This window comes from Cornus florida, unplaced genomic scaffold (genome assembly GCF_030987335.1).
Source record: "Cornus florida cultivar Cherokee Brave unplaced genomic scaffold, ASM3098733v1 CherokeeBrave_3.0.0_Hap2_Chr03, whole genome shotgun sequence".
Taxonomy (NCBI): Eukaryota; Viridiplantae; Streptophyta; class Magnoliopsida; order Cornales; family Cornaceae; genus Cornus; species Cornus florida.
The window spans coordinates 18,921,487-18,993,575 of NW_026775573.1; the positions used below are offsets into that span (position 1 = coordinate 18,921,487).

The 72,089-nt window shown below is 40.0% G+C and overlaps 2 protein-coding genes across 3 annotated transcripts; both read right to left on the bottom strand.

The window, feature by feature from the left end:
- Positions 1-35,216: 35,216 nt before the first annotated feature.
- Positions 35,217-38,549, bottom strand: LOC132301221 (putative disease resistance protein At3g14460). Its single transcript, XM_059798495.1, has one exon. It carries the CDS (start codon positions 38,547-38,549, stop codon positions 35,217-35,219), a length of 3,333 nt encoding a protein of 1,110 aa, XP_059654478.1.
- A 3,738-nt stretch (positions 38,550-42,287) lies between these two features.
- On the bottom strand, positions 42,288-52,045 carry LOC132299788 (putative disease resistance protein At3g14460). 2 transcript variants are annotated; one of them, XM_059796605.1, is made up of 5 exons: positions 51,716-52,045; positions 46,707-50,705; positions 46,441-46,492; positions 44,283-45,053; positions 42,288-42,820 (listed from the first exon to the last, which is right to left on the bottom strand). In XM_059796605.1, the coding sequence occupies exons 2-3, from the start codon at positions 50,695-50,697 to the stop codon at positions 46,470-46,472; spliced, it is 4,014 nt and encodes a 1,337-aa protein (XP_059652588.1). In that variant the 5' UTR covers positions 50,698-50,705; positions 51,716-52,045; the 3' UTR covers positions 42,288-42,820; positions 44,283-45,053; positions 46,441-46,469. The 2 variants fall into 2 exon arrangements, with proteins under 2 accessions (XP_059652588.1, XP_059652587.1); XM_059796604.1 differs by having other exon boundaries at positions 44,283-46,492.
- Positions 52,046-72,089: the final 20,044 nt, after the last annotated feature.

Consider the following 72,089-nt stretch of genomic DNA (forward strand, 5'->3'; position numbering starts at 1 on the left):
TGTAATCAGAACATTCCAGGTAACAACATTTCTTTCCGGCATGCTACTGAACATCATGGACTCGGAAAAAAACTACCTGAAGTTCAGAGTGAAAGTTAAGCAAGATACGAAATTCAAAATTGGAGAACGTAAGAATGTTTCTCTGTGGTATGACTTATCGATGCCAAATGGACCTACATATGAAACCATGGAAGAACAAATTATTGAAGAATCAGGAATAGGGAAAGTAGCCAAAGTAGCTGATGTTCTAGAGAAGGTAAATTGGAAGTAGCCAACATCATTATGTGAAAATTTTCAGGAACTTACAAAAACCTCCTCAAATTCATTTTGCAGTAAAAGATGATTTAGTGTGGTTACCTTCTAATGGCCCTCCAAGGATTAGCTCAGTGGGATAAATTCAGATCTCGTCAGTGCTTTCGTAACAATGTGCCTAAACAAGTTTACTTTTTTTGGTTGGTCATTCAAGATATTACCAAAATGCAACACCAAAAGATAGTTATCAAAACTTATACCATACATCCCATTGAATCAAATGAACTTCCATTTTTTCCACACAGTAGTACCTATTGGCATGCAAGTCTTATTAGCCCAAAATGCCTAAAACCTTATACCATACATCCCACATACACATACACATACAGTAAACAGAATTAGATAAAAAAAGGAGTACAAGAGAGAGTCTGATATTATAACAAGAGCACTGCAAAAGAAACCAAACTTTTAAAGTGTTTTCTCAAGAGATGAGATGGGTACCATGATATTTATATATTCTACTCTTTTTGGACTGGTAAGGAAAATTATAGCATATACCCAACGAGGTATTAAGATTCATCCGAAACCTAATCTTTACTCAAAATGTAATTCCAAAAATGCATAAATCTGTTATCATGGTTCCTTCTTGCCGCCGTGCACTAAGATTCTAAATATGATTTAAATAAAGGATTCATCTTTAGATTCATTCATAAATGATGTGGAAATTCATTGTACAACAGAAAAACATCTAAATGACAAAACTCGAAAATTGAAATGCATTAGCTGTAATGTATAAACATCCATCCAGCAGCAAAGAGAGATCAACCAAGCAGTTTTTCCTTATGTGCAGTAGGAAAATAAAGCAATGATCATGAGAAAGTACAAAAACAAAGACCGAAGCACCAAAATTAAAGAACTTGTACATTAAACAGCTTGTTGGCTTCATCTTAATTACCAGAAAAGTCACTGAACCTCTCAAAATGTACAGATGACTTATTAATGAACATCTCTGTCCGCAAAACAACATTGGCTCCTGATTCTCGTGCTTCTTGCAAGAGTCTGGTCCATTTTGGTTTGTAGAGGGCACCAAAAACTAAGGGGTAATGATTCTTTCTGCCAAAAAGTAAGATGAAAGTTGTCAACTTAATCAATTAATAATAATTAGCAGTCAATATTATGGGTGGTCAGTAAATTTTGGTGGCAAATTTGATGAGTTAAGCATCGTGTAATAAAAGGTTAATCTCTCGGACACTATGGTTGAACAGAACAAATTGGCAATCCACAATCCTGTCAAAAATTTCAGGAAAAAAAAAATTCTATAATTGAACAATAATTCATATGTGAATTAAGTGTATTTGCATTGCCACTACAACAATCCATTTATACATCACTTGTTGAGAAACATAACAGTTTTCAAATCCATTTTACGTTATAACATGAACAATCAGTCATAGACATCCACTAATCTTCTTGCAAAAGGGAGTTGACTAATTTAATTTTTCTTTTTCTTCTTTTTTTGGCAGAGAGTTGAAGGTGGGGCAGAAGGAGAAAAATAGGTAAATGACATCCTCATTTGCAATACTGGATTTATTGATATTTGAGGTAGTTTATTCCTACACGTTTAAAAAAATTCAACTGATGTGTATTATAAAAGTATGTGTCAAGATTGAATTTGAGATTTTTTAATAATATGAAATGATATTTTATGCTTTTGGGGAAAAGTTTTTAATGGTAAGAGGAGAAAATTCTAGTATCAATTGAAATGAGGGTTGAGAATGTTATTTCTAGGATTTCACAATAGGTAATTATATCCAACAATTTGATTTTTCATGGCTCAACGAAAAGAATAATGAAAGGACTGAAAATGAAGTAATTTTTTTCTGCCTCAAAATTTGATGGTGTTTTCATGTTTGCAGATTGCACAGTGATTCCCCATCATAACCTCATCTATGACATAGGATACTGTGCTTCAAAATACTAAGGAGTGTTTTCTGTGAAGATGAAGGTCCAATGTCTTCTGTATGGTACTTAAAGAAAAAAAAAATCATCATCAATAAAAAAAAATTTGGAAGCCATTTCCACCGTTGATGCTATGGATAATTTTTTTTAGTATTAAACAGATTTTTTTTTTTCTTTTTTCTGGTAAATATCATTTTCAAGAACAAATTCCATGTCCTATAATGGTCCACACCAAAAGGAACTTAAAAATTATTATGTATAACTTTCCATGAGATGTTCAAGCATGTCATAACAAATTGAAAACTACCACAATCTGCAAATCCTAGCAGCATTTGAATGATAGCAGAGTATCTAAATCGGAAAAAGAGAGGGAGCCAAACCTTAGATATGGATGTCACATAAATTGTTTGTTTCATTCCTATAGATATCATATTCACAAGAATCATCCCGTCTTCTGGATGGAAATCACCAAATTCAGCAAGAGTAATGGCTTCTCCAACAAATTTGTTGGCAAGTTCTTTAGTTTTCTCTGGCAGTCAAAATAACACACATACAATCATCTGAGAATCTGAGTTTAGCAAGCAGAAAAGATTCAAACTATTTCTGAACATGACTTGGAAAAAAAGGAAATGCAGACACCACATGCACAGCTTTCAATGACTCAAAGATAGCGAGATAATGGAATACATTGTAGATCGAATAAAGAGCCTTGTGCTTACACTCTCTTTATGACGTGTTCTCATTTTCCTCCTAATATTTTTACTTCAAAAGGATGACAATTGCATGAGCAAAAGATCCCACATGCCAATTCAAACTAAATGCCGAATTATAAGATTTGGAGGCTTACTTGATTTCATCAAGAATGTTGACGTCCATAACAGCAGGGATGATGCCAGCACCAATTCCTTGCATCTTATGTGGGCCTATTAAATGAACTTATGCAAAGTATTCAATGATGAAAGAGTAACGAGTGAAGTTGTTTCTCTTCTCAAAAGATATAAATAGAAGAAAATAACAAGGAAATACAAAACAAAAAAACAAAAACAATCATACTTGAAGAAGGGAAAAATGGAGAAAAAGATGAACACTAAGAAAAAGAAAATTAGATGAACAAAAGAAAACAGGTAGCAACTTCTAAAGATACTCATTATAGAACATGACATAACAAAATGAAGAAGCATTGCCATGAAAGTTCTACTTAATTTGAAACGACCTTAAATTTCATCATAGATACAAAATCCTAACAAAACATAACTGAGGAGGCCCCGGATGACATGGGCCAGGTCCGACTCGCAAAACACAACCTTCAGTCCGAACAGCTGGGTCAGCCCATAGAAAGACACTGCCATATGGGCCGAGCGGGAGTAAGCCCATCAAGGGTGACTAGGGCTTACAGAGAAATAGGCCCAGGTCCAGCAATCAGAAAATATCTTGCAAATATCTTGTAAATATCTTGTAAGGATCTATAAATAGGAGTTGGAATGAAGAGGAGAGGGATCTTTTCGGGTTGAGGTGTAAGAATTCTAGAGAGAGAAAGAATAGTAGGAGTTTCTTGCATCTTCAATTGGCGCCGTCTGTGGGAATCGCATGAAAGTTTGGTTGATCAATGAGGAGTATCGAATGGATTCAAACCAATTCGGTTGATCGAGACTCGATCTTGGGGATTTGAATCCAGATCTGAGCGATTGTGACCTACTCTGGAGGAATTACAATTCTTGAAGCTTTGGCAGGAGTGACTTCGGATCTACGCAACCACGAGTTGTTCGATTGTGGCGGGATCTGACGGATTTAGAGTTCGGACAATTCAGATCTCGTAAACAGTGAGCATAATTCGGAGAATTAGAAGCCAGATCTAAAAATTCCTACTCACGAAGCTCAGATCTACTCGCGAACTTGAGATTAATGCCTTTACTCCGTTCGGGAATAATGATAGGTGAAAGCTCCAATCCGATGGAGGCTGTCCAGCAAACAAAGCTTGAAGAGTTGATGAACTTGATTGAAGCTCTCAGAAAAGAAAATGCAGAATTGAAAGCTGGACTGCAGCATCGGCAGATACCTGCGGTTTCACATCCACTTCCGGTCGGAGAAGGAGGTGTTCCATCTAATATCGCGCATCAAGGCGATCAGGACGAGAACAATCAGTCAGCTCACCACCGTGATGAAAGGATGATGGACAATTTGCCGCCAAATGTTCGTCGAGTTGAAGATCACGAAGGATCGACTCACGTTGATCCGCAGCGGGAAAGGTTTGACCGAGAGGAAGTGATGGAGGTTGATCGCCGTCGAGTAGCGTCGCCTTGGCAAAGAGAGTTCATAGAGGAATGGTCGTTCGATCCGTCTTACCGGCCCTCCATGGTTACTGTCACTCATCACGGTTCGGAGGGCAGAACCGTAACTCACAGAGCTACCGCTGGACTCCAGAGAGAGAATGAAGCTCTCCGATCCGCAGCTCGGACGGTGGATTCACCATTCACCGACGCGATCTTGAATGCGCCGCATCCAAGGAAGTTTGCTATGCCAGTCTTTATTCTGTTTGACGGAACGACCGATCCGATCGATTATGTGTATCATATCCAGTTGAAAATGGCCCTGAATACGGAAAACGACTCTTTAATGTGCAAATGTTTCCCTACAAGCCTGGCCGGACCGGCGCTCAGCTGGTTCAAAAACTTGCCTAGGAGCTCCATTGGCAGTTTCAGAGACCTGTGCGATCGGTTCATAAGCCAGTATTATGGGAACAAACGCCCGCCGAAGGACATCTCGAGCCTATTCACGATGCGGCAGCACAAGGATGAACGTCTCCAGGCCTTTCTTACCAGGTTTAATCTCACTAAGAGTATGGTGATCGAATGCCACCCTTCTACGGCAGTTCAAGCCTTCAAGTTAGCCATGACACGCGGAACTCCCTTTCACACCAGTCTGGTAGTGAACACGCCGGCCACCATGGATGAACTCAATGAGAGAGCCGATGGCTTTGTGCGCCTAGAAGAAGAGGAGGCAGCTAATGCTCGGACAACGTCGCTTGTGTCAACCGAGGAAAAGTCCAAGGCAAAGATCAGGCAGAAGCAGGCTCAGCCGCAGCGTCAGACCACCTGGAAGGCCGAAAAAAGGTCCAGGGAGGAAGAGTTGATTACTCCGCTGAAGGTCACTCTGGCGAGGCTGTATCAGGAGAACAAAGACAAGTTTCATCCACCACTGCCAATTAGACAACCCCTCGAACAGAGGGATCAAACTAAACATTGTGCTTTTCATTCTGATTTCGGACATCAAACTAACGAATACAGGAACTTGAGGAGGCAAGTGGAGATGTTGATAGCTAGAGGGGAGTTTGCGAGTTATGTTCAAGGCTCGGCGATGGAGCAGAATCGACCAGTGGAACAAATAAAAAGGAGTCATAAACAAAGCTCCCACAATTCGCAGCCAGTTCGTATAATCAATGCTATCCATGGTCGACCCGAGCCTAGTGAAGAGTCAGATGAGCTGCTACGGGTGCGCCTGCGGCAGGCGCAGATGAAGAAAAGGGTCGGCAATGTGACCACTCTACACCAGCAGAGCCCATCAATGCAGATAAAGTTCGACTGGACAGACCTGCAGCGTGTTCAACTGCCTCATGACGACCCGTTGGTAGTCAGTTTGACAGTGGCAGATTGCTTGGTGCGCAGAGTTCTGATTGATCCTGGGAGCAGTGCGAATGTTATGCCGAGGGACACATTTGACAGGCTCGACATTAAACCAGAGAGGCTCAAGCCCACCGGAAATCCCTTATTAGGGTTCGATGGGAAGAGGGTGGAACCCGTCGGGATGGTGGAAGTAGAGGTTCAAGCTGCAGAACGAGCTCTTATGGAAACTTTTGTGGTTGTGGAAATTCACCCTTCGTATAATCTCCTGATGGGAAGAGGGTGGATTCACAGAGTCCGAGGTGTACCCTCAACTCTGCATCAGGTCATGAGGTGCCTCGGGACCGATGGAGATAAAGTAATAGACATTCGGGGGGATCAGGTCGCAGCCAAAGAGTGTTATTCCGTCACACTAAAGCATGCTGGGAAAGGAAAGGCGCCCGTCCGGTCGACAAGCCCCAGATAGCAATTACAGGAACCTCCACTCGAGCAGAATAGGGTGGAGGAGTCAGCCGACTTGACCGAGGAACCCCTTCTGGATGTGCAGATCGATCAGTCCAGGCCAGAACGAACTACCAGAGTGGGTATAAGACTGACCAGAGAAGAGCAGCAAGAGCTAGTGGATTTCTTGTCCCACAATGTCGACGTATTTGCATGGAGTCACCTCGACATGCCCGGAATTAGTCCTTCCGTATCCTGTCATTCCCTGAATGTCAATCCTAATTTCAAACCAGTGAAACAGAAGCAGCGAAGATTTGCTCCAGAACGTAATCAGATCATAGCGGAAGAAGTCGATAGGCTGCTTGATGCGGGATTTATCAGAGAGGTGCACTACCCTGAGTGGTTGTCCAACGTCGTTGTGGTGCAGAAGAAAAATGGGAAATGGCGAGTATGCATTGATTTCACCAATTTGAACAAAGCCTGTCCGAAGGACAGCTTCCCGTTGCCTAAGATTGATCAAATGGTGGATGCCACCACTGGGTATGAGCGTTTAACCTTTCTGGACGCATATTCAGGTTATAATCAGATTCCTATGGACCCCGCAGATGAAGAAAAAACTTCTTTTGTCACCGAGCGAGGAACATACTGCTACAAAGTTATGCCTTTTGGATTAAAGAATGCGGGAGCAACTTATCAACGACTTGTTAGCAAAGTTTTTAAGAATCAAATGGGTAAGACTGTCGAAGCCTATATTGATGATATGGTGGTAAAGAGTAGGAAAAAGGATGATCATCTGAAGCATCTGCAAGAGGTATTTGATGTACTAAAGCGATATGGGATGAGGCTCAATCCGACCAAGTGCTCGTTCGGTGTGAGTTCCGGGCAGTTTCTGGGACACGTGGTCAACCGCAGGGGCATCGAAGTTAGCCCCGCTCAAGCAGAGGCTTTGATTAAGAATGCCGAGCCAAAGACGATCAGAGAGGTGCAAGCCCTAACAGGACGAATAGCTGCATTAAGTCGATTTATTTCAAAGTTGTCAGACCACTGCAAACCATTCTTTGACACGATTAGGAGCCATGGAAGGCAGGTCTGGGGGGATGAGCAACGACAGGCATTGACTCATTTGAAGCAATATATGCAGAATCCACCAGTCCTGTCAGCCCCAGAACCGGAAGAAAAGTTATTTCTATATCTTGGAGTATCTGGTGTCGCGACGAGTGCCGTTCTGATTCGTTGCAAGGAAGGGGTGCAATACCCGGTATTTTATGTAAGCAAAACACTGATGGAGGCAGAAAAAAGATACTCAAAGGCCGAACGGGTGGTACTTGCACTTGTAAATGCAAAAAGAAAGTTAAGGCATTATTTTGAATCCCACCCCATAGCTGTTCTAACAACTTTCCCAATCAGAACGCTCATGCACAAGCCAGAGCTCTTGGGCAGAATGACAAAGTGGGCCATAGAGTTGAGTTCATTTGACATAACGTACGAGCCGAGAACAGCTATTAAAGGGCAAGCGGTGGCCGATTTCCTACTAGAATGTGATGCCGAAGATACGGAAGAGGACCTTAGAAGCGGCTCTTGGAAACTTTTTGTGGATGGCTCCTCTAACCAGATGGGGGCTGGGATTGGGATCAAACTGCAAACCCCAGAGGGTACTTCCTTGAGCCAAGCACTCAGACTTGAGTTCCGAGCCACCAATAATGAAGCGGAATACGAGGCGTTGCTAAATGGATTAAAGTTGGCCAGAGAGCTACAGATCAAAAGTTTGACAGTGTATAGTGACTCGCAGCTGATTGTTCGGCAGGTAAATGGTGAGTACGCAACCAAGGATGACATGATGGGGGCATATCGTTCTGCCGTTCTGCGTAGAGCCAAGGACTTTGCAAAGATTGAATTCATACAGTTGCCGAGGGAACAGAATGCAGATGCAGACCGTTTAGCATGCAGTGCTTCGAGTTGCGGTGAAACATTGGCGAGGGTGATTCCAGTGGGAATAGTGACCCAGCCGTCCATTTTCGAAGAACCGATGGACTCGGACCCTTGGCAAGTCAACGTCATACCGTATGAACCGAGTTGGATTGACCCAATCATTACCTATATTCGAGATGGCGTTTTGCCTATGCAAAGGGATGAAGCTAGGAAACTCAAAAAGAATGCTGCCAAGTACGCCATCGTGCGGAACCAGCTGTACAGAAGGTCCTATTCTGGCCCGTACTTGAAATGTGTCACCCCCGCGGAGTCGCAGCAGGTATTGCGAGCTATTCATGAGGGTGTGTGTGGCAATCATTCTGGGGGAAGATCGTTAGCGCATAAAGCAATGACACAAGGGTATTTCTGGCCAAACATGTCAAGAGATGCGGAGGAGTTCTCTCGAAGGTGCGATAAGTGCCAACGATATGGACCAATGATCCACCAACCACCTGAGGAATTGCACGTAATGGCCTCGCCGTGGCCTTTCGCGCAATGGGGGATGGATGTGGTCGGTCCTCTGCCAACTACAAGAGCTCAGAACAAGTATGTATTACTGGCCACGGATTATTTCACTAAATGGGTGGAGGCAGAACCGTATCCTAGCGTGACTCAGACTCAGGTGAGACGATTTATCTGGAACAACATTATCTGCCGCTTCGGTGTTCCCAGAACAATAGTCATGGACAATGGCACAAACCTCGACAGCAGGCAAGTAAGAAAGCTGCTGGAGGAGTATGGAATCAACCAGAAGTTGGCTGCAGTAAGTCATCCTCAGGCTAACGGACAAGCAGAAATCACAAACAGAACCATTTTCGCCTGCATTAAGAAGAAGCTGGAAGATCATAAGGGGAAGTGGTTGGATGAACTCCCGAACGTTCTATGGGCTTACAGAACCACCCCAAAGCGGCCGACTGGGGAAAGCCCGTTCGCAATGGCGTATGGTACCGAAGCAGTTATACCGGTTGAGCATTTAGTCCCCACTATCAGAAGCTTAGCATGGAGTCGAGATCAGAACGACAAGATGTTAAGATTGAACCTCGACATGATAGACGAAAGGAGGGACGCAGCGGCTATAAGGCTAGCATCGTATCAGCAAGTGCTGGCGAATAGTCACAATAAGAGAGTAAAACACAGGGATTTTGCCCCGGGCGATCTGGTTCTGAAAAGAAAGGTGGGGATGGTCAAAAAAATGATGCCACCCTGGGAAGGCCCATACAGAATTGCAGAAGTCATTGGCAAAGGGGCATATACGTTGGAAACCATGGCGGGAAAGTTGGTCAGCAAGCCCTGGAACGCCACGTCTCTGAAGAGGTACTACCAATAGAAGCTAAGTTCTGGCTTTAATTGGATGTTATTTGTTGTCAATCAAATACGTATGAATGAGCAAGTTACTGGAATTTACAAAAAAAGAATTTTCTTTTCCAATGGTCTACTATAAAAATTTAAAGCCAAGTGGCAAGTGGCATTCTAGCCGAGCGCCAGGCACTTAAGCAAGATAAGTGGCAGCTGGCACTATAAGCCGAACGCCAGACACTTGCTAAAAATTTAAAGCCAAGTGGCAAGTGGCATTCTAGCCGAGCGCCAGGCACTTAAGCAAGATAAGTGGCAGCTGGCACTATAAGCCGAACGCCAGACACTTGCTAAAAATTTAAAGCCAAGTGGCAAGTGGCATTCTAGCCGAGCGCCAGGCACTTAAGCAACATAAGTGGCAGCTGGCACTATAAGCCGAATGCCAGACACTTGCTAAAAATTTAAAGCCAAGTGGCAAGTGGCATTCTAGCCGAGCGCCAGGCACTTAAGCAAGATAAGTGGCAGCTGGCACTATAAGCCGAACGCCAGACACTTGCTAAAAATTTAAAGCCAAGTGGCAAGTGGCATTCTAGCCGAGCGCCAGGCACTTAAGCAAGATAAGTGGCAGCTGGCACTATAAGCCGAACGCCAGACACTTGCTAAAAATTTAAAGCCAAGTGGCAAGTGGCATTCTAGCCGAGCGCCAGGCACTTAAGCAAGATAAGTGGCAGCTGGCACTATAAGCCGAACGCCAGACACTTGCTAAAAATTTAAAGCCAAGTGGCAAGTGGCATTCTAGCCGAGCGCCAGGCACTTAAGCAAGATAAGTGGCAGCTGGCACTATAAGCCGAACGCCAGATACTTGCTAAAAATTTAAAGCCAAGTGGCAAGTGGCATTCTAGCCGAGCGCCAGGCACTTAAGCAAGATAAGTGGCAGCTGGCACTATAAGCCGAACGCCAGACACTTGCTAAAAATTTAAAGCCAAGTGGCAAGTGGCATTCTAGCCGAGCGCCAGGCACTTAAGCAAGATAAGTGGCAGCTGGCACTATAAGCCGAACGCCAGACACTTGCTAAAAATTTAAAGCCAAGTGGCAAGTGGCATTCTAGCCGAGCGCCAGGCACTTAAGCAAGATAAGTGGCAGCTGGCACTATAAGCCGAACGCCAGACACTTGCTAAAAATTTAAAGCCAAGTGGCAAGTGGCATTCTAGCCGAGCGCCAGGCACTTAAGCAAGATAAGTGGCAGCTGGCACTATAAGCCGAACGCCAGACACTTGCTAAAAATTTAAAGCCAAGTGGCAAGTGGCATTCTAGCCGAGCGCCAGGCACTTGCCGTACAAACACACGGCGAAGCTAATATAAAAAGAAAAAGAGAGAAAAGATATGTATGTACTGAAGATAAGTTGAATAAAGCACAACACATAGGGAAAAAGAGTTCTGTCATTTCATTAATATTGAACATTGAGTTTACAAAAGAGAGATGTCCATCATTACAAGAAGATATGAACTAGAAGAATTCGAAGGAGCCCTAGCTAGACGCCTCAGTACCAACAGCATCCTGGTCTTGCCGACTCGCCTCCTCGGCCCCATCAGCCGCCTCACCCTCGTGAGGTGGGGAATCCAGGTGAATGACTGAATCGTTCGGCTGGGGTTCCGCGTCAGCAGTGGCTATAGAAGGAGCCACGGTTGACGATTGGGGAGCAGTCAGTGGCAGAGCAGTAGGAGGAGCGGTGATGATCCTTGAGGATGCGATGTCCTGGCACTCATCAAATATACGTTCAGCTTCGGTGGGTTCTGGGTCGACATAGACCCCCAGAGGCTCGATCCCCAGATCCTTGTCTACCTCATCCGGAGTGGAGCTGGTCTGTCCCTCATCCGGAACCCGGTCGGCGAAACCTTCCCGGAATCCTTGAGCATACCGAAGAGCACCGACCCTGGAGAACCGAGCGTGAAGGGCCAGCATCCCACCACCCACTCTGCTGATCGCGTCGATCAGAGCGGTACGCTCGTCGAGAGCTCTTTTTTCAAAAGCCATCCGAGCAGACTGTTCATCAGCTAGAAGGCGCTGGAGTTCTGCCTTCTCTTCTCTGATTGATTCCCGCTCAGTCTGCCAGACGCTCTTCTCAAGCTGGAGGGCGTCCTTCTCATCCTGAAGGGAATCATTCTCCTTCTTCAGGACATCTCTCTCTTGCTCGGCTTTGTCAAGCCGAACCAGCGCCTCGGTATTCTTCATGGCAAGGAGGTCGTTTTCTTTATTAGCCACCTCCAGGCTGTCAGAATACTTTTGGGCCCTGGCGTTCCCCATCTCCACCTGCTTCTGCATGGCCATCATCCCGAACAATGTCTGCATAGGTGCACATTAAAAACGGTTAAACCAATAGTCAGAACGGGCGAAGGCAGGACCAAGTAATATGAGAGAATTCATGAGTTAGAAAATAAAAGTCACCTCCATAGCAGATTGGGGAAAGCGACTGAACACGTCCTTCTGGGAAAGACCCTTTGCCGCCTCAAGGTCCTTCGGAGTCCACATGCTCCTGTAGTAGGCCATAGCGGTCTGGCCATCCTTTAGCATGGTCTCGTTCGGTTTCACGAACGTCCCATCCGTTCGGGTGTACCGAGGGGCCCATGGCGGTAAGCTGGGGATAGAAGGGGGGCCCGAAGCAGAAGCAGAGCCACCAGCTGCGGGAGGCCCAGAGGGAGAAGGAGCTCTGATCGCTCGGTGCAGGAGAGTACCCGGCCCAGAGACCCGGGTCCTTCTAATGAGAGGCTCCTCCTCCGGATCGATTTCACTGTCAGGATGAGGCCTTTTGACTCGCTCTTTGTCCCGACCACCCCCCGCAGCAGCAGGAGCTATGGTAGCTGGGGAGGGCGCGTTCTGGTTGGCAGCAGGGGCGCTGGCAACAGGGTTAGTAGCCACTGCGCTCGGGACAGTGTCAGATATGGTGGCTGAAGAAGAAGCCGACACTGGAGAGGAGGTCGCCCCAGCAGCAGGAGTGGCTGGGGGAGTATTTTTCCTCCTGCCAAAAGAGGGAATCTGCAGTCTACTCATGTTGTAGCCGAGTGATGAGAGCGCAAAGAGGTTGTCTGAAGTGAGGAGATCTGAGCAGGAAGGAATATCGTTCAGAACGTATCTCTTCAAGTAGTTACTCCTATCCCTGCAAACACTATAGCTCAAGTCATCACAAGGTATTCCCAAGGAGCGGCATAAGTAAGTGCAAAAACGAGGAACGCATGTTTCACAGGGGCAATCATGTTTATGGGATTTGAATTTTTTATAGGAGGAGACAGAGCAGACACCAAAGGCGCTCGGGATTGGGTAATCCTCTGCAGCCGGCGAAGACCAAGCCCCACTAATGCCCACTATGCTATCCCTTCAACCCTTTTCAGATTTTATTGTGTCAGTGCATATGGACATCTTCTCGAACGGGTAGAGGTGGTAGAAGGGCTCGTTAGTACGGATCTTACTGACCTTATAGCACAGAAGGAGGTCTATGAGGTCGAGATCCAGATTTCTGTCACGCATCAATAAGAGCATAACAGATATGATCCTAAAGAAGTTGGGGTTGACCTGCAGAGGGGATATCCCCAATCTATTGAAGACATAACTAAAGAAAGGGTGCAGAGGGAACCTAACAACATTCAATTGAAGGTTCGTGAATAAGACTTCGCCGGGCAGGAGGCCGGCGCCGGTTGTAATATTAACGTCTTGGGGGCAAACCCTAACTTCGATGTTGTCAGGAAGTCTAAGTCTCATACGAAGAACATCCAGATCTACAACCATGGTAGAAATGCTAGAAGAATCTAAAGAGGGAAAATGGAAGCCTGCCGAAAGTAAAAAGAACGAAACTAACCTCGGAGGACTGCAAGATCGCTGGAAGAATGACTCTCGAAGGATTTCACCGGAAAAGGCTTAGCACTGTTCTAGAAAGAGAGAGACTTGGCTGATGATGGAGACGGTAAAGAGAAGTGAAGTGGAATTCTAGAGCATTATAAAGGCGAGGGGGCCCGAGGGCCGAAGCGTCGGGAAGGCAAGAAATCCCTCGAGCCCCGGAACATTGATTCTGGATCTGACCGTCCGCTCCCCCACGTGGTTATCTCGAGCCGTCAGCGTCATGATGAGACGCCATCAATAATTACCCCTTATTAAATAAGGGGCAATTATGGGGGCAGTTGAGGAGGCCCCGGATGACATGGGCCAGGTCCGACTCGCAAAACACAACCTTCAGTCCGAACAGCTGGGTCAGCCCATAGAAAGACACTGCCATATGGGCCGAGCGGGAGTAAGCCCATCAAGGGTGACTAGGGCTTACAGAGAAATAGGCCCAGGTCCAGCAATCAAAAAATATCTTGCAAATATCTTGTAAATATCTTGTAAGGATCTATAAATAGGAGTTGGAATGAAGAGGAGAGGGATCTTTTCGGGTTGAGGTGTAAGAATTCTAGAGAGAGAAAGAATAGTAGGAGTTTCTTGCATCTTCAATAACCATCATTTATATTTTAAGCACGACAAAGTGTTATTTACATTTGCAAGCCTGTGCCATAGTGAAAGTAGTTTGAAGCCTATTCAGTTATCCGTTTCCTTTTTCCACGAGTGAAAAACATTATACGAAACATTTACCAACTTCAAAAGGAAAGCCAAAATGCATTTTCTTGGCAAAAGTTATATGTTCTGAGGCAGCTAAGTTAAATATAGTTAGAATCAGTTGACAATTGACAGAGCTACCTAGTTACATCAACATTCTAACAGTAAAGAACAAATGAAACAAATAATAACAGCAAAACATATAAAAGAAAAGAATAGATGAATTGCTACTAAAAGTTTCTTCGATGGTTCTCTGACACAACTTTTTAATGATTCTTTAATGCATTAATGTTTAAATATCCACAATCGAAGCACAGACCAAATTACAAACCACATCTCGATGAAACCTATTCCAAATACACAGTCAATATATAGGACCTATTAAGATTTTAAATAAAGGGTGAAAAGGTGATGCAGCAGCGGGCCCGGTTCTTCATCAAAAGGTCACAAGCCCGAAGAGCTCGAGTACCTTTCATGAAATTATTTGCTGCTTATCTGCCCTCATAATTGTATTCCTTAATGACAATGAATGAGCATACTTTTGAAATTTCTCAAGCTTGATTGGTTTTAGCCCATCTAGCCACCAACAATATAATAAATTTAACCCTTAAACATACTGGTAACCATTCTGTTATGAATTAATCCCTTTAGCATAGACACTGATACCACTCGTTAGGAATTAATCCGCCCAATATCACACACGCACAAATATGCAATTACAGCAAGAGAAAATAAGATGAAAATAATACACTCAACTAATAACAAGGTTAATTACCAAAAAAAAAAAAAACTAAAAGCAAGGTTTACACACGGTGAAGAACCACACACTATTATTACACAAAAGAGAAGATTACAACACTCAATAGATTACCAAGAGGTATTCTACACCCACTAAAAGAAGACACACTCTCTTCTTAAGAATGCTCTTGGCCCTCAATATTTTCTCTCTTTTTCTCTCACTCTATCTCTTCACTCTTTCATGTTCTTCACACCCCAAAACTCAGCTCTAACACTCCCATATATCTCTTCACTCTTTCCTGTAAGTTCTTCTTTACACATGCTTAGTTGGCACCAGCTATTCCTTAACTGTTACTTTCCTTAAGCCTTACTTTTGCTTCATTCAGTGCATTGTCATTAATGCACACAAACTTTGACTACATGTTTGGACCATTGACCAGTGACCACAGCTAACAATACACCTCTTGACACAACTTAATTCATTTCTTCTTTGCCACGTCTTCTGCATGCATGTGGACCAAACACTAACTCACCAATGACCCAAAAACACATCACACAATCATTGACTAACCAATCAACAAAACACACATCACTTGACCAATCAATTTTAGCCACGTACTTCACCAACCAACATCATTAGACAAATTAAATTTGAGCCAATTCTAACACATTCAAGGAGACAAATATGGAAGTAGAATACTAAAACTTTCATGCATGCGTATATCCAGTGACATCAAAATCAAGAAAAAAGGATCATCATTTATACAGGAAAGTCTAAAGAACTTACTAAACATGAGAACTCATAATTAAATCTCTCTGCTTTTGTTATTATAAATTGAATTTTGAAGGCCGCTATGACACACATCAGATACGACGAATCAAGGCATGTTATGTTTGTGTTTTATAGACCAATACCCCATTGGCTACCCAATGACAAAAGAAATCGTGAATAATTAATATTGATTGAAAAGAGAAAAGAGAAAATGCATTATGATACCTAATTTCAACATTATAACCCATCAACTTCCCATCACTTGGTCTCCCGGTCATGCAACTAATAGCTCCAATTGCCTGTAAGGATTTGATCAACAAATTATTTTGTTGTACATGACACAGACAATGAATGATAGGTGATGGTAAGGGAAGACACTAGATTATCAATGAGCCTGCAAAGATATAATGGAATACCTTGGCAATTGGAACAAGCTCATCACAGAATTTAAGTCCATCTTCCTTGTGTGGAATTGTATAACTGTATCAAAAATAGTACGTGTTATTTCATTTATAAAGAGGAAAATGTATTGTGGAGCGGTTAAAAAGATCTTTTGCTGCCTAGACTAAAATCAAAATGTGTATTCTTCAATGGATAACATTGCATGCAGTACACAAGCACCTGATTGGTTTTACATATTCAGATAAATTAAATTCGAAGTGCATTCATAGAACAATGAAGGTTACAATGCATTGAAATATTTACAATGCATTGAGAAAGTTTGCACTGACTGAAGGAGAAAAGTAGGTAAATGACATCCTCATTTGCAGTACTGGAATATTTATTGGTATTTTAGGTAGTTTATTCCTAATTGTTTTAAAGAGTTCAACTGATTTGTACGATACAGGTAAGTACCAAGATTGAATTGAGATTTCGAAGTGAAATTTTCTTCTCTCAGAGAAGAATTTTTTATGGCAAGCGGAAAATTTTTTAGTATCAATGTACATGGAGGACCCCACAACGGGTAATAAAAACTACCAATTTGATACATCATGGCTCAATGAAAAAAAAAAGATGGAAGGACTGAAAATGAAGTAATATTCCTATGCCTTCAAATTTGATGTCATGTTCATGTTTGCATATTGCATAGTGATTCCTCATTGTAACCTGATCTATACAGTATACCGTACTCCAGAATACTAAGGGCATGTTTTCTCTGATTATGTGAATTGGAAGTTCCAATGTCTTCTACATAGTATATGAAAAACCAAAATCATCATCAATAAAACCATAAAAAAATTTGAAAGTTATTTTCATTGCTGATGATATGTAATTTATTTTAGGATTAAGTGGAAGAACCTTTTTTCCTGCTAAATACCATTCGCAATAATCAATTCCATTTCCTATAATGCTCCACTACCCCAAGAGTTACTTGAAAAGTATAATGCATGTAACACAAATGGTGTAACACAAATGGAGCAATTCATTTTTCATGAGATGTTCAAGTAACAAATTGAGGACTAACAAATTCTACAAATCCTAGCAGCATTTGAATGATAACATAGTATCTTAAATGGGAAAAAGAGAGGGAATCAAACCTTAGATACGGGTGTCGCATCAATTTTAGTTTCATTCCTACAGATGTAGCATTCGCAAGATCATCCCCTTTTCTGGATTGAAATCATCAAATTCAGCAAGAATAATGGCCACTCTCCCAAATTTATTGGCAAGTTCTTTAGCTTCGTTTGGCAGGCAGAGGAATACACATATCATCATCTGAGTTTAGCAAGCAAAAAAGATTCAAACTGTAACGACCATAACTGATGCCAAGAATTTTTTTTTTTTTTAAAAAATTCGGCATAACCTCCCCTAAAAATGGACCTACCGCAACCTGTTTAAATTCATTTTTAAACTTATCATGGCTCAAGTTCCGAATTCACGGCAATAGTAGATGATAATACACAATCAAATGACCTCAATAATACTTCAAACTAGTATTACTCTCCCCATTCATCAATAAGGTTTACATGCTATCAAATTCACATCCAAAATATCATCAAATACCTTAATTACATTACATGACAAAGTTTTGCAAAATATACATATACACCTTCACACTTTTAGTGCTTTGCAAAAATAATAGGAGATATACAAAAGACACAAAAGTGAGCTTCTAGTATCGCTCAGGCTTGAGGTGGGTTGTCGTCCACCGGTTCTTTTCCAAGACCTGAAAAAAATGTATAAATAGTAGGGTGAGCTATATGCTCAGTAGGTGACACTTAAGACACAAATCTTGTGTCCTTGTGAATTCAAGCAAAGCATAGGCCAATGGGAGATAGGGATCATACAACGTAGGGGATCAAATACAACATACAATTCAATTCCAATTATAACCAATGCAATGCAATGAAATGCAATGCATGTCAATGACACTCCCCATTTTCATTCTCAAAACCATCACTTTCAAACGTTAATATAGCCCGCCCTTTGGTAACCCCGCCGCGACACGAGAGGAGGATGGGCTAGTGTCCCTGACCCTTGGTAACCCCGCGGCGTCATTATGGGGCCCAGCTAGCTCAACCACACTAGGGCGACTCCCTAGTCCCCTCTAGGCTATATTAACCTCTGGCCCGTTGGTAACCCCGCAGCGACCGGGTTTATCAAAACCATTTCACAAAAACTATCATCTCCCAAAAATTCCTCATTTTCATTTCAAGACAAATTCTCCCATTTCATGCATCCCAATGACATGTCCAAGAATGTACATATAATCTCAATATCATGACAATGTGAAATTTTGGCACAATACAATTAAGCATGGTCTCATACATCCCTTTCAGCAAGTTTACACATAATAGACATAAACTCAACACATAAGCATGTTTTTCACATAATACATCACATGTGCATAAACATACATTTCTCTAGACAACATTAAAATAATCATTAACACAATTAATCCCCAAGTAAAGCATGTTAGCACATAAAAGAGGTGTAATTCACAAAAAACACCACAAAGTCATCATCTATACATGCTTTTCACATAGATAAGTCATAACCCTAAGACATGAATTTTCTCTAAACATCACTTACACCTCATTGAAGCAATTAATTCTCAAATTTAGCATGTCTAGCACAACAAAAAAAAAAGCATAACTCACAATGGAACAAGAAGAGAGTGGATTAAGATGCTCCTACCTCAAAAATGAGCAAACCCTAGAAAATGGGTCCTAAATTTCGAAGTTCAAAGGGTGCACCAAATCTGGAGTTGTTGGTATGGATGCGTAGAGCTCGACACAAGCTTCGTTTTGCCTCAAACAGCACCCAAATCTGCCAAGAGATGATGAATTAATCAAAGATTCAAGTTGCAAAGGAAAAAGAAAAAGAAAAAGGCAGAGAGATAGAGCACTGGCCGAGAGAGAGGATTCAGCGGGGAGAGAGAATGAGCATAAAAAAAAAGTCTCTAAACCATATGTTTGAGTGGGTGGTGGGTCCCGCCGATTTTCTTTTCTTTTCCCTTTTCTTTTTGTTTCAAAATACTCCACATATAAACAAAATACACCACATACCTATATAAGACACAAACATTACATTCTCCCCAACTTTAAAAGATTTCGTTCCCGAAATCAAGACATACCTGAGGAAGAAAACAACGCTGGATACTTGGACCGAACCTCCTGTTCAAGCTCCCAAGTAGCCTCCTCGACTCCGTGGTGTCTCCAAAGGACTTTCACCTTTGGTATCGTCTTGTTCCTCAACACCTTCTGTTGTGTGTCAAGAATCTGAACTGGTCCTTCCTCGTAGGAAGCATCCTCATCAATGTCCACATCTACCCAACTCAAAATGTGAGATGGATCCGGTTCGTACTTCCATAACATCGATACATGGAAAACATTGTGGACCCTCTCTAACTGTGGTGGCAAAGCAAGCCTGTAGGCAACCTCTCCTACTCGGTCCAAAATCTCAAGCGGTCCAATAAATCGTGGCGACAACTTGCCACTTTTTCCGAATCTCATCAATCCCTTCAGTGGAGAAACCCGTAGAAAAACGTGGTCTCCCACCTCAAAGGATAACGGTCGTCTCTGCTTATTTGCATAGCTCTTCTGTCGGCTCTGAGCTGTAAGTAACCTCTGTCTTATCAACTTAATCTTCTCAGTAGTCTCGAGTACAATGTCAGGTCCTAAGGCGGCTGTCTCACCTACCTCAGTCCAACAAACAGGAGACCTACAAGGTTTACCATACAACGCCTCAAATGGAGGCATCTAGATACTCGCTTGATAACTGTTGTTGTAGGCAAACTCAATAAGTGGAAGGTGATCCTCCCAACTACCACCCAAGTTAAGCACACATGCCCGAAGCATATCCTCCAAAATCTAGATAGTACACTCCGACTGACCGTCCGTCTGTGGATGGAATGTCGTACTAAGATGCAACGCTGAACCAAACGCTACTTGAAGTCCTTCCCTGAACTTCGAAGTGAACTTAGCATCCCTATCTGACACAATGGTTACAGGAACTCCATGCAACCTTACAATCTCCTTCACATAAAGAACACTAAGTTTCTCTGCATCATCTGTTGCCTTAATAGGCAAAAAGTGAGCCGTCTTGGTCAATCTGTCAATGATGACCCATACGGCCTCATTGCCCCTTCTTGACCTTGGAAAACCTATCACAAAATCCATAACAATATGCTCACATTTCCATTGCGCTACAGGTAATGGTTGCAACAAACTTGCTGGCCTCTGATGCTTGGCCTTCACCTGCTGACAGGTAAGGCATCTAGCCACAAACTGTGCAACATCATTCTTCATCCCGCTCCACCAATACTGACGTCTCAAATTGTGATACATTTTAGTACTACCGGGATGAACTGCAAAGCGGGAAGTGTGAAACTCCCGCAGGGCTTCCTCACGACAACATGTGGGAACCACCAACAAACCCCTGAACTGTAGACCCCCATTGCATGCAAGGCCCAATCTTTCACTGTCTCACCACTAGAGATCAAAGCGTGGATGGCATCTAAGTCCGGGTCCTGTCTCTGTGACTCAATCACTCGTACAACAAGAGTAGTGTAATACCCCTAATTTTAAAAAGGATATTCCTGGTATTTAATGGTATTTTATTTATTATTTAAGTGCATTTTATTTGATTATGTGTTATTATTTTTTTTTTGTTAGGAGCTTAATTGTTTTCTTTTGTGGTGATTTAATTTATTTCTTTTGTGGTGATTTAATTTATTTAAATGATATTTATTTTTAGTTATTTGATTGGAATTACTTGTTAGTGTTTTAATTATTTAATTGGCATTAATGGTTTAAGTGTAATTGGTTTAGTTATTTGATTGGAATTACTTGTCAGTGTTTTAATTATTTAATTGGCATTAATGGTTTAAGTGTAATTGGTTTAATTATTCTATGTGTGTCTTATTTTATGTGTGTCTTATTTGGTTTAATTGGGTTTACTAATTATTATTTTATTCAATTAGATTATTTGTTAAGTATTTAATGGTGAATAGGGTAATTAGGTAAATACATCTAACTAGGGTTTTAATTACAGTATAAATTAGGGTTTTATATTATAGCCGTCGTAGGTTTCTACGTTAATTGGATGGGCCGGTTAGGATTGTGAGTTGGACTTAAATGAACCTAGGGTTTAGGAAAACTCTATAAGTATAAGGTAGACGTTTGAGTAGGGTTTTTTTAAACAAAGCACACGTTTTGTGGAAGTGGAGAAGGAAAAACGCAATTTATCACATTCTGCCAAGGTTTGATCAAAGCTCCGATCCCTCTTCGTCCATGGTCCGATCGAGCTGAATTTTGGAGGAGAGGTTCACGACTCAGTGATGCACAATCTGAACGGTGGAGATCAGAGTTTGACCTCAGGAACAGTGATTCGTACTCGTGAACAGTAACTGGGTCACACAGGTTTTTTCCATTCTGCCCAGATTTCATCAAACATCCGATCCTGCTTCGTCCGTGGTCCGATCGAGATGAAATTTGGAGGATAGGTTCATAAATCAGTGTCGCACAATCTGAACGGTGAAGATCAGATTTTGAGTTCGGGAATAGTGTTTCGTACCCGTGAACAGTAACCGGGTTTTGGAACTCGCCGGGATTTTTTAAGAAGACGACGTTGAAACTTTGAACAAAAGTTTCTGAGGCAAGATTCTATCCTTACTCTTTCCCTTAGGCTTCATACTCTTTGCACTCTTAAATGATTTCAGGATTAATGAAGATTAAACCAAACTAAAATGATATCTGTTTTGCTAGAGTAGTGTTGTATGCTTGTTCAACCTAGACTAAGCATGTTTGTGGATGCATTGTGATTCTTTGGTTCACGTTTTTCCTTACTACTGCTAGTATAAATTATTGGAAGGATGGGTCTAGATGATAACTATCTTAACTTCTGTAATAGCAACTGTTGGAACTTAAATACTAGGAGGATTTGAGTTTAACACTAGATCGGTTTTGTGGAACACTATAATTTGAGCATGTCTACGTACATATTGTGAATATTGTTTTGATGCTTACATTATCACAGTTAGTATCAACTGTGGAGGTTAGGATTTTGTGATACATACCCTACATATCTGTATGTCATTTGTAAGGTGTTAAATGGAAGTTTTAATTAATTCTGTCTTTATATCAGACTAAAGGGAATAACTTAAATTGGGCATGTGTATGTTGTTGTTGTGACCCTGTTTATCAATGCTTATTTTATCACTGCTAACATTGAATATTGGATGTTGGAATTTAGTTGATATATACTTGATTTATTGGTATTATTGACTACTGGAGGATTGGAAAGTAGGCACCGGTATGAGACGGTGGCATACTAAGGATGGGTTTGGTTTTTAAAACAATACCATTACCCACCTACTTGGAATAAGGATGGGATTAATTAAAAGTTAAGTCCCGTGGATTTGTATTGTCATGGCAACTACTTGTTGAGCGGCAATACCAGGGATTTTGGATGGATTTTATATATATACTGTTATGGTGCTTCGGTATGAGCTTGAGCCTCAGGACCGATGGCTAGGGAGCGTATATGCATCGGGATGTGTAGCTGGCTACGATGGTTGGAAGTGTACCCTGTTTAGGTATAGGTACATATGCCCACTCGTGTGCGTTTTAGCATGTTACCTCTATTCAGGTTGAGACCGGCCTGTAGTCCAGTGAGAGTCCTTTAGTGTGACTATATATATATATTTACGGACTATTAGCTATTGTTGAATTGTTTAGAATGTACATGCGTATCGGGCCTCTGTTTGGATTGTAGTAGTATAGAACTTACGCGTGGGCCCGACCCACTTCTATTTTTCAGGTACACGACAGTTCCAGGCTTAGACGTGTTCGTGCTGAGCAGAGGTCTCTATTCACTCTTCCGAAGATGTAGGGCTCTCTCTATAGTTTTATTTTTGGACGTTTATTACAGTTGTTCTATCTTCCGTTTGGATGTTTAATAGGGTTCCACTAGAGATGGATTCCCAAGTTGTAAACTGATGGAGTTTTGGAGTTTGGGTTTGAAGGATTTTAATAATTATAATATTTTACGGATTCTATTTTTAGTTCCTTCCAGCTTTAATTTCATTTCTTAATTTATTTTGTATTGCGTGTTCATTATAAAATATTAATTGTTTGATATTCCCTCGGGTTTGGGCCTGGGCCTAATCAACCCGTGTCTCGGATCCGAGGGGTATCTCAGTTAGTATCAGAGTACTCCAGGTTCAAGTGTCTCTAGGATGTTTTCGTATTAAGTCTTCCGCGTAGCGTTTTCTCTTGAATAGAGCTTAAGTTAGGATTCATTGTATTCCTTGTGGTTCGTATAGAAAGGGTACTGACGTCTGCCTTTTCGTGTTAACAGATGGTTAACGCTAGAAATAGACAGAACATGCAAGGAACTAGGAAGGAAAGGAGAACGGCACGTAGGCAACAATATCTCCTACGGCGTCAGCAAATGGAGGAAGAACAGCAAAGGCTTGGGTTTCAAGATGACATGGATCAGTTTTAGGAGGAACAGGAGAATGTTCAACAGACTCTAGACCAGGTCAGAGATCCAGAGATTCCTCCTCACCTCAATGACCTCGTTGCTCGGGCTATAGAGGCTGGGGTAACAGCTGCACTTCGGAATCAGCCTCAGGTACAGCCGGCAGCTGTACCAGCACCAGTGGTTCAGACGGATTCTTGGGGAAAGGCTAGGAGCTCTTTCACAAAGGGGAGTCCACTTGTGTTCTCAGGCTCAACCGATGCGAGAGCAGCTCACCAGTGGAAACAGGACATTGAGCGTCATCTTCGTTTGGTTCAGTGCACGGAGGTTCAGAAGCAGATGCTTACTACTTTCAAGCTAGTTGGGGATGCACTACAGTGGTGGGAGTCAGTTACCACCTCAGAGGAGAGGATGACATTGTCTTATGATGAGTTCAGTGCTCGCTTTGATGAGAAATATTTTCCCTATGCAGTCAGGGCAGCTATGAAGACCGAGTTTCTAAGTCTGCAGCAGGGAAACATGACAGTGGCAGAGTATGAGCAGCAGTTCACACGCTTGTCTCTCTTTGCACCGGAGGAGGTGGATACAGAGGAGAAGAAGCGTAACAGTTTTGTCAAGGGACTGATGTGGTCTATCAAGAGAGCTATTACAGGTAGTCCAGCCTATACTACCTATGCTCAGGTGGTAGACACCGCTCTACAACAGTATCAGTTGACTGTGGACATCAAACAGGCTCGTGGTGAGAAGCGGGGTGATAAAGACTCTACTAATCAGTCAGCTGAAAAGGGGAATGGCAATGGTCACCGGCAGAATGACAAAGGCAAGTTCCAGGGACAACAGCCTTGGAATAAGCACAAGGGGGGTTCAGATGCTCATCGGAATGGGGCACCTATTCAGAGGCAACAGAATGGGGGACCACAGGCAGGACAGGGTCAGCCACAGGTTAACCGACAGAGGAGGCCATTTGGTACTTTCCAGGGTAGTTGTTACACTTGTGGAGAGTATGGTCATACCACCAGGCAGTGTCCTAAAGCAGGACAAGGACAGGGACAGAGACAGTATGTGCAGCAGGGACAGAGGGCACCAGTGCCTCTACCAGCTCCACAGGTTCCACGGATTCAGGGACAGACACATCTGGCTTTACCGGCACCGCCGCAGACTCAGGGACAGACACCACAGCAGTTGCACTATGGCAGGGTGTATAACCCCATGCCACAGGATGTTCAGGCACCTCAGACTATTGAGGGTAAGTTTCTTATTCATGGTTTGCATGGACGTGTTTTATTTGATACGGGTGCTACACACTCATTTGTAGCTAGGACTTTTGTTGCTTTGTCTGGGATGAGGACGAGGGTATGCACTAGACCTCAGGGTATTTCTACACCATTGGGTGATACAGCTATTATACATGAGAGTGATGGGCCTGTGACTGGCAGACTCAGATTTCTAGCCAATCTATTGGTCCTGGACATGCACACTTATGATGTGATACTTGGGATGGATTGGTTGTCTCACTACTATGCCCAAGTTGTTTGTTTTGATAGATCTATTATTTTTACCATACCTGGTCAGGATATGTATGTAGTAGCTATGCCACGTTCTAAAGGGGGCGGTAGCACCTATTTGTTCCATGTGGAGGAGGAAAATGAGGAGGGGATTACTGTGTCATTGGATACATACCGATTGTACAGGATTTCCCGGATGTATTTCAGGAGATTCCAGGGTTGCCACCTAGTCGCGAGATCGATTTTATGATAGACTTAGCTCCAGGCACTGCGCCTATTGCTAGGGCACCCTATAGGATGGCACCGGTAGAGATGAGAGAGCTGAGGGATCAGATTCAGCAGTTACTCAGCCAGGGTTTTATTCGTAGGAGTACATCACCTTGGGGAGCACCGGTTCTGTTTGTAAAGAAAAAGGATGGTTCGCTTCGTCTGTGTATAGATTACAGGGAGTTGAACAAGGTTACGATTTGTAACAAGTATCCTTTGCCCAGGATTGATGACTTATTTGATCAGTTATGGGGAGCCACATATTTCTCCAAGATTGATCTGCGTTCTGGGTATCATCAGCTGAGGGTCAGGGAGCAGGATGTTCCTAAGACAGCATTTCTCACGCGATATGGTTCTTATGAGTTTCGAGTTATGCCGTTTGGGATGACTAATGCATCTGCAGTATTCATGGACTTAATGAATAGAGTCTTCCGGGCTTATTTGGATCAGTTTGTTATTGTCTTTATTGATGACATCTTGATCTATTCTCGGTCGGAGGACGATCATGCTAGACATCTTCGCATAATCTTGCAGACGCTTCGTGAGCACTAGTTATATGCCAAGTTCGAGAAGTGTGAATTTTGGCAGCGGCAGGTGGTTGAGTGGGGACAGCCTACATCACCTACTGAGATTTGGAGTTTTCTCGGTCTGGCAGGATATTACAGGAGATTCATCTAGGGGTTCTCCAAGATAGCAGGACCACTCACTCATCTAACCAAAAAGGGTGTACAGTTCGTGTGGGATGAACACTGTCAGCGAGCTTTTGATGAGCTGAAAAGGAAGCTGACTTCTGTACCGGTTCTGGCTACTTCGCAGAGCGGGATAGAGTATCTTGTTTACACGGATGCTTCGTTGCAGGGTCTTGGATGTGTATTGATGCAGGAGGAGTGACCGATTTCTTATGGATCTCAGAAACTTAAGCCTCATGAGCTTAATTATCCAACACATGATTTGGAGTTGGCAGCAGTGGTCTTTGCTTTGCGTATTTGGAGGCATTATCTGTTGGGTGAGTCTTTCAGATTATTCAGTAATCACAAGAGTCTGCAGCACTTGTTCACTCAGCGGGAGCTAAATATGAGACAGCGCAGGTGGTTGGAGTTTGTAAAAGACTATCATTTTTCTATACAGTACCATCCAGGGAAAGCAAATGTAGTGGCGGATGCACTCAGCCGCCGACCTGTTGGTAGTCTTTCTGCTCTATTCACTACCGAGTGGAATGCTTTAAAGAGTGTGGATGAGTTATCGGATGCTTTTATGGCTTGCATGGTGGTTACACCTTCCATCATTCGCAAGGTTTTACAAGCACAACTCACCGATTAGCAGTGTGTCGACAAGGTCGCAGAGATAGCTTCTGGAGATGTTCCATTCTACTATGTTGGGGCTGATGGAGGTTTAAGGTACAAGGGATGGTTAGTGGTACCTTCTGCTGATAATTTGAGGAAGGATGTGATGACTGAGACTCATCACTCTGAGTTCTCTGTTTATCCAGGAGGCGATAAGATGTATCAAGATATGAAGCGGCAGTTTTGGTGGGCAGGTATGAAGAGGGACATTGCTCTTTTTGTTTCTCAATGTAGTACTTGTCAGATGGTTAAGATTGATCATCAGAGGCCGCCAGGAGCTCTACAGCCACTACAAATTTAGGAGTGGAAATGGGAGAGCATATCTATGGATTTTGTGGAAGGGTTGCCAAATTCTTTCAAGGGGCATAATTCCATATGGGTCATTGTGGATAGGTTGACCAAGTCAGTTCATTTCTTGCCTATTTGCACTAACTACACTTCAGAGCAGTTGGCGAGGCTTTATATTTCAGAGATTGTGAAGCTACATAGCATTCCATTGTCTATTATATCGGACAGGGATTCGAGTTTTGTATCTGGATTTTGGAAGAGTTTTCAGCAGGCTTTAGGTACGGAGTTACACCTTAGTGCTGATTATCATCCTCAGACTGACGGACAGACTGAGAGGGTGAATCAGATTATGGAAGATATGCTTCGGTCGTGTGTTCTGGATTTCAAGGGCCACTGGGAGGAATATTTGCCACTTGTGGAGTTTGCTTATAACAATGGTTTCCAGAAGACTATTGGTATGGCACCATTTGAGGCATTGTACGGTCGACCGTGTCGGTCGCCTGTTTGTTGGATGGAGGTTGGAGAGAATCGATTCTTAGGTCCTGAGTTCATCAAGGATACCTCTGAAAAGATTGCTCTTATTCGAGATCGCATGCGTACTGCCCAAAGTAGGCAGAAGAGCTATGCTGATTGTCGTACTCGGGCTTTGGAGTTTCAGGTTGGGGATCAGGTTTTACTCAAAGTGTCTCCTATGAAGGGTTATGCGCTTTGGGAAGAAAGGGAAGTTGTCACCGCGATTTGTTGGTCCATTCATGATTACGGATCGCATTGGAGCTGTTGCTTATCGGTTGGCACTTCCGGATACTTTGGATCGCGTCCACAACGTGTTTCATGTTTCCATGTTGCGGAAATTTCTTCGAGATGAGGATCGGTATCAGCATATCGATGTTGAGGAGATTGCGTTGCAGCCGGATGCAACTTATTTAGAGCCACCGTGTCGTATTGTCGACCGACGAGATCAGATTCTTCGTAATAAGGTTATTCCTTTGGTTCGTGTTCAGTGGAGTCATCACAATGAGTCTGAGTCCACTTAGGAACGAGAGGATGTCATTCGCTCACGGTTTCCTGAAATATTGGAAGAAGGTACGAGTGAATTCCGAGGACGGAATTCCTTTTGTTAGAGGGGAAGAATGTAATGTCCCTAATTTTAAAAAGGATATTCCTGGTATTTAATGGTATTTAATTTATTATTTAAGTGCATTTTATTTGATTATGTGTCATTATTTTTTTTTGTTAGGTGCTTAATTGTTTTCTTTTGTGGTGATTTAATTTATTTCTTTTGTGGTGATTTAATTTATTTAAATGATATTTATTTTTAGTTATTTGATTGGAATTTTTTGTTAGTGTTTTAATTATTTAATTGGCATTAATGGTTTAAGTGTAATTGGTTTAGTTATTTGATTGGAATTACTTGTCAGTGTTTTAATTATTTAATTGGCATTAATGGTTTAAGTGTAATTGGTTTAATTATTCTATGTGTGTCTTATTTTATGTATGTCTTATTTGGTTTAATTGGGTTTACTAATTATTATTTTGTTCAATTAGATTATTTGTTAAGTATTTAATGGTGAATAGGGTAATTAGGTAAATACATCTAATTAGGATTTTAATTACAGTATAAATTAGGGTTTTATATTATAGCCGTCGTAGGTTTCTACGTTAATTGGATGGGCCGGTTAGGATTATGAGTTGGACTTAAATGAACCTAGGGTTTAAGAAAACTCTATAAGTATAAGGTAGACGTCTGTGTAGGGTTTTTTTAAACAAAGCACACGTTTTATCCCGAGGATGACATCAAAGCTAGTCATCTCCGGGAGGATAAGGTCAAACACGAAAGTCCGCCCGACTATCACAATGGGACACTCCCGCACAATTCGGCTCAAAGACACTGAAACCCCAACTGGCGTATTAACACATAACGCCAGATCCATGAAACCAACCTCTAACCCCGATACAAGTGCAAATGATGATGAAATGAAAGAATGAGATGCACCAGAGTCAAACAAAACACGGGCCCAACAACCAAACACTGGAAATATACCTCGAAGAACTGACGGTCCAGAAGATGCATCGGTCTGTGCCAGTGCAAAAACACGTCCCTGTGGTACCTGTGCCTGAGGACTGCCAACCTGAACACCTGACTGCTGCATTGACATAGTAGGAGTATCCCTCCTAACTGATCGTGAACCCTGTGAAGACATAGTAGGCTGTGGTGGTGGTGGTCTGAAATCTGACTGAACTGTAGCCGATTGTGACGGCCTCTGCTGTGATCCTCTGCCACTAATGGTGCCTGCTCTCTGACTCGGACAATCACGAATCAAGTGACCCTGCTGGCCACACCCATAACAAGCCTTCGGAGCTGACGCAACTGAAGACGATCTCATCGGGCAACTGGACTTGTAATGTCCGGGCTGCTGACACTGATAACAAACAACTGCACTCCTGTCAGGTCTAGCTGGCATAGGAGTGGTAGGAGCAGATCTTGTAGACTGTTGCCCCTGAAACTAAGATGGACTGCCCCTGTTCCTTTTCCAAGAAGATCCCTCTGAGGATGGCCCTACACCCCTCTTTTGCTTCAATTACTCTCTTCTTGCATCCTTCTCTCTATTGTCAGCCTCCAGCATCAAAGCCCTTTCCACTGCTTCAGAGTAAACCTTAATAAACTGTGCCGTGATCAACGGCCTCATTCGATTATTAAGACCCGAGACAAACTTTCGAGTCTTGTTAGCTTCATCTCTCACCACTTCTGGAGCAAAACGGGAGAGTGAGGTGAACTTGTTCTCATACTTCGCCACTGACATGTTCCCTTGAATAAGATTATGAAACTGGTCTTGTAACTCCCATCTTTTGAAAAGCAGAAAGTACTTCTCATAAAACAGTTCCTTGAACCTGTCCCAACTCATCTCTTCAATCTTGTACTGGTTAGTGATCGACTTCCACCAAACCTTGGCATCCATAGCAAACTTGTAAGTTGCTAGGATGATCTTCAAGTGATCCTCTGTCACATCCATTGAGGTCAACTGAGTTTCGACTTGATTCATGTAGTTGTCGGCTACCATTGGGTCCGCACCGCCCTCAAACATAACCGGCATCAGCTGAGAAAACCCCTTAATGATCTTGAGACGCTTCTGAGCTGGAGTCTCCTCAACTCGAACTGTAGGTTGTGGTACCAACTGCGGCTGAGCAACAATAGTTGCTCTCACGGCATTTTGCAACAATCGATTCAACTCTAGTGCCACGGAACCTTCACCCACTTCTACGGGTACGGGTGTTTCAACATTCTCTCTTCTTGGGGGAACAGCTCTTGGGGGAATCAAGTCCCTAAGAAGCATGTTCTCATCAACTGGCTCCGCTGGATTGGAGCTAGAGCTCTCACCAACATCGCCCCTTGTTGGCCTAGGGCCAACTTCTCTAGGTTCCTCACGCCTTGACATCGTGCTATAAAATGAGAAAACGATTCAAAAACATGACACTAAAGTCCACTGTGGACGACTCAACAAGAATTAATACTGTACAACACTTAGCATGCAAGACTATGCAAGAAACATTTTAACATAAACAAGTAAGCAAGTAAACACATAGGCAGTTAAGCATGCTCATTTAAATAAGATTCCATGTAGCAAGTAGTCAAGTAAACAATACAAACAACATCCCATGCGACTCTATGTAGGCCTCTACCCGTCGTCCTAAAGGTTTTCGAACCTTTGCTCTGATACCAAATTTGTAACGACCCTAACTGATGCCAATAATTTTTTTTTATTTTAAAAATTCGGCATAACCTCCCCTAAAAATGGACCTACCGCAACCTGTTTAAATTCATTTTTAAACTTATCATGGCTCAAATTCCGAATTCACGGCAATAATAGATGATAATACATAATCAAATGACCTCAATAATACTTCAAACTAGTATTACTCTCCCCATTCATCAATAAGGTTTACATGCTATCAAATTCACATTCAAAATATCATCAAATACCTTAATTACATTACATGACAAAGTTTTGCAAAATATACATATACACCTTCACACTTTTAGTGCTTTGCAAAAATAATGGGAGATATACAAAAGACACAAAAGTGAGCTTCTAGTATCGCTCAGGCTTGAGGTGGGTTATCATCCACCAGTTCTTTTCCAAGACCTGAAAAAAATGTATAAATAGTAGGGTGAGCTATATGCTCAGTAGGTGACACTTAAGACACAAATCTTGTGTCCTTGTGAATTCAAGCAAAGCATAGGCCAATGGGAGATAGGGATCATACAACGTAGGGGATCAAATATAACATACAATTCAATTCCAATTATAACCAATGCAATGCAATGCAATGCAATGAAATGCAATGCATGTCAATGACACTCCCCATTTTCATTCTCAAAACCATCACTTTCAAACGTTAATACAGTTCGCCCTTTGACAACCCCGCTGCGACACGAGAGGAGGATTGGCTAGTGTCCCTGACCCTTGGTAACCCCGCGGCGTCATTATGGGGCCCAGCTAGCTCAACCACACTAGGGCGACTCCCTAGTCCCCTCTAGGCTATATTAACCTCCGGCCCGTTGGTAACCCCGCAGCGACCGGGTTTATCAAAACCATTTCACAAAAACTATCATCTCCCAAAAATTCCTCATTTTCATTTCAAGACAAATTCTCCCATTTCATGCATCCCAATGACATGTCCAAGAATGTACATATAATCTCAATATCATGACAATGTGAAATTTTGGCACAATACAATTAAGCATGGTCTCATACATCCCTTTCAGCAAGTTTACACATAGTAGACATAAACTCAACACATAGGCATGCTTTTCACATAATACATCACATGTGCATAAACATACATTTCTCTAGACAACATTAAAATAATCATTAACACAATTAATCCCCAAGTAAAGCATGTTAGCACATAAAAGAGGTGTAATTCACAAAAAACACCACAAAGCCATCATCTATACATGCTTTTCACATAGACAAGTCATAACCCTAAGACATGAATTTTCTCTAAACATCACTTATACCTCATTGAAGCAATTAATTCTCAAATTTAGCATGTCTAGCACAACAAAAAAAAAAGTATAACTCACAATGGAACAAGAAGAGAGTGGATTAAGATGCCCCTACCTCAAAAATGAGCAAATCCTAGAAAATGGGTCCTAAATTTCGAAGTTTAAAGGGTGCACCAAATCTGGAATTGTTGGTATGGATGCGTAGAGCTCGACACAAGCTTCGTTTTGCCTCAAACGGCACTCAAATCTACCAAGAGATGATGAATTAATCAAAGATTCAAGTTGCAAAGGAAAAAGAAAAAGAAAAAGGCAAAGAGATAGAGCACTGGCCGAGAGAGAGGATTCAGCGGGGAAAGAGAATGAGCATAAAAAAAAAAGTCTCTAAACCATATGTTTGAGTGGGTGGTGGGTCCCGCCGATTTTCTTTTCTTTTCCCTTTTCTTTTTGTTTCAAAATACTCAACATATAAACAAAATGCACCACATACCTATATAAGACACAAACATTACACAAACTATTTCTGAACATGACTTGGAAAAAAAAAGGATATGCTAAGTGTCAAAGAGCATAGATTTTTCATTAACAAAATAGATTGTGTTGCTATTTATTGAGTGGTACTCTGAACAGATTAAAAATGCACATCAATAAATGATTTATTTTTTATTTTTGAATAAGTAAAACAAAAAAACATCTGGAGATGTGAAGATTGAAGAATACATGAAATTTCAGGTCCTTGAAAAGTTCACTCTTTAAGAAGATTTCTCAGTTACTGCAACTGTTCTATTTTCTAACTTATTGAAGGCATGGTTTTACTTCTATATCAAAATATATATTATAAGGGAAGAGCAAAGCATACAGTATGCCATCCTCCTTTCCCTTTTCATATTTTTACCCCTTCTCTCAAAAGAAGAATCACCCTAGGACCAAAACAACTCTAAGAGATTGTTTATATCTGCACATGTTGTGAACACACATTTCAAATTTATGAATGCCTAGCAGCCAAGAAAAGCAAATGGAAACACAACCACCATATGCACAACTTTCAACGACTTAAAGATGGGGAGATAATAAAATACATCATAAATCATATGAAGAGTATGTACTTTCTTTATTGATGTGTTCTCAAATTTTTTTTTTTTTTTTTTTTTTTTTTTTTTTTTTTTTTTTTTACTCCAAAAGGATAACAATTGCATGAGCAAAAGACTGCACCTGTCAATTCAAACTAAATGGCCAACAATAAGATTTTCAAGCTTACTTGACTTCATCAAGAATGCTGACGTCAAAAACAGCAGGGATGATACCAGCACCTATTCCTTATATCTTATGTGAGAGGGCCTATTACATGAATTTATGTATTCAGTTAGGAAAGAGTAAACAAGTGAAGTTGTTTCTCTTCTCAAAATATCTTGATAGAAGAAAATGAAAAATAAAATACATAAGAAAAGAAAATTATCGTACTCGGAGAAGAAAAACATGGAAAATTAGAACAAGAAAAAAAAAGATGAACAAAACAAAACAGGTAACAACAGCCAAAGATACTCATTATAGAACATGATATAACGAAAGGAAGAAGCATTGCCAAGAAATTTCTACTTAATCTGAAACTGCCTGAAATTTCATCATAGATTCAGAATCCTAACCAAACAGAACCATCATTAATATCTTAAGCAGGGAAAACAATTCGTCTTTGCAAGCCAAAATGATATTTAGGTTTACTAACTTCAAAAGGATAGAGAAAATGCATTTCCTTAGCAGGAGTAAAATGATTTCAATGGCAGCTAAGGTCACTATAGTTGGAACACTTTTCAGGGCTACCAAGTGACATCAACATTGTAACAATAAATAACGAACAAAACAAATGGTAACAACAAAATATACAAAAGAAAAGAGTAGACGAATTTCTATTAAAAGTTTCTTTCACAGTGATCGAACATAACTTATCAATACTACTTGAGACACAGATCTATGAATATCTTCCCTTCTGCATTCATACTTAGATATCCATAATCTAGGCACGGGACCAAATTACAAACCACATCTCCACCAAACCTATTTCATTTACACAGTCTGATGGGTAGGCCGGATTAAGATTTCAAACAAAGGGTGAACACATCACAAACCCGAAGAGCTCAAGTATCTTTCATGAAATTTACTGCTTATCTGCCCTCAGAATTTTTATTGCTTCGTGACATTGAACGAATGTACTTTTCAAATTTCTCAAGATTGATGGGTTTGAGCCCATCTAGCCACCACAATATAATACATTTAACCCTTAAACATACAGATAACCAATCCAAGGAAACAAATCTACAAGTAGAATACTAGAACTGTTACCGCATCATGTTGTGTATCAAGTGACATCCAAAAAAGGAAAAAATGTATCATCATTAATACAATCTAGAGCCGAACTTACTAAACATGAGAACTCATATTTAAATCCCTTTCATTCAGTCAGCGCAACAACCTTGTACGATAGTCAATCTCCAATATATCTCTCTGCTTTTGTTATTATAAATTCATGTTTACAGGACACTATGCCAGACACCATGTATGAAGAATGAAGGCATCTATGCTTGTCTTATACAGACTAGGGGCAACCTAATGAAAGAAATGAATTTGTGACAATAATGAATCTCGATTGATAAGAGAAAACAGGAAATGCATCATGATACATATAGAATAATAATGGAGGACTGTCTACAAGCATAGAAAGTAAATGCGTAATTGGAAACATCCATTGCTAATTAACTTGTAAGGGTGGGTGTATCTCCTACTATCAGAAAAAAAAGTACTCCAACAAACTTAGTACTCCTTGCAAAAAGCTAATGACATTTCCATCAAATGTAACCAAATAATTTTACCACTCAACACTCCCAACCAAGATATCACGATCATATCCATTTATTGATAAAAAGATTACAGTGTAAAATTTAAAAGCACCCGCCAAGAACCAAGATACATCTATGTTATTTAACTCAATGATAATGAAACTACACAATTTATACAACAGCAGTTTGGTTAAATATGATATAAAACGAAAAAATGAATAAGGCATGTAAGACAATGTGACTCACTGGGCTTTCCTCACTTAGAACAGCAGTTTCAGTCGGTTCAACAGAATACACCTAAACGTAAGCAAAAGAAAGGCTCAACAACAGAAACCAACCTTTTATCTTCCCTGTATCAGTAATTGTTCCTCTTCAGAGCCCCCCAAAAATCTGGACCAGTATTTACATAATGAACCTACACAATGAGTGTCAGTCAAAGTTTACAATGTCTTCACTATCGATAATTATGTGGGGGATTCGGAAAATGTTGGGCCAATCTTCCCCTTTCTCCCTTTGACAACGTGGTTTCAGCAATGGACATTGGAATATACACAGGTAAGTGAGGGTGTTGGGCAGCCCCTCTTCTGGCAAGGAATGGAGCTTAGGGCAATTAACAATGATCAGACTTGTAAGAGAGGTGAGGTGTTGAAGGCCCTTGTGGTTCAGTGATTTCAGATTTGGAAAATTTGCAATCCTTAGATAACTAAGAGTGGTGGGCAATAGCCACTCCTCCGGGAATGACTCCAACTCTTCTTCTTCTTCTAATAGCCACTCCTCCCAAAGTGACTCCAACACTTCTTCTTCTTCTTCTTCTTCTTCTAGCCACTCCAGAAATGACTCCAACACTACTACTTCTTCTTCTTCGTTGTTGTCGTCGTCTTCGTCTTTTTCTTCGCTGATGCAGAGGCTTTCAAGAGATGGGAGTGCTTGCAAACCCCACCCCATCCGGCCCTCCATGAGTTTATTGCAATTACATATGGTAAGTTCACGTAGGTTGGATGGCAAACCTCCGTTTGGAAATGATTCAACTTCTGGACAATGAGATATAACCATATTTTGAAGAGATGGGAGGAGACTGTGCATTTGTTGCGGCAACAACTGCAGATAACTGCAGTTACGAACTTCAAAATATGTTAGATTGGGAGCGGACAATCGTCCAACTGCATTGCAATCATGTAATACAAGATCTATCAGATTTTGGAGCTCGTTAGGAAACAAAATGTCTTCGCCACCCCAGATCTCTAGAGAACGTAGCTTTGGGAAGAAACCTAACGACAGCAATTTGAGTAGACCACAATTGTAGAATATGCACAAAGTTTCTATAGAACATGTCAAGTGGTAATTACGCTCCGTCTCCTCCTCCGACAGAATTGGAAACTCTAAACTATAACAGTCCCGGATGTCAAGTGTTTTCAATGTAGCAGGTAGACCACCAGTCGGTGGCAACCCCACACCTGGAATAGACACAAACTTGTCGCATTCCTCTATCTTCAACAATTCAAGTTTTAGTAATTTGCACAATTGAAAAGGAAATTCTTTCAATTTTGGTATCCATATAATCTCTAACTCCTGAAGAGAATTCAGGTCTTGCAGCTGCGTCGGCAATACCGTCAAGTATGACATATAAGAAATTTTCAATTCCTCGAGAGAAGGTGTGTGTTGCAGCATCTGCCCAATTTGATTTGACACAAGCCGATTACATCCAGAAATTTCAATTTTCCTTAGAGACGGGATGTGGTTGGGTAACTCACCGGTCAGCTTGGGACAGCTCAACAAAGAAAGCTCTAAAAGACAAGAGAACTCTCCGACCCCTAATGAATGCCAATTTTCCCACTCTGGCATTCTTTCAAAACTTAGTGACTCCAGAGATCGAAATGGTTTGGTCGAAGAAGAAGCATTCCCATAGAACTCCCGACCCACCTCCACTATTGCTTTCATCTCTTCAATGCTTAAAAATTTTAGAGAGGGTAACTGGCCGATCGACGGCAAGGAATTGCAATAAGCACACTTACTAAGTTTCAAGGACACCATCTTACAAAAAGGAGTGCTCTCTAACCAATTTGGAAATCTTGTGCCCCCATAGTTAATGATCTCAAGATCCTTCACCATTTCATGAGGCTGTAGCTTGTCAAATATTTCCCTTTCCTTTCGTGAATCATCAGTATCACCACACCATTCCAGTTTTAACCCTTCAAGGTGCACCTTTCCTTTCAGATTGGCTTCTGATGCATCTAGACTACCGGTTACATTTTGAAGCCCTGAAATGCAGAGTTCTCCCCGTAGATGACAAAGTTCTTTCAACCCATTGATCCTTGACCCACTATTCTTGCCAACTACAAAATATGTTAAATGTTGGAGACCTTTCAATCTGTTCATTTGAGTCGGCATTTCTGTTATTGCAGTTCCTCTAACATCAAGATGGTGCAAGTTGATTAGTTTTCCAATATTCACAGGTAACTCAATGAGACGATAACAATTTGACAAATCTAATGTTTGCAAATTGCACAAGGTTGTTATTGAATCAGTTAATCGTCTGATTTTTGTCCCAGAGAGATCCAAATAGCGTAGAAGTATCAAACTTTCGATCGATTTAGGCAATTCAGAAATCTCATATCGAGATAAAGATAACACCCTTAAGCATCTCAGGCTCGACAACATATCATGGAGTACCTTGTTGCCCAAGTAGTGCCTCCATCCAACTCTTGAAAATGATATGAAAGTCCGTAAACACTTAACCTCATTAACAACCTTAAATTTCTCAAATGTGTCATATATGCCTTGCACAAATGAAAAATAGCGAAATTTTTCACAAATATGATCAAGTGGCTCATCATCGTTTAACCTAACAGAAAACTTTCCAGATATATGTTGAGCTAAATCAAGGATTAGGTCATGCATTACAAAATATGAATTACTATCACTCGTTCTCTGAAAGAAAGACCTTGATAATAGTTCGCGAAAGTAGTTGTTACCTTCATCTTCCACTAATGTATTGCTTTTGGATTTTTGCACAAGATCTTCGGCTATCCATAACTGTACTAACTTTTCCTTTTCAAATTCATAACCTTTAGGAAATTTTGAACAAGACACGAAACATCGCTTTAAATGTGAAGGGAGATAATGATAGCTCAATCTTAGAGCCGGAGAAATGTCGCTCTTCAAATCCCATATCTCGCTTTTTAATATATATTTCCAGTAGTCAATATCAATATCCAGGTTAGACCGCAAGAGACCTCCAAGTGATTTAATAGCTAAAGGCAAGCCTCCACATTTCTTCACAATATCTATGCCAATTTTCTCTAGCTCTGGATTAGCCATATAATCTCCATTCACAAATGCGTGCTTTACAAATAATGACCAACAATCTTGAAACGGCAATTGCTGCAAGTGATGACTAGGAATGGTGCCCATTACTGACGCAACCTCCTCACTGCGTGTTGTAACGATAATCCTACTATCCTGTACTCCAGCACTGAAAGGTTTTCTTAAGCGGTCCCAGTCATTATAATTGTGATTCCAAACGTCGTCTAAAACAATTAGAAATTTCTTTCCCGCAAGGCTGTCTTTCAACTTGATTTGAAGCTGATCAAGGCTGTCGATATTATTGTTTGATGCGGTGACATCGTCAAATATTTTCTTTGTTATCGTGTAACTATCAAATGCATCAGAGACGCAGACCCATGCTTTCATATGAAATTTCTCATTTACTTCAGCATCATTGTAAACGAGTTGAGCAAGGGTTGTCTTGCCCATCCCACCCATTGCTACAATGGGGATCACCTGAATCTGATTCCCAGCTACATTGTCAGACAACAACAATTTCATTATCTTCTCTTTGTCGTCGTTCCTCCCATAGACCTCAGATTCATCTACCAGCGAAGTTTCTTGTCGTTGCCATTGTTTCCTTCCAACATTCTCTGTCAGATTAAGAGAATCTTTTTGGTTGCCAAACAACTCCAACTTACTGACGACCTCTTTCATTCTGGACTCGATTGCTTCATCAGAAAGATAAGCAGAAATCGAGACGGAATGAGTTTTACGTAATCTTTTCCATGGACGCAAAATTCCTCCTGCACTTGTGCTGCCTTGGGTTTGGAACTGATCACGGTCAGCCTCCACCTTGCTCCTCAAAGCTTTGGTAGCGATCTCCTCCAGTAAGTCCTCAGCTTGGTAGACAACATGCTGGAGCTCGTCGAGCCAATCTTTCACGCCCTTGTTGGTAATTTGCTTGGCCTCCGCATCATCCAACACTGCTTGAATGGCTATCAGGTTTATCCTCAGCTTGTCCACGAGTCCATCATCAAATTTTCGTTTGGAAAAGAAGCTCATGAAATCCGCAGAAACCAACCGCTCAAACAGCGCGTCAAAGGCTGCCGAGAGAAGACCTCCACCCACGAATTCTACAGCCATTATCTTCTGTATCTAGAGAGAGAGAGAGTGACAATAGTTGTGAAGAAGAGAGAGTATTGGGGCAGTAGAGCAAAGATAATAGAATATCAAATTATTAATTCAATCTTGGATTATGCATTCAAATTGGGTATGTCCACTCCTCATTCCAATCAAAATTGTCAATTAAAATAAGAAAAATATCAACAACTAGTTGGTAATAATTTATGGAACAGAAATGACAATGATGGAGGTTTTGGAGTCTTGCACATACTTTTCGATTCTTAAGAGGGAGGAAATGCCATGAATCCAGCCTTGGAGGATGAATTCACATAGGCATGTCCGCTCTTTCCTTCCAATTAAAATCGACCGTCCTCCAGTTTTGGACTTTTACACATAACTATGCCATTGTTTGTTTGGGAGCGTCGAATCGAATGGCTGGATTTAAAATTAAAGAAAATTTAGTACAAAGTTCAAACTAAATTTTCTCTTATGCCAAATCCAAAACACTAACTCGGTACTCTCAAACGCAACATTAATACATAGGCATCGTCAATGCTTAGGGAACAATCAAAACTGAAACTGCTCTGCTTCGTGTGCACATCTGATAATTGCAGCCTCACTTGGCCAAAAACATGAAAAGAAAACATAAACAGCAAATACATTAAGCATCTATTGCAGTGTGCTTCAACATTAAATACAACTATTTGGTTTTATTGAGCCTAAAAAAAAAAAAAAACGCTACAAGAATAATTAAAAAAAAAAAAATCACAAATTAAAATTGAGATAACAGAATAACAAACCTGACTTTGCTCTGCTTTTATGAATTTGAAAGAGGTTTGCTTCTAGAGCCCTAATTTTTAATTCTCTTAAACAAACCCACAAACACTTACTACCAAATAACATCTAATTCCCCTTAATTTGGCTTCAATTTACATATATATATATATATATATATATATATATATATATATATTTTGAAAGCAAAAGGCTTGACTGAATAATGCAAATAAAATAAAAGACTTTGAAGAGGTTACATGACATGAACCCTATAGAAGAAATGACAATAATAACCTATCAAGAACCTATAAGATAAAAATGAAGGAAATTCAGTACCTTAGTTCATGAACAAGAATCGATCACTCGATCTCCACAAGGAATATCACACCGATTGGACTACCAAACCTTTTACGAGTTAAAAGTCCTTTCCAGTAACCAGTAGTGGAATGGTCAGAATTTTTTTTAAACAAGTCTCACTGTTTTGGCTTCCATTTTTACAAGTTCTTTATGATTACAATCGCAAATTTTCTTAACTTTGTAATTATAAATCTAAAAAATATGGTAAATAATAAATAGATGACCCTCAAATAGTTGAATTTATATTTTGTTTTATATGTTCTTACAACTAATTGGAAGTAAATTACACCCAGAAATAAAACACCCATATCTCTAAGTAAAAAAATTACTCTACCTCCTTCAGCTTTTTTCAGTATTACAAAATAACCTCTCCTATATTTACTTATTTTCTTTTCACATCTATATTTTTTAAAACAACAAATGAAAATATATATCATTTATCTTTCTTACCGTTGTTTGATTCCTTATGGCATGAGAGGAATATATTATTTTTGAGCAGGGTGTTACCGAGTTTGAAGAAGCATGACTTGTTTTTTCTACTACAGTACTACTTCATGTAGTTCAACCACTATATTATTAATTTTCAATATTATATACTAGTCATTTATTTATTTATTTATAATTATACACCTATAAAATTTTAATACTATTACCCACCTCACATAATTTTCTTGTCCGTCCCATATTGTAAGAACATACTTTAAGGTGCCATGGAAAAATACCAATCTATTCTAGCTTTCACAACATAAAATTATTTTTAAACTCTCAAAAACAATTAAACTGGACCACTAAAAGTTGAATGAGTGTTGATAGAAGATTTATTAGACAAATTATTGCAGCTGATCAAGGCTGTGGATTGCCCTATTTGTACAGTCTGTGGCGAAGAAGATGACTCCATTATTCATCAACTGTGCTATTGTACAGTGGGTGGTAGGGTGGTGTGGAAAGCTAGTCCTCTGACAATTGATTTTGTTGCTGCAAGGTTTGTCTCTAGGCGGCAGGTATGGTATCACTTATCCGATAGTGTTTTGGTGTATAAAATTTGAATATTTTGAATGAAAATGAGATATTTTGAGTTTAAAATAACCCTATCCAAAGCATCTTTGTAATTAGTAGAGTGTTAGAGTGTTATATAATGTATAAAGTTTTAATCTTAGAATAAAAAAGTAATTCACTCAAAATCAGGGCCAGGTCCATGGATGAGAATAGATTCATTATAATTTGGTAGAAATGTTACACAAGTTTAGAATTTTCAATACTAAAACATGTCCACGAACTCTTGACTAAGTTATTCTCCCCATCTGTGTTTCTCTATTTGTCCAACACAGTAGTTTTTCACAAGGCCCAATATGAAGCAATAAGAATGTTTCCCTGTGGTATGACTTTTGTTTTGGATTCCGAATGGACCCATATAGAATGTGGAAAATAGCCAAATTAGCCCATATTCTTAGAGGGAAATGATTTTTGTACTGAATCATTATAGTGAATTGTTAGACCTACTATTTTTAAGAGTAAGACCCTCCAATTGTATTTAGCATAAATAATCAATCAAAAATTATTCAATTAGACAATTCACTACAAGTTTTCGGTATGAGCATGCTACTTTTCTTAGAGAAGGTAATTGAAACTGACCAATAGTGAAAATTTTCGACAGCTTATAAAAACCTCTTCCTATATTGCTTTTCTAAAATGTTATATAGGACTAAAATGCAACACCAAAATATATTTATCACACCCCATTCGGTGGTACCAGAAAACACATTTTGAAGTGAATCAAATGAACTTCCATTTTTTTTTCACACAGTGGCACCTACTGGCATGCAAGTCTTGGCCCAATGCCTAAAACCTTGTACCATTCATCCCACTGAACCATACACTTATACATACACACACAGTAAATAGAATTTTATCAAGAGCACTGCAGAAGAAACCAAATGTTAAAAAGTGTTCATCAAGAGATGAGATGGACACCACGATACTCATACATATTCAACTCTTTCTGGCCTGCTAACGAAAACTATAGCATATACCCAACGAGGTGTTAACATTCATCCCGAAATCTAATCTTTACTCAAAAATGTCACCCCGAAAATGCATAGATCTGCTATCATGGTTAAATCTTGCGACAATGCAACAAGGTTCATTCATAAATGATGTGGAAATTCATTGTACAACAGAATAACATTTAAATGACAACTCATGAAAGCTTGAAATGAATTAGCTGTAATGTATAAACATCCACCCTGCTGCAAAGAGAGATCAACCAAGCAGTTCCTTCTTATGAGAAAGTAGAAGAACAAAGACTGAAGTACCCGAATTAAAGAACTCGTAAATTAAACAGCTTGTTGGCTTCATCTTAATTATCAGGCAAGTCACTGACCCTTTCAAAATGTACAAAAGAACATTTCGGTCCACAAAAGAACATTGGCTCCTGATTCTTGTGCTTCTTGCAAGAGTCTGGTCCATTTGGTTCGTAGATGGCGCCAAAGACTAAGAAGTAATGACTCTTTCTGCCAAAAAGTAAGATGAAAGTTGTCAACTTAATCAGTTAATAATTAGCAGTCAGTCATGGGTAGTCAGTAAATTTTGATGGCAAATTTGATGAGTTTAAGCATCGAGTAAAAGGTTAATCTCTCAGACACTATGGTTGAACAGAACAGATTTGCAATAAAAACATTCTATAATTGAACAAGAACTCATATGTGAATTAAGCGTATTTGCATCGTCCACAACAATAATCCATTTAGACTTCACTGGTTGAGAAATATAACAGTTTTCACATCCATTTCAAGTTATAACATGTACAATCAGTCATAGACATCCACTAATCTTCTTGCAGAAGGGAGTTGACTTATTTTATTTTTTCTTTTTCTTCTTTTTGTTGGCAAGGAGTTGAAGGTGGGGCAGAAGAAGAAAAATAGGTAAATAACATCCTCATTTGCAGTACTGGATTTATTGGTATTTGAGGTAGTTTATTCCTAAATGTGTTAAAATTCAACTGGTGTATTATACGAGTACGTATCAAGATTGAATTTGAGATTCTTAATAATTTGGAAGGATGTTTAATGCTTTGGGGGAGAAATTTTTTATGGTACGACTACGAGGAGAAACTTTTTGTATCAAATTAAATGAAGGTTGAGGATGCTACTTGTAGAATTCCACAATGGGTAACTATAACCAACAATTTGATTTTTCATGGCTGAATGAAAAGAATCATGAAAGGACTGAAAACGAAGTGATTTTTCTATGCCTGCAACTTTGATGGAGTATTCATGTTTGCAGATTGCACAGTGATTCCCCATCACAACTTTTAAAATACATAGACTTGTACAACAAATATACTCTCATGTACACAACTCACTCACCACACATTCCATGCTTACATATTCACCACACATTCTATGCTTGGTCCCCAAGACTGTATGCCTATAAATACAGGCTTATTGTATATTTTTCCTATTACTCAATGACACATTAAAGACATTCAACACAAATATCAATTCAATATACAGAGATTCACTCTTCAAACACTACAAGTTCTAACAATAACCTCATCGATGACGTTGAACACTGTGCTCCATAATACTAAAGGAATGTTTTTTTTGACCATGTGAATTGGAAGGTCCAATATATTAGTATTTAAAAGAACAAAATATCATCAATAAAGCTATAAGAAGAAAAAAAATTGGAAGCCATTGCCACTGCTGATGCTATGGAATTTCTTTTAGGATTAAACGGAAGATTTTATCATTTACCTTTTTCGTAAATATCATTTTCAATAACAGTTTTGATTTCCTAAAATGGTTCACCCCAAGAGAAACTTGAAAAGTACTATGTATATAATACAACAAATGGAGCAATTAATTTTTCATTAGATGTTCAAGCATGCCATAACAATCTGCAAATCCTAGCAGGATTTAAATTATAGCAGAGTATCTATATTGGAAAAAGAGAGTAACACAATATGCAAACCTTAAATATGGGTGTCGCATCAGTTTTTGGTTTCATTCCTACAGATGACTTATTCGCAAGAATCATCACATCTTCTGGATGGAAATCACCAAATTCAGCAAGGGTATTGCTTCTCCCCAAATTTATTTGGCAAGTTCTTTAACTTTCTTTGGCAGTCAGAAAACACTCATACCATCATCTGAGTTTAGCAGAAAAGATTCAAACTATTTCTAAACATGACTTGGAAAAAAGAAGAAGATATGATTCATGTCAAAGAATATAAATTTTACCTTAACAAAATAGATTTCTTTTCTATTTATTTAGTGGTATTCCGAAAAGGTTTAAAATGCACATCAACACATGAAATTTCACATCCTAAGATGCATCAGATTTTAAAGCTCTTTGTCCTCTGGAATTGAAAGCGTTACAAAATTTACACACCCTAAAATCTTCAGAGAGTGAAACTTTGGAAAGAAACATACTGACAACGATTGGAGAAGATCACAGCCGCATATCTCCAAAACTTCAATGGACGTGTGGTAATGCTACATCTGTTTGCTTGATATGGGAAACTCTAATAAACTCCTACAGTTCCATATGTCAAGTGTTTTCAATGGAGCAGGATGTAAACCACCAATAGGCATCATTTTCATCCCCTCTGGTAGTGGTAGGGACTGTAGAGAATTGCATCCTTTAATATCCAGAGTCTTAAGCATCGGCGGCAATCCCATCTCCGGAAATGACACAGGGCTCTGACATTCCTCTATTTTCAACCTTTCAAGTTTTATTAATCTGCACAATTCCAGAAGAAGCAATGCAATGACATCCACGATATCATGTATGAGTTCATGGGCTACCTACTGATAAGAAAATAAAATTAAACGCATCATTGAAACATCCAAGATGTGTTCATCTCTAGTTTGGTTAAACTGCTCAGACTTTTCCCAAGTTCAGCTAGCACTGAAACTTGTCTAAGCTGGGTCAACCAATCTCTAGCCTATTCAGAAACCTGAGCATAACCTATTCATTAACATATCAACGCATGCCTATGATCAATAGGCATTTTAAAATGCCTAAAATACCCATGTTAGGCACAAAACAACATCATTAACATGCCCAACACAAAATTTAGCCAATAGGCATGTTATACAAGAATGAAAACAGATTCTTAGTTCACAATGAATTCCTAGCTGGCTTTCACTTTCCTAATTTAGATCGGCAATGCATCATGTCCCCATCTCCTATGCTTCAAGATCTGACTAATTCAACACCTTAGAATATAGCAGCTAAAACCTAATCTATTCCATGTAACTTGGGCATTTCTTAGTTCATATGAAGATCCCCAAAAATATTTCAATTATTTAGATATTTGATCAAACACACGAGAAGACAATATTTTTGCAAAGATTGAGATGCTTTTAGATTGTCAAAACCATAAACTGGCTTTAACCACAACCTGCTCATTGGTTTCCTCTACTCTGAAGACTTCTTTGGTAAGACTCTCAAGGGGACACATAATGGCAGCTAAGAATAACTACCTTCTTTCAATAGCTCAATGAAATCAGGCTCAGTGTTGCTCAGAAATTAAGCTAAAGCGCAACTTAGAATAGTGAACGAGTGTGAACAAACTAAATGAAAAGAAAATCTCGAGCAAATAAGTACAGGTTTGTAATAAACTTATGACATGTACTAACACAACAGCTTGCCACCAGTCTTTAGTTTGAGTTGTATGTCCTGCCCTCACCAAAAGGAGAGGTGCAGGGTTCAGGTCCCAATCGGAATGTGGATGTGTCTCTTACTAAAATAGTAACACCTAAAAAAATTAATGCATCACTCCTTGCAAAAAGCTAATGACATTTCCAGCAAATGTCAGCAAAATAATGTTGCCAGTCAATACTCCCAACCAAGATTTCAAGATCACAGAGCATCTATTGATTTCTATCTTCAATAATTTTATTACATGATACCTTCATGTAATTTTGTAACATGATTTATGAAGGATGTATTTGGTATAGTGTAAAGCTAAAAGAGCCTGCCAATTACAAAGAAACAACTTTGTTATGTAACCCAATCATAATGAAACTACACAATTATACAATAGCAGACAAATATAAAAAAATAAATAAATAAATAAATAAAAACAAAGAGTGAATAAAGCATATGTGACAATGAGACTCACCAGGATTTCCACCATTTTGAACGGCACTTTCAGCAGGTTCCGCCGAATACACCTAGATGTAAGCAAAAGAATGGCTCAACAACATAGAAACACTAACAATATGATAAATATGAATATATATATGTATATATATATGAGTACTACTTCCCTGTAAAAAGTCGGATACCCCAACTTTCTTAATGAATGTAATTATTCTTAGATGTAATAATAATATATATCTAAGAATCATTATCATAATAATATGTATCTAGGTAAGTCAGTAATACCAAGCAAGTTGTCCCTATCACGGCAACCAGGGCATAGACTTTCTCTTGAGAGCCCTTCCAAGTTTAAGATGTCTTCACCGAGGAGCTGTATGTGGGGGATTCGGGAAATGTTGGGCCAATATTCGCCTTTTTCCCTTTGGCAACGTGGTTTCAACAATGGACATTCAGATGTACCGAGGTAAGAGAGGGAGTTGGGTAACCCATATTCTGGCAAGGACTGGAGCTTAGGGCAGTTCCAGATGCGTATATCTGTAAGAGAGGTAAGGTGTTGAAGGCCCTTGTGGTCCAATGATTTCAGATTTGGAAGGTTAAAGATTGAAAGAGAGGTAAGAGTGGTGGGCAGTAGCCCTTCCTCTGGAAATGACTCTAACACTTGTTCACCCCTGATTTTGAAATCTACAAGAGATGGGAGTGTTTGCAAACCCCATCCCATCCGGCCCTTCACCAGTTTCTCGCAATTAAAGATCCAAAGTTCACGTAGGTTGGATGGTAAACCTCCGTCTAGAAATGATTCAACTTCTGGACAGTCACTGGTGATCAGTAAACGAAGAGATGGGAGGAAGGTGTGCATTCGTTGCGGCAGCTGCTTTAGATTCTCACATTTCCAAATCAAAAACGAGGTCAGATTGGGAGTGGACAATACTCCATCTCCATGGGGAAATGATACCATTTTAGGGCAATCTTTTATCTTCAACTCCATCAGATTTTGAAGCTCGTCGTGGGGAATTGAAAACGTTTCAAAGTTTATACACCCTGTGATCGCCAGAAAGCGAAGCTTTGGAAAGAAACCTAGTGACAACGAATTGAGAAGATCACAGCTGCATATCACCAAAGCTTCAATGGATATGTGGTAATGCTTGGGAAACTCTAAATTCCTACAGTTCCAAATGTCCACTGTTTTCAATGTAGCAGGAGGTAGACCACCAATGGGCATCATATTCATCCCCTCTGGTAGTGGTAGGGACTGTAGAGCATTACATCCTCTAATTATCAGTCTCTTAAGCATCGGCGGCAATCCCATATCCGGAAATGACACAAGTCTCCCACATTCCTCTATCTCCAACCTTTCAAGTTTTATTAATCTGCACAATTCCGGCGGCAATTCCTTCAAGTTTGGCATTTTTGAAATTGTCAATTCTTGAAGAGAACCTAGGTTTATTTGTTCCATTGGCAATTCCGTCAAGTTTAACATACCTGAAATCTCCCATTCCTGAAGAGGTGGCGATTGTCGCAGCAATTGCCCAACTTGATTTGGCATAAGCCGTTGGCATCCAAAAATTTTAATTTTCCTCAGGGAAGGGACATGGTTGGGTAATTCACAGGTCAGCGAGGGACAATCCACCAAAGAAAGCTCTAAAAGGCAAGAGAACTCTCCAGCCCCTGATGCATGCCATTCTTCCCACTCTAACATTTCTTCAAACCTCAGTGTCTCAAGAGATTGAAATGGTTTGATTGGAGAAGAAGTATCCCCATAGAACTCTTGACCCACCTCTGTTATTTCCTTCAACCCTTTAATTCTTAGATCTTTTAGAGAGGGCAGCTGCCCAATCGACGGCAAGGAATAGCAATTTGAACAGCTTATAAGACTTAAGGACACCAAGTTAGGAAATGAATGAGATTCCCCTAACCATTGCGGAAATCTTGTGCCTCCATAGTCAACGATGCTGAGATCCTTCAACCCTGCATGCGGCTGTAACTTATCAAGTACGTCTCTTTCCTTATGTGAATCATTAGTATCACCACCCCATTCAAGTACTAACCCTTCAACATGCTTCTTGTCCTTCAGATTGGCCTTTGATGCCTCTGGACCATCGGCTACATTTTGAAGCCCTGAAATGTGGAGTTGCCCTCGAAGTTGACAAAGTTCCTTCAACCCATTAATCCTTGACCCATTATTTTTTCCAATTACAAAATATTCTAAATGTTGGAGATTTCTGAGTTTACTGATTTGCATTGGCATTTCAGTTAATGCAGTTCCTCCAACATCAAGATGGCGCAAGTTCACCAGCTTTCCAATATTCATGGGTAATTCAACAAGATATTTACACATTGACAAATCTAATGTCTGTAAATTGCAGAAGGTTGTTACTGAACCAGGTAACCGTCTGATGTTTGTCCAAGATAGATCAAAATAGCGTAAAAATATCAAATTCTCGATTGACTGGGCCAATTCAGAAATCTTATATCGAGACAAAGATAGCACCCTTAAGCATCTCAGGCTTGGTAACATATCATGTAATACCTTATTGCCCAATAAAGATTGCCGTCCAACTTTTGAAAATGACATGAAAGTTCGTAAAGACTTAACCTCATTAACAACCTTGAATTTCTCAAATGTATCATATTTGCCCTGAACATACGAGAAATGACAAACTTTTTCACCGATACGATCAAGTGGCTTGTCATCACTTAACATAAAACAAAACTTTTCAGATATATGTTGAGCCAAATCATGGACTAGGTCATGCATTACAAAATAGGAATTGCTCTCGCTTAATCTTTGAAAGAAAGACCTTGAAAGCAGTTCACGAAAGTAGTAGATACCTTCGTCTTCCACTAATTTATTGCATTTGGGCTGTTGCACAAGATCTTCGGCAATCCATAACTGGACTAACTTTTCCTTCTCAAATTTGTAATCTTTAGGAAATTTCGAACAATATGCAAAGCATCGCTTTAAATGTGAAGGGAGATAATGATAGCTCAAATATAGGGCTGGATAAATGTCGCCCTTCAATTCCCATATCTCGCTGTTTAATACATCTTCCCAGTCCTTAACATCCACAGTACATTTTAAGAGACTTCCAAGCGATTTTACCGCTAATGGTAAGCCTTTACACTTCTCCACAATTTGTTTGCCAATCTTATCCAGGTTTGAATGAGCCATATAATATCCACTTCGAAATGCAAGCTTTGCAAATATTGACCAACAATCTTCAAACGTTAATTGCTGCAAGTGATGACTAGAAATGGTGCCTATTGCTTTTGCAACCTTGTCATTGCGTGTCGTTACGATAATCCTACTTTCTTGTACCCCAGCAGTGAAAGGTCTTTTTAAGCACTCCCAGTCACTGTAATTGTGATCCCAAACATCATCTAAGACAATTAGAAATTTCTTTCCAGTTAGGCTATCTTTCAGCTTGATTTGAAGTTGATCAAGGCAGTTGTCATTCTTTGATGCCGTGACATCATCAAGAATTTTCTTTGTTATCATACAAACATCAAATGGATTGGAAACACAAACCCATGATTTCATATGAAATTCCTCTTTTACTTTAGCATCATTAAAAACAAAACGGGCAACGGTTGTCTTGCCCATCCCAGCCATTCCTACAATGGGGATCACAGGGATCTCATTCTCAGTCGCATTGTCAGACAACAAAAATTCCATTATCTTCTCTTTGTCGCTATTCCTCCCATAGATATCATAATATTCATCTGCAACAGAAGTTTCTTGTCTTTGCCACTGTTTCCTTTCAAAATTCTCTGTCAAATTAAGAGAATTTTTTTGCTCGACAAACCCTTCCAACTCAGTGATGACCCTTCTCATTCTGATCTCAATCTCTTCATCAGACAGATAAACAGAAGTCGAGATAGAATGATTAATGTGTAACAGAGATTTCCTGATTGGACCGAAAAATCGGCTGAAACCAACCTGAGTTGTGCTGCCTTGGATTTGGGACTCAACATAATCGGCTTCCAACTTGTTCCTCAAGGCCTTGGTAGAGATCTCCTCCAGCAAGTCCTCAGCTTGGTAGACAACATGTTGGAGATCATCGAGCCAAGCTTTCACGTGCTTGTTTGTAATTTGCTTGACCTCCGCATTATCCATCACTGCTTGAAGCGCCAGTAAGGTTCTCTTCAGCTTCTCTACGAGTCCATCATCAAGTCTCTGTTTGGAAAAGAAGCTTATGAACTCCCGAGAAGCCAAACGATCAAACAACACTTGAAGGGAAGCCGAGAGAAAAGCTCCACCCACCAAAGCTTCGGCCATCTTTTCAACTGCAAGTAGAGAGAGACAGAGTAGCTGAGAAAAGCCTCTTAGATCGAGATAGATAGATAGAGATAGAAATTGGGAAGAACCTATTCAATCTTCAAATTTCTGTTGAAGAAGGACCAAGTAAGGATGTAAATGGTATCCACACAGCTAACATTACCCCAGTAAAGCTAGTAAATTGAAGAAAAGTCTAATATGGCTGCTGCAATAGGAATCAACATGGCAATGTGGACCTTGTGGTGGAACCCAACAATTGATGGAACTTACTTGCTAATAATGATGAACTTACTTGACAATATTGGTCATGCAAATTTTCTTAAGGAGGGAGGACAAAAGCATGTGCCAAGGACCATGGCTCTTTAAAAAGCAGTTAATGCATCAAGTAGTGATATATCACCAACAATGTCTTGAAAGTATTTGCTTTAATTACTTGATGCAACCGAATGCGTGTATCCTATGTCTCAAAGCAGCAGAAAACCCACAATCATCTCTTCCACCAATGCCCGTACTCCACTCTCATTCGGAATTCATTGCAAGCCAAATGTGGCTTTTATACTAATCCCAATTCATGGATGATTTTCTTCTCTGGGCCTCGTCAAATTGGAAACAAAAACTAAAATACAGCGGAATCACGAGTTAGCATATTTGGGTATATATGTTCTGTTAATATTATTTTGTTTATTTAATTGTTTTGTGTTAAATTTGAAACAGGAATTTTCATTATCATGTGTTGAGTCTAAGTTAGAACCATAGAAAATATGCACTGCATCCACTCTCCGAGGACAGAACTTTACAAATCATCTGGGGCATTCAATGTTTCCACTTGAGAGCCCCAAATTTTGCATATATTGTCCTCCACCAAACCATTCGTGAAAAAGTGTTCACAGCTCACATGGACCCACTAAAGCTAGCAAATTGAAGAGAAGTCTAATATGGCTTCTGCAATATTAGACTCTTCATCTCATGTAAAAGCATTTGAAACAAAGTTTTTTAATCTGCTCATGTAAATCCATACCTGAGATTTCACCATAGTTGTAGCCATGTTTACCGGTAGATTTTCTCTCAGGCACACTGTCGAGTACCTATTCTCCATTCCGAGGTTTAAGTTCATTCTATGGCTTGCTGTTCAGACAAGCTGAAGCTTTCTTCAAATCCCAAACATTTGTAGCCTTTGTCAAAGCAATGCTGAATCCCCCTCCGATATTTTCTTCTCCTGCTCTTTTTAAGCACTTGAGCGCCTTTGATTGTTTATTTAATCTATATGTGGGCTGCGGCTTCCATGTTTCCTCTCCCGATTGGCATTCCTTCATAAATTGGGCTTCCCACCACGTGCTCTCTCGTCTTCTGTCTACTCTATTTGTGTAATGACCCACCCACTCCACTCTACACAGATATTGTTTCATTTGCACACTTTTCTTGTTCATGATTTTTTTAAACGTGTCTATATAATTAATAGGCATCCATTGTTAGAAATTTTTATATATAAATAATAAAAATTAGGGTTAAGGGCATTAAAACTCCCCGAACAATTTTTTCTTTCTAAAAAAATCTCCTGAACTATTAAAAAGATACTTAATCCCCGAACTATTCAGCTTGTTGCAAAATGTTAGTTGGCCGTTTGAAATCTAACAAAAAGAAAGGCATGTGCGTCACGTGACCTGGCAAATATTCAAAAAGACAAAAATAACCTTATAGTTATTAAATGAATATTATATATACGAATATATATATATATACACACACGCGCGTCCACCCTCTCTCTCCAACCACCTTCACTGTTCATCCATGACCATCACCTCCACCGCCAGTCCATGGCTGCCACCGTCACCACCTGCCACCGCCGCCGCCATTGCCACCACTCTCTCGCCCTCACAAAGATTCTTCTTCCCTGACAACCACATCCCCCGTCCACACCCACTACCACCCCTATTTCTCTCCAATCCACCTCTCTTTTCTTGTTTTTTTCTTTTTTTCTCTCTCTTTAACCTCCAACTCCGGCAATGACGAGAATAACGAAAAGGTGAAAAATCATTCAACAAAAATCGTTTGTTGCAAAGGTATTGGAGGGGAATTGATTGAAAGAATAAAGAGTATTTTTTGGACAGTTGCGATTAGGTTGGTTTGGAGATCGGCTACAACAGATTTTTGGGGCTTTTGTGATTGAATCTATAGCTTTTATGATTGGGTCTTGCGGCTAACCCCAAGTTGCTAACACATTTGATAGCAGTATATAAGTTGCAGGATTATTAGGACAAAGCTTCACAAGCTTTCGCAGTAGCCGCCTGACTATGAACATGGGTCTCGATCGGATCAGTTCCACTAGAGGGTGCGGCCGCGAATGGTGGAGCTGAGAAGGAGGAGGGTTGCTTTGTCGGTGGCAAGGGCTCCATAAATTCCGGCGACCATGGCCTCCATAGATTCCGGCAGCGATCCGCCGTGTGTTTGGGAGATTTGGAGAGGTTCGTGAAGAGGAGATTTATATATGTTGAAGACCCAGATATCCCACAAAGCTTGCACCGGATGTTAGCTCCCCCACACCGCTGCCATGTGCAGAGATGGAAGAGAGAATGAACCAAGAAGGAAGAGAAACACTGTTGCGCATCCAGGCCACTTCAGCTTTTTACGTGGGTCAATTTTAAAGCCCGGTGTTTAAATGCATTTTATCATTTCTCAATTTTTTATCATTAAATTATTAATGATAGGATGACTTGTCAAATTTTCATTGGATATGGAGATTACAAAGGCCACATCAGCAACTAAAGTTGGATATGTATAATGGGCAAAACGGTAATTTTAGTTTTTAGTTAATGGTTGTTTAACACCTTGGGGTTAAATGCAACATTCTTATAGTTTAGGGGTATTTTTTAGTTCAGGTGAGTTTCTTGCAATTGGCTCATAATTGAGGGGGATTTAATGCATTTAACTCTAAAAATTATTTTATGGTCCTATGCACTACGTTTTCTAAAATAGGATTGCAATGTAATTATTGATACTTGATGGATTGGGTTGTACTTTTTAATTTGGTGGTCTAATTGAGACTATGATTTTATAAGATTGGATTGTGGTTTTCTAACTTATTTGGTAAGAGTTAATTTTAACCATTTATATCTAAATTTTCATGATAGGAAGGGAGACTTAGGTATGTTTTGTAGAGAAATCGTTCCCCCTGTTGTTGTTATATATAAAGGTTTTAAACCCTTATTCAGCCTTATCGAAGGACAACTCTTAGAAGGGGGTAAACCGTTATAATGTTTTGCAGGATCACAAATAATTCTAAGGCTATGATCCAAAATCAAAAGGCATATGTGCGTCAATCATCAATCAGGTACGAGACTAAATTATCTCTTTAATTAATTATAATATTCTTGATTTCTACGTGTAAATTATATGATTAAAACCCAACATCCATAATCTCTCCCCCAGGGCGATGTGGGATGTTGTAATATGTGACAACCCGGATTTAAAAAAAAAAAAAATTATTTCATTATATTTTTGGTTGTCATAATTAAATAATTAATTATGATTGGATTTACCCAATTGAGGATTAATGTTTCAGTTTGTTTGATTTAGTTGTTGCATATTATATATATATATATATATATATATATATATATATATATATATATCATATCTGTTGGAGATGAATTGAGATATGTGTGTAGTGGTTTGTATATATATATATATATGTAATGTATTATGGTATGGATGAGAAAGAGGTATACTGTTAGCCATAAATGGAATGAAAAGGATTGAGATTGAAGTGGTAATGACGGGGCCCGTGAGGAGAATAAATGGGTTTAATTTTGGTTATATATATATATTGTGATGATGGAAAGATTAAACAAGAGATACGGAAAAAAAAAAAGAAGTAGGTGGTTGATCCGTGGAGGTAGTGGCGGGGTCCACTATTGACTTGTGATCATTGTGTTGATATTTTGTGAATTGTCTGGTGAGCTGTTGTGTCATGTCGGTGGTTTTGCTTATATATTTGGTGTGTGTGTGCACTACTGACTTAGAGAATTTGAGTAAAGAGATTAGAGAGCTCACAGAGAAAGAATAAGAGGAGGCACACACGGAGAGGGCTGAAAGTAAGCCAAGATGGATACACAGAGAGGGCTGACAATTGATGCTCTAATATTTCAGTGCTTTATTTCTTTTATAGTGGATTTAGACCTTGTCACTGAAGGCAAAGTCAACGAGCACGTTAAAATCTACTATTTGATCGGAGCAAAAGTGTTTTTGGTGCACCTTGGGTTTTCGTGATTGGGCTTTAAATTGGGGCTTTTCTTCAATTTAGAGGTGGGGGTGTTTTAATTCACTCAATCTTTAGTTCTTGTGATTCATTTTCCTATAATTAATGTACAACTTGCTTGAATGTGATTATTCTTTGGAGAAATTTCTTTAGTGTTGTATATTAAATTTCTATATCCATGTGGGTGTGAAAGTGATTTATGAGTAGATAGTTGTTAAAATGAATAGAGAATCATGCTTAAATGGTTGTGTTTTAAATTCTTATATTTAATGGCTAAAATTTGATTATTTATACGCATGTTGTTTTTCTATGAGAATTATCTTGATAAGCTTGTAATATTTGTTAGAGTTAATTTGCATGATATTACGGCATTGAGACGTATGAAGCATTCATGCATTCATTAGGAAAGAAAAGGCAGAAAGTATTTAAAAATAAAGGAAATTGTTTTTGGGAAATAATTTTTGATGAAAGGTTTGTGAAAACCGGACGCCTAGGAGGCGCCTAGTGGTCCGGAGTGTTAATACGATCCAGAGGGAGGTTGAGCTAACTAGGCCCAGATGACGCCATGGAGGTGCCATGTGGTCTGGAAAAGCTAGCCAATCATTCCCTCGTGGCGCTATAGAGGTGTTATGGGCCAGATTGCATTAACGGTTTGGAATGGTATAAAGGAATTACTTTGGAAAACGGGGAGCGACATTGGCATGGCATTACATCTCATTAATATATTTAGTGTATGGGTGATAGGATGATATTAGGTTATATGCTGGTTGTGGTGTTATTGATATATGTGTGTGTGTATATATATATATATATATATATATATATATATATATATATATATATATATATATTCTTTAAGGCATGATCCCGTTTGCCTTTACCTATTCTTCATATGAATTCACGAGGTCATAAGAAGTGTGTCTTAGACACTTTCTACTGAGCTTATGCTTACCCTTTTATTTTTAACATTTTTCAGGACACGAAAGGGACGTGGTGGACAACGCTCTTCCACAGGGTTCGATGGGTTAGTGGATTATTTTGACATATTTTGTAGCTATGATCTCATTTTATTATTATTGCTATTACTATTTTTTTAAAACTTTGGGATGACATGTATATTATATATTGACGTAGGAAAGGACGGTAGTGTTCTTAGTTGACATCGGTTTCGAATAAGAACCCGGTTAGCGATTCAGACCCTCGGGTTTGGGTCGTTATAGGATTGCAATATGGTTATTGATACTTGATGGATTGGGTTGTACTTTCCAATTTGGTCGTCTAATTGGGAGTATGGTTTTATAAGGTTGGATTGTGGTTTTTCATTTTATTTGGTATGAGTTAATTTTAACCATTTATATCTAAGTTTTTATGATAGGAAGGGAGACTTAGGTATGTTTTATATAGAAGCCGTTCCCCCTTGTTGTTGTTATATATAAAAGTTTTAAACCCTTATTCAGCCCTATCGAAGGACAACTCTCAGAAAGGGGTAAAGCGATCTAATGTTTTGCAGGATCACAAAGAATTCTAAGGCTATCATCCAAAATCAAAAGATATATGTGCGTTAATGATCAATCAGGTACGAGACTAAATTATTGTAACGACCCTAAACTGAATACCAAAAATAATAAAAATTTAAATAAAAAAAATTTCGGCATGACCTCCGGTAAAAATGGTCATACAACAACATGTTCAAATAAAAAAAAATAACGGCCTTTCGAGACCTATCCAACCTGCCCCAACACACAATACCAAAGAAATATAATGCATTCCCCAATACCACAACATCAACGACCTTCCCAATTTAGCCCATCAACGTCATCCCTTTCAACTTAAGCATTTACATGATCTCAGTTTACAACAAAAATAATCAAGTATCTTAGTTATGTTACAGGGCTATGATTTGCAAAAATAAATACTCGTTTACATAGTTAAGACAATACAAAAAAAGAAATGGGCTAAGATACAAAAGATAACAAAATACAACTCCTAATATTCTTCAAGCTTGCGGGGGATTGTCATCCGCCACTTCTTTTCCGAGCTCTGAAAAATGTTAAATAATAGGGGTGAGTAAAATTGCTCAGTAGGTAGTGCCTAAGACACACCTCTTGAGATCCCATGAATCTACACAATGAATAGGAATAAGAAAATTGGGATCATACCATGCCGGGAGTAAAAGTATAACTACGATACCACATCATTAATCAAACACCACAAATAAATATGCTGTGCACTGAAATATCGTGCCATGCAATGTCACTCCCCATTTTCCCAAAACCATTTCCATTATCATTTCCAAACCGTTAGTGAACCCGTCCCATGGCAACTCCATGGCGGCACAAGAAGAGGATTGGCCACTGTCCCTGACCCATGGCAATTCCATGGCATCATTTGGGGCCCAGGTAACTCAACCACACTAGGCGCGGTCTCCTTAATCCCTTTTAGGCCTTACTAACACTGCGGTCCCTAGGCAACTCCTAGGCGGCCGGGTTTTTCACAAAAAATCATTTTCTATCAAAACTTTTCCCCAAAAATATTTTCATTTCCATTTTCAGATCAATTTTTTCGTTTCATTGCCCAATGTCATGCTTGAATGTATATTTCAATGTTGTGCAAATAGGGAAATTTCATGCATTTCAAGTAAATATTCAACAATGAACATATTATACAAAAATTCCCCAAGTATAATTCATACTTTTTATTCACAAAATTCAACACTAAAGGCAATATGGGCATAAAATTATCATCAATGAGACATGATTCACCATCATTTACTAAATAACACATAATCACATGTTTGCACAACATATATAAAGAACATTGTATGAAAAGTTCACAAATTAAGCATGAAAAATCACAAATTTGAGGGAAATGACTCACATAAACCCAAGAAATTGTGGATTAGGAACTCCTACCTCAAAGGAGGAGAAAACCCCTAAATTTTCACCACAAACCCTTAAAATGGGTCTCAATTTCAAAAGTCCTAGGGAGCACCAAAACTGAAATTGTTGGTATGGATTCGAAGGCCTCGTCGTGGGCTTCGATTTGCCGCAAACGGCTTCCAAAAACTCCAAGTATTGCGAGAGAAATTTAGACTTGAAGTTTGGCACAAAATGAAAAAAAGAAAATGCAGAAAAAGGGCAAGCAGAAAGTTACGGGAGAGTGAAAGAGATTTTGAGAGACCAAGTGGTCTCCAGACCACAATTGTATGTGGGTGGTGGGTCCCACCACCATTTTTGACTTTTCCTTTTTCTTTGACTAACAAAATATACACATATTTGAAACATTACATTCTCCCAAACTTAAAAAGATTTCGTCCTTGAAATCAAGCCATACCTGAGGGGGAAAACAATTCTGGATACTTAGAGCGAACCTCATGTTCGAGCTCCCAAGTAGCCTCCTTCACTCCGTGGTGTCTCTAAAGAACTTTCATCATTAGTATCGTCTTGTTCCTCAACACCTTCTGCTATGTGTCAAGGATCTGAACTGGTCCTTCCTTATAGCAAACATCCTCATCAATGTTCACATCAACCCAACTCAAAATGTGAGATGGATTCGGCTCGTACTTCCATAATATCGATATATGAAAAACATTGTGGACCCTGTCCAATTGTGGTGGCAACACAAGTCTGTAGGCAACCTCTCTTACTCTGTCCAAAATCTCAAACGGTCTAATGAATCGTGGCGACAACTTGCCACTTTTCCCAAATCTCATCAATCCTTTCCGTGGAGAAACACGTAGAAAAACATGGTCTCCCACCTCAAAAGATAACGACCGTTTACGCTTATCTGTATAGCTCTTCTGTCGACTCTGAGCTGTAAGTAACCTCTGTCTGATCAGCTTAATCTCTCAGTAGTCTCGAGTACTATGTCGGGTCCTAAGGCAGCGGTCTCACCCACCTCAATCCAACAAACAGGAGACCAACAAGGTCTACCATACAACGCCTCAAATGGAGCCATCTGGATACTCGCTTGATAACTGTTGTTGTAGGCAAACTCAATAAGCAGTAGATGATTTTCCCAACTACCATCCAAGTCAAGAACATATGCCCGAAGCATATCCTCCAAGATCTGGATAGTACGCTCCGACTGACTGTCTGTCTGTGGATGGAATGCTGTACTAAGATGCAACGCTGAACCAAACGCTGCTTGAAGTCCTTCCCAGAACTTCGAAGTGAACTTGGCATCCCTATCTGAAACAATAGTTACTGGAACTCTATGTAACCTTACAATCTCCTTCACATAAAGTACACCAAGCTTCTCTGCATCATCTGTTGCCTTAATAGGCAAAAAGTGAGCCGTCTTGGTCAACCTGTCAATGATGACCCATACGACTTCATTGCCCCTCCGTGACCTTGGAAGACCTGTCACAAAATCCATAACAATATGTTCCCATTTCCACTGTGTTATAGGTAATAGTCATAACAAACTAGCTGGTCTCTGATGCTCGACCTTCACCTGCTGACAGGTAAGGCACTTAGCCACAAACTGAGCAACATCTTTTTTCATCTCGTTCCACCAATACTGATGTCTCAAATTGTGATGCATCTTGGTACCACCTGGATGAATTATAAAGTGGGAAATGTGAAACTCCCGTAAGACGTCCTCACGACAAACTGTGGGAACCACCAATAAACCCTTGAACCGTAGACCTCCGTCCGCATGTAAGGCCCAATCTTTCACTGTTTCACCACTGGAGATTAAAGCGTGAATGGCATCTAAATCCAGGTCATGTCTTTGTGACTCAATCACTCGTACAACAAGAGTAGGCTGAGCCACAAGACTGAATAAGAATGTTGGCTCACTGTCAACATCATCATCAAAATAATGCAATCCCATTTCTGCCAAATCCTTAAGCATCTTCCATTTTCGGATGGCCAAACTAGCCAAAGTTCCACGAGATTTCCGGCTTAAGGCATCTGCTACCACATTTGCCTTGCTCGAATGATACTGCAAGTCAAAATTGTAGTCCTCCAGAACTTAACCCATCTTCTCTGTCTGTTGTTCAAATCCTTTTGGGAGAAAAGGTACTTGAGACTTTTATGATCCGAGTACACTTTGAATCTCTCACCATACAAGTAATGTCTCCAACACTTCAAAGCAAATACGACTGCCGCTAATTCCAAATCATGAATAAGGTAGTTAAGCTCGTGAGTCTTCAACTGTCGAGACCCATAAGCCATTACTCTACCATCTTGCATCAACACACATCCCAAACCATCACGTGAAGTATCACAATAAATCGCATAACCCAAGCCACGCTAAGGTATCACCAACACCGGAGCCGTAGTCAACCTTGTCTTCAATTCCTGAAAGGATGACTCACAGGCTTCATTCCATGCAAACTTAATCCCTTTCCAGGTCTAACGGGTCATAGGTGCTGCCAAGTGAGAAAAATCCTACACAAATCTTCGGTAGTAACCCGCTAAACCAAGAAAACTCCGAATCTCAAAAACATTCTTGGGTTGCTCCCAAGTCAAAACTGCTTCAACCTTTGATGGATCCACTGATACTTCACCTTCTGAAACAACATGCCCCAAAAATTTTACCTCCTGTAACCAAAACTCACATTTCTCATATTTGGCATACAATCGGTGCTCCCGTAAAATCTATAAAACAATACTCAAATGGACCTCATGCTCCTTCCGAGATCGTGAATACATAAGAATGTCATCCACGAAAACTACCACAAACTAGTCCAAGTAATCGTGAAGGACATGGTTCATCAAGTCCATGAATGTCACTGGCGTATTAGTCAAGCCAAAAGGCATAACAAGGAACTCAAAGTGTCCATACCGTGTACGGAACGTTGTCTTTGGGATATCCTCATCCCTAACTCGTAACTGATAGTAGCCTGACCTTAAGTCAATCTTTGAAAAACAACTGACTCTTCTCAACTGATCAAACAAATCATCTATCCTTGGCAAAGGATACTTATTCTTGATGGTGGCACGATTCAACTTCTGGTAATCAATGCACAACCTCAAAGAACCATCTTTCTTCTTAGCAAATAAGACCGGTGCGCCCTACGGTGACACACTCGGTCGGATGAAACCTTTCATCCTCAAATCATCAAGCTGCCTCTTTAATTATTCCAATTCAACTGGTGCCATAAGATATGGTGCCATAGAAATCGGCGCGGTACCTGGCATCAAATCAATAGAGAATTTCACTTCTCGGTGTAGAGGCAACTCTATCAAATCCTTCGGAAACATATCCAGAAAATCACGAACAACTGCAGGATAATCCTCTTTCACAACATCATATTCTTCGGCTATAAGGCTAGCCAAAAAGTAATCACCACGACTCTGTCCACGAACTCCATAAAATGATAAAATGTGGGAATTACTCCGATCTCTCATAAAAAAGAAATAGTCTCCCTCGGGAGTGCAAACTGTGACACTACCTCTAAAACAGTCGATCGTGGCACGAAAGGAAGCTAACCAATCCATCCCGAGAATGACATCAAAGCTAGTCATCTCCAGGAGGATAAAGTTAAACACGAAAGTCCGTCCGGCTATCATATTGGAACAATCCCGCACAACTCTGCTCAATGACACTAAAACCCCAAATGGCGTATCAATACACAACGCCCGATCCATGAAACTGACCTCTAACCCCGATGCAAGTGCAAATGATGATGAAAATGAAAGAATGGGATACACCAGAGTCAAACAAAATACGGGCCCAAGAACCAAACACTGGAAATATACCTCGGAGAACTGACGATCCATGAGATGCATCAGTCGGTGCAAGTGCAAAGACACGTCCCTGTGGTGCCTATGCCTGAGAACTGCCAACCTGAACACCTGACTGCTGTACTGACATAGTAGGAGTATCCCTCCTAACTGGCCATGAACCCTAAGAGGACATGGCAGGTTGTGATAGTGGTCTGAAACCTGATTGAACTGCAGCCGACTGTGACTATCTCTGCTGTGACCCTTTGCCACTACCGGTGCCTACTCCCTGATTAGGATAATTCTTAACCTTATGGCCCTACTGGCCACAACTAAAATAAGCCCCAGAATCAACCGATGTCTGTGGACACTCTGACTTGTAGTGACCCGGCTGATTACAACGATAACAAATGACACCACTCCTGGCAGACCCTGCTGGCATAGGAGTGGTAGGAGCGGATCGTGCTGACTGCTGTCCCTGAAACTGAGATGAACCATCCCTGTTCCTTTTCCCTGAGGTCCTTCTGAAAATGACCTTGCATTCATCTTTTGCTTCCACTACTTCCTTCTTGCATCCTTATCTTTAATATCAGCCTCAAGCATCAAGGCCCTTTCTACTGCCTCAGAATAAACTTTGATAAACTGTGCCATTATCAACGGCCTCATTCTATCATTAAGACCGGAAACAAATTTCCGAGTCTTGTCAACTTCATCTCTTACCATTTCTGGAGCAAAGCGAGAAAGTGAAGTGAACTTGTTCTCATACTCCGCCACTGACATATTGCCTTGAATAAGGCCAAGAAACTGGTCTTTGAACTCCCATCTTTTAGAAAGCGAAAAATATTTCTCGTAAAATAGTTCCTTGAACTTGTCCCAACTCATCTCTTCCACCTTATGCCGATTCGTAACCGTCTTCCACCAAAGTTTGGCATCCTTAGCAAACTTGTAAGTTGCTAGGATGATTTTCAGGTGATCCTCTGTCACATCCATTGAGGTCAAATGTGTTTTAACTTGATCCATGTAGTCGTCTGCTACTATTGGATCCGCACCGCCCTAAAACATAACCAGCATCAGCTGAGAAAACCCCTTAATGATCTTGAGACGCTTCTGAGCTGGCATCTCCTCAGCTTAAACTATATGTTGTGGTGCCGACTGCGACTGAGCAGTAATCGTTGCCCTCACGGCATTTTGCAACAAACGATTCAACTCCAGTGCCACAGAACCTTCACCTATTTCTACGGGTGCTTCAACATTATCCCTCCTTGTGGGGACAACTCTTGGGGGAATCAAGTCCCTAAGAAGTTTGTCCTCATTATTTAGCTCCTCCAGATTGGAGCTGGAGCTCTCGCCAACATCACCCCTAGTCGGTCTAGGGCCAACTTCCCTGGTTTCCTCACGCCGTGACATCGTGCTAAAAAAACAAATAAAACGATTCAATAACGATAATACTAAGGTCTAACCGTGAACAACTCAACATAAAAGGATGTTATACTAACACTTAGCATGCAAGACTAGGCAATGAACACATTAATATAAGAATATAAGCACATAAGCATGTAAACAAGTAAACAGTTAAGCATGCTTTTACACATAGCAAAACACTTTACCAATTAATCACATAAACTGTACGAATGACTTCCCATGCAACCCCTATGTAGGCCTCTACCCGTCGTCTTAATGGTTTTCGAACCAAGGCTCTGATACCAAATTTATAACGACCCTAAATTGAATACTGAAAATAATAAAAATTTAAAAAAAAAAATTTGGCATGACCTCCGCTAAAAATGGTCGTACAACAACCTGTTCAAATAAAAAAAAAACAACGGCCTTTCAAGACCTATCTGACCTGCCCCAACACACAATACCAAAGAAATATAATGCATTCCCCAATACCACAACATCAACGACCTTCCCAAGTTAGCCCATCAATGTCATCCCCTTCAACTTAAGCATTTACATGATCTCAGTTTACAAAAAAATAATCAAGTATCTTAGTTATGTTACAGGGCCATGATTTGCAAAAATAAATACTCTTTTACATAGTTGAGACAATACAAAAAAAGAAATGGGCTAAGATACAAAAGATAACAAAATACAACTCCTAATCTTCTTCAAGCTTGCGGGGGATTGTCATCCGCCACTTCTTTTTCAAGCCCTGAAAAATGTTAAATAAAAGGGGTAAGCAAAATTGCTCAGTAGGTAGTGCCTAAGACACACCTCTTGAGATCCCGTGAATTCACACAATGAATAGGATTAAGGAAATTGGGATCATACCATGCCGGGAGTAAAAGTATAACTACGATACCACATCATTAATCCAACACCACAAATAAATATGCCGTGTACTGAAATGTCGTCCCATACAATGTCATTCCCCATTTTCCTAAAACCATTTCCATTATCATTTCTAAACCGTTAGTGAACCCGTCCTATGATAACTCCATGGCGGCACGAGAGGAGGATTGGCCACTGTCCCTGACTCGTGGCAACTCCATGGCGTCATTTGGGGCCAGGTAACTCAACCACAGTAGGGCGGTCTCCCTAATCCCCTCTAGGCCTTACTAACGCCGTGGTCCCTAGGCAACTCCTAGGCGGCCGGATTTTTTACAAAAAATCATTTTCTATCAAAACTTTTCCCCAAAAATATTTTCATTTCCGTTTTCAAATCAATTTTTCCGTTTCATTGCCCAATATCATGCTTGAATGTCCCATATATTTCAATGTTGTGCAAATAGGAAAATTTCATGCATTTCAAGTAAATAATCAACAATGAACATATTATACAAAAATTTCCTAAGTATAATTCATACTTTTTATTCACAAAATTCAACAGTAAAGGCAACATGGGCATAAAATTATCATCAATTAGACATGATTCACCATCATTTACTAAATAACACATAATCACATGCTTGTACAACATATATAAAGAATATTGTATGAAATGTTCACAAATTAAGCATGAAAAATCACAAATTTGAGGGAAATAACTCACATAAACCCAAGAAATTGTGGATTAGGAACTCATACCTCAAAGGAGGAGAAAACCCCTAAATTTTCACCACAAACCCTCAAAATGGGTCTCAATTTCGAAAGTCATAGGGAGTACCAAAACTGAAATTGCTGGTATGGATTCGAAGGCCTCGTCGTGGGCTTCGATTTACTGCAAACGGCTTCCAAAAACTCCAAGTATTGTGCGAGAAATCTAGGCTTGAAGTTTAGCACAAAATGGAAAAAAGAAAATGCAGAAGAAGGGCACGCAGAGAGTTACGGGAGAGTGAAAGAGATTTTGAGAGACCAAGTGGTCTCTAGACCACAATTGTATGTGGGTGGTGGGTCCCACCACCATTTTTGAGTTTTCTTTTTTCTTTGACTAACAAAATATACACATATTTGAAACATTACAATTATCTCTTTAATTAATTATAATATTTTTGATTTCTACGTGTAAATTATTTGATTAAAACACAACATCCATGACCTTTCCCCCAGGGCGATGTGTGATGTCGCAATATGGCCTCCCCTTCGTAAACCCCACAATCTCAATTGAGTCTCAGTTATAGTTTGAGGCTCCATTACTAGGGCTGCAACTTGGGCGGGTTAATGATAAGCGCCGAATATTACATATTCAAGCACCCTTATTTGCATTATTTAAGTCCATTCTTTTATCATATTGCATATTCTATCTTCATTTGCATACTTTTGTTTATTTTCAGGTTGGTTCCCCAAAGAGAGTTAAAAGAGATGCTTTGACGAGTTCTTAAAGAATCAAAGCACGTCGTTGCCAAGGACCTTTATTTTAGCCAAGATTAATGATTCATGGGACTCATGACGCTCTATGCAAAAAGTTCTAGGAAGAATTGCCGCGTCTTTGGGCCGAGCCAAATCATTTCAGGTTGCAAGTAGCAAATTGGTACAAGGCTGTAACAGCGCGGGCGCCGGTTCATTTTCCATCAAACTTTGGCCTCCAATTAGGACCCTTTTTATGTGCCAATTTGGTCTTTAGTAAAATATAAAATATGAAGGGCTATGAGTCAGCTTTCCATAGACATAAAGTTTGCCTCATTTGGAGCTCGGAGCAAAGAGTTATGTCATTTTTACCAAAGGTGCGCAGAATAGCCTGGCAGCAGTGAAGTTTGACTTTGCTCTTCATTTTAGACCTACCAAACTTGAGAACTGGACTCCATTAAAACATGGCATATTTAGAGCTTTGAATTAGCTTTCCAAATCTTCAAACGGTTCATCGTTTGGAGTTCGGAGTAGAAAGTTATGGCTGTTTTACCAAAGTAGTGCAAAGCAGGTCAAGAGAAAGGAGCATTCTGCCCAAACTTCGAGCGCTCGAAGTGCTTATTTAGAGCGCTCGAACTTTGAGCAGAATGCTCTCCGGGATCCATCACTTCAGTCCACTTGCACCTTGATTCCCTCATTTCTGATTTCCATCTTTATGGGTTGGTTGGAGATGTCTTTTGGTGGGGAGTTGAGCCTTGTTTGGTGGGGTTTTGGTAGGATAATGTCTACAAGAAGGTGAGGGGAACCACATATCAAAAATGATATCTCATCTTGCAAGATTTCTAGAGAGAGAAAGAAGAGGAGAAGATAGAATTTTTGAAGCTACAACAAAGGAGCTCGAAAATGCGGATGGATTCCAAGCTTCTTCCTTCTTCTAAGGCTCCCATGGGTAACTAAACCTCCATCTAGGGAGGTGATGAGGCCCCTTCCTTGTAAGCATGTTCTAATTTAGGCTATATTTTGGGGATTACAATGTATATTCTATGGTCTTTTCATAACCAAGAGCACTTCATTTGTTGTAATGAATGTTGATACATGTATGGATGAATTCTGTAAGTTGATTATCTTGTTTTAGATGATGTCTTATATTAATCATATTGCTTGAGTTTTCATGGTGAGAATGGAGACAAGGTTATGAAATAGTTTAATGGCATGTTGATAAGTACTTTGATAGATCATTGCTTAGGTGAAACCTTTGATGGTTTATGTTTATTTCTTACCTTCATGTGCTTCATCATTTTATTTAGGGCTTGATAATCTTTCATTCAAGTAAATGTGGTTAAGCTACACCTTAGTTAGGTAGTCTAAACATGTTCACCTTTGATGGATCATGCTTGCTTGAGATTTAATGAACATCTTGTTGATTATATGGTAACTATGTATTGCTATATATTTCTTGACCATCATATATTATTTTTCCCCCAATTTAGCTCTAATCTAGCATATGTATAGGGATGGAGGCGGATTCACTTCCCTAGTCCTCTTTACTTGTATTTCATCTCCTTCAAACTCTTGTAAACTTTTATTTTATGCACCTTAATTTCATAACTTAAGTGACAACCAACAAATCTTCTATGAACACCCGTATCATTCTAAAAAGACTCTAGACACTTAGGTTGCCATAGATTAACGCAGTCCCAGTGGTTCGACTTACCCGACCAATAGCCCTATTTTACAATGATTCGTGTTATAGCCCTATTTGGACATGAACATCCCACCACAAGAAGAGTCAACCATGAATCTATGGGGTTCGGTCAAGCCAGCATAGAAAGCTTGCACTAATTGCCATTTTGGAATCAAATGATGCGGACATTTTCTAGGAAGGTCATGTAGCCTTTCCCAAATCTCGTAGAGTTGTTCTCCATCCGTTTGAGAAAAGCTAAGAATGGAACGCCTCATTTGGTTGGTTTTACTCACCGGATAATACTTCTTAAGGAATTCTTGCTGTAATTGAGCCCAAGAAGTGATGGAATTTGGAGTGAGTGAGTTTAACCAATACTTTGCCCTATCTTTTAAAGAAAATGAGAAAAGATGCAGATGGAGTGCATTCTCAGGAAAACCTCTCAACCGGATAGTCGAACAGATTTCAAGGAATTCATCAAGATGCTTATACGGATCTTCATTATCAAGGCCATGGAAAGATGGAAGCATTTGAATAGTACTTGATTTGATCTCATATTGAGCCGCATCGATGTTTGGCATCACTATGCATGAAGGTGAAGCATATGTAGTAGGGATGAAATGGTCCCTGAGAGTCATTGGCTCTACATTTGGAATTTCGGCCCTATCATTATTAATTCCCTCATTTCTGACATCTCCTACATTTTCAGCCATTGTGTTAAATTCAGTTTCAAGTTCTCTTTCGCTAGAAGATTCCCTAAGGTTTCGTCTAAGAGTTCTTTTAAGTGAATTTATGTCAACTGGCGAGTCAAGAGTTGGTAGGGAGAGCGATCTACGGCCAAACATCAACAGTACATAATGCTATCAATGCTACTATTCATCATTCACAACTCCACATATGATGTTCCCATTCTCCTCAATTATCAAGACAGAATTTAAATGGCCACGACAAGGACCGATGCTTGTACACGAAATTTAAACAAGATAAAAGCCTCAACCAGGGCTTTAAAACTAAATTATCATTAAGTTTAACACATGGACAATATATTACAATGACGAAACTAGAAGGTCAAGAGACTTACCTGGGGTCCTCTAGACTTACAAATTAGCTAGCTTTCCCTCGGCGAGCTTCGAGTCCCTAGAATCTCACTTACAACATATGGTGGTCAAACTAAAAAAGAAATATTCACAATTCATGATATTAAAAATCACACTAAAATTAACCCTAAAACTTCGGTTGTTAAACCGTTTGCAGTTCCCGGCAAAGGCGCCAAAAATTAATCGGTTGAGAATTCGATCTATAATAAATCAACCTTCGCAATAGCACGAATCATTGTAAAATAGTGCTATTGGTCGGGTAAGTCGAACCACTGGGACTGCGCTAATCTATGGCAATCTAAGTGTCTAGAGTCTTTTTAGAATGATACGGGGTGTTCATAGAGGATTTGTTGGTTGTCACTTAAGCTTTGAAATTAAGGTGCATAAAATAAAAGTTTGCAAGAGTTTGAAGGAGATGAAATACAAGTAAAGAGAACTAGGGAAGTGAATCCGCCGCTATCCCTATACACATGCTAGATTAGAGCAAAATTGGGGGAAAAACAATATATGATGGTCAAGAAATATATAGCAACACATAGTTAACATATAATCAACAAGATGTACATTAAATCTCAAGCAAGCATGATCCATCAAAGGTGAACATGTTTAGACTACCTAACTAAGGTGTAGCTTAACCACATTTACTTGAATGAAAAATTATCAAGCCCTAAATAAAATGATGAAGCACATGAAGGTAAGAAATAAGCACAAACCATCAAAGGCTTCACCTAAGCAATGATCTATCAAAGTACTTATCAACATGCCATTAAACCATTTCATAACCTTGTCTCCATTCTCACCGTGAAAACTCAAGCAATATGATTAATATAAGACATCATCTAAAACAAGATAATCAACTTACAGAAATCATCCATACATGTATCAACATTCATTACAACAAATGAAGTGCTCTTGGTTATGAAAAGACCATAGAATATACATTGTAATCCCCAAAATATAGCCTAAATTAGAACATGCTTACAAGGAAGGGGCCTCATCACCTCCCTAGATGGAGGTTTAGTTACCCATGGGAGCCTTAGAAGAAGGAAGAAGCTTGGTCTCCATCCCCATTTTCGAGCTCCTTTGTTGTAGCTTCAAGAATTCTATCTTCTACTCTTCTTTCTCTCTCTAGAAATCTTGCAAGATGAGATATCATTTTTGATATGTGGTTCCCCTCACCTTCTTGTAGACATTATCTTACCAAAACCCCACCAAACAAGGCTCAACTCCCCACCAAAAGACATCTCCAACCAACCCATAAAGATGGAAATCAGAAATGAGGGAATCAAAGTGCAAGTGGGCTGAAGTGATGGATCCCGGAGAGCATTCTGCTCAAAGTTCAAGCGCTCTAAATAAGCACTTCGAGCGCTCGAAGTTTGGGCAGAATGCTCCTTTCTCTTGACCTGCTTTGCACTACTTTGGTAAAACAGCTATAACTTTCTGCTCCGAACTCTAAATGACGAACCGTTTGAAGATTTGGAAAGCTAATTCAAAGCTCTAAATACGCCATGTTTTAATGGAAGTCCAGTTCTCAAGTTTGGTAGGTCTAAAATGAAGAGCAAAGTCAAACTTCACTGCTGCCAGGCTGTTCTGCGCACCTTTGGTAAAAATGACATAACTCTTTGCTCCGAGCTCCAAATGAGGCAAACTTCATGTCTATGGAAAGCTGACTTATAACCCTTCATATTTTTTGTTTTACTAAAGACCAAATTGGCACATAAAAAGGGTCCGAATTGGAGGCCAAAGTCTGACGAAAATGAACCGGCGCCCGCGCTGTTACAGCCTTGCACCAATTTGCTACTTGCAACCTGAAATGATTTGGCTCGGCCTGAAGATGCGGCAATTCTTCCTAGAACTTTTTGCATAGAGCGTCATGAGTCCCATGGATCATTAATCTTGGCCAAAATGAAGGTCCTTGGCAACGGCGTGCTTTGATTCTTTAAGAACTCGTCAAAGCATTTCTTTTAACTCTCTTTGGGGAACCAACCTGAAAATAAACAAAAGCATGCAAATGAAGCTAGAATATGCAATACGATAAAATAATGGACTTAAATACTGTAAATAAGGGTGCTTGAATATGCAATATTCGGCGCCTATCAGGTAACCCAGCCCAGCCCAACCTTAACCCAAAAAATTTGAAATCTGGACATACAATTCATAAATCGGGTTCATGTTCGGGTTGGGTTTTGTCAAAACGCAAACATATTCGGGTTAGGCTCGAGCTCAATCCGAACCCAACCCAAAACCCAAAATTAAAATTTTTTTTTTCTCCTTTCTCTCTCATCTCTCTTCTCTCTCTCTCTACCGCCGTCCCCAACATGAAAAAGGGACTCATTCGGCGATGTTGTTTCTTTCCGGTTATGGCGCCTGCCTCCTCGCTAGAGATCTGGGTTTCCTCTCCCTCGCGCCGGCGATTTCGCCAGAGGACGGCCGTCTCTTTGAGACCTTCGCAGGGACCTCTCGACTCTCTGGTTCACTTCTCCGTCGTCATCTTCTTTATCGGTCACCGTCATCGTCGAGAAACTCTCGCTGAAACTGTACAAGTCTGAAACCTCAGAAACCTCAGAGATGATATCATCTGTTAGTTTAATCACAGCTATTGGTTGGATCTTGGCTTCATCGACTTTAGGCAGCTTGTTGTTGGTGGGTTCGATCTATGTAGAAATGGGTGGTTTCGGAATGGGTGTCTCAGAGAGCATTTCTTTGAAGGTTTCTTCTTCGGGTGGCGGCGGAGGAAGAGCTCTGCAGTTGGCATCAGATTCTGGCAAGTGGTGGTGATGATTTGGAGGAACCACATCTGGGTTTTAAAATAAATAAATAAATTTAATATTGAGATCTGAAAATATATGGGTTTTGAACTTCTGATTCTTGTAGATTTTGTAGTTTGCAGTTGCAGAGAGAGAGAGAGAGAGTTGAGAATGAGACATGCGATTGTGGAGGCTGAAATGATTTGCCCTAAAATTTTGTTGTTTTTTAATAATAATATAATCAAATATATATATAATATATATATCTATATAATATATATATATTTTCGAAAAAAAAAAATTATTATTTTAAAATACTCAACCCGTGAGCCCGTCCAGACCGACCCGAAAATATTCGAACTGGGTTTTACCATAACCCATGTTAGATACAATTCGGGGCTGGCCTAACCCAACCCAATTCGGGTTGAGGTTGGGTTGGGTCTGGGCTAGGTTGGGCCAGGCCAACTTGCAGCCCTATCCATTACCAGGGTTTAAATCTTATATTGCAGAGTGCCGTTATTTTAGTAACGGTTACTTTATGTTGGGCTTTGGCCCTTGATTGGAAAAGGGTATTGAGCTGGCTGCTAGGGGTTAATATTGGGTTGGGTCAAGTTACTATAATCATATATTTCTGGTCCCTTGTATGGTCATCTTTTGGTTTTTGGGCTTTGGCCTATGCTTGTCCGACAATGTTTGGCAAGTCTAGTCCCAATGTATTCCATGAATGCCATCAGGCCCTTATGATAAGATTTTGTATATCATGTTGAAGAATTTAAACATTAAAGTAATATCTCTCTAAGAACTAAGTTTTTAGATGGTAGATGTGTTGAAGGGTTTAACTAAGTTTTTAGATGGTAGACGTGTTGAAGGATTTAAATATAAACGTTCTCGAACTTAAATTTTTAGAATAAATGGTAATTAACATATCAGATATGAAAATTTGATTTCAAGAAGAAAATAGAATACTCTTACTACAATTGTTTATAGTCTTAGTAAAGATGAATTCTAAGAATGTTGAGATTGGGTTCGCAAATTCTAAGAATGTTGAGATTGGGTTCGCATGCTCCAAATAGATGTCATTTCTTTCTCCGACATTCAACCCATTTTTTTTTTTTTGGCTATCCTTTGGTGTTTATACATTGCTAGTACCAAACAATTGATCAAGTGAATCAAACCAACTTCCATTAACTTGATAAACACCAAAGGATA

Bases quoted from the DNA above. Each gene is read 5' to 3' on its own strand.
- LOC132301221 (XM_059798495.1), bottom strand. From the start codon at position 38,549: ATGGGTGGGATGGGCAAGACAACCCTTGCTCAACTCGTTTACAATGAT.
- LOC132299788 (XM_059796605.1), bottom strand. From the start codon at position 50,697: ATGGCCGAAGCTTTGGTGGGTGGAGCTTTTCTCTCGGCTTCCCTTCAA. The intron at 46,493-46,706 runs GTATTACTGACT...GCTTACATCTAG, and splicing joins TGATAGGGACAACTTGCTTG to GTGTATTCGGCGGAACCTGC.